The 72,089-nt window shown below is 37.4% G+C and overlaps 2 protein-coding genes and 1 pseudogene across 3 annotated transcripts; 1 reads left to right on the top strand and 2 right to left on the bottom strand.

Moving 5' to 3' along the window:
• Positions 1–23,172: 23,172 nt before the first annotated feature.
• Positions 23,173–25,090, bottom strand: LOC149140344 (uncharacterized). The gene is made up of 2 exons (XM_089450957.1): positions 24,925–25,090; positions 23,173–24,767 (listed from the first exon to the last, which is right to left on the bottom strand). Exons 1-2 carry the CDS (start codon positions 25,088–25,090, stop codon positions 23,173–23,175), a joined length of 1,761 nt encoding a protein of 586 aa, XP_089307083.1.
• A 3,321-nt stretch (positions 25,091–28,411) lies between these two features.
• Positions 28,412–30,082, bottom strand: LOC149140345 (uncharacterized; annotated as a pseudogene).
• Positions 30,083–36,442: 6,360 nt separating this feature from the next.
• Positions 36,443–45,188, top strand: LOC149140346 (uncharacterized). 2 transcript variants are annotated; one of them, XM_089447791.1, is made up of 6 exons: positions 36,443–36,611; positions 43,673–43,853; positions 44,038–44,123; positions 44,260–44,430; positions 44,718–44,781; positions 45,034–45,188. In XM_089447791.1, exons 1-4 carry the CDS (start codon positions 36,516–36,518, stop codon positions 44,299–44,301), a joined length of 405 nt encoding a protein of 134 aa, XP_089303917.1. In that variant the 5' UTR covers positions 36,443–36,515; the 3' UTR covers positions 44,302–44,430; positions 44,718–44,781; positions 45,034–45,188. The 2 variants fall into 2 exon arrangements, with proteins under 2 accessions (XP_089303917.1, XP_089303918.1); XM_089447792.1 differs by lacking the exon at positions 45,034–45,188 and having other exon boundaries at positions 44,718–44,856.
• Positions 45,189–72,089: the final 26,901 nt, after the last annotated feature.

The raw sequence follows: 72,089 nt of genomic DNA on the forward strand, positions 1-72,089 counted from the left end.
GGATATGAAGGAAAAGGCTTGGGCATTAATGGCCAAGGCATTTTTAATCCCATCCAAGTAGAGGAATTACCGTGTCGAGCAGGACTTGGGTATGTCAGGAAAGAAGTTGGGGAAGGCGATCCACCAACAACAGATGATGAGCAGCCCTCGTCAGTTCTTTCCAAATCAAAAGAGAAGGTAAAAGATGTTGATTTCCTTTTGATTTCATCTTCTGATAGTATGATGTCTGTTGGAAATTTGGAGATCCCAACTACAAGGACAAATATGAAGCTCCTTACAAAGACGAGGCACGAGGAGAAAGAACTTGGTGCTAATAACCAAGGCATCCCTCAACCTTTAAAGGTTATGCATGAACCTCGATTTGCAGGCTCGAGGTACACTAAAGGAGAGTGCTCAAAGGTGTCAGAGTCGTCCGAGACATCGTCGAGGAGAAAGAATGGTGGGAAAGCATCCCCATCATCCCATGGCAGTCTCCGTTGCAGAGAGAGAGTTGGGGAAAGCTCTCATCGCCATACTGACATCAAAGATAGAAAAGGAAGGTATAATCACTTTCGATCTTTGAATGTAAATTTTGATTATGATCATGTTGTTAATAATGAACAAAGATTAAGGCATCGAAAAACATGCACTTTTTGTGGTTTACCTAACCATACATTTTCCAAGTGTTGGAAAAGAATGGAAGCACTCATGAGGCATGAAAAGCCCTCTCGACAGCATGAAAAGAAACATATTAAGCAGGTATGGAGGAAGAAAACATACTGCAATCATTGCGACAGAAATGGCCATCAAAGAGCCACTTGCTGGAAGCTCCATCTAGAGCAACACCTTAAAGACAAAACGTCGGTGCGTGAACCAAGTAAAGCAGTTGTTTGACAATAAAAACCACCTCAAGGAGGTGACCCATTCACAAAGATAAGTGAGAAATGGTTTCTAGACATGTTGTTGTTCCATGGTCATTCTTTTGTAAATCACTTGTTGCATTTTAAAATGTAAACGTGATGATGTGTTTCCATCACGTAGTCAGCAACAATGATGTCTGGTCATGTTTTGAGTCATATTTTGAGTTGCATGCTAAAACTCTGAAAGTGATGTTATGTTTCCATCACTTATCCACGCAATCATGTTTGGTCTTATGTATGTAAATCATGCGTTGTAGTGATGATGTGTTTTCTGTCACTTTTTGAAGCAACCATGATGGGTTGGCCTTGTTGTCATATCTAGAGTATTACGTCCATCTTATTGTAAACTTGACCACCGAGTATGAGTTATAAACTCATGGAAAGTATGGGATGTTTGGGTCTTTAGTTTGGTCATATCATTCAAATCATGTAATTGCAAATCCATGTACTACAGGTTGCAGGAGTAGCAGGTGTTAGTTCGTCACTTAAGGCTCCGAAGAAAAAGGTGAAGGAGATGGAAGCAAGACCTTTTCAAGACACTTGTGATGCAGACAGGGTACAGAGAAAGATTCAAATTACTTTTTTATGCTTTTGGAGGACCAAAAGCTCCTCAGTGGCGAGGATTGATCCAAGTGGATCTTCAGACACCATGGCATGGAAATGCTTGAAAATCAAAGTGATCAAAATGATGTCAAACTAAGACAAGATCGAAGAGCTCATCTTCCTGATCGTGGAGGTGCAAACGGTTCATCAATCCGAGTCCAGATGACAAAGTTATCGCGAAAAGAAGGTCAGCTTGATCCTTAAGAAAATGAGGTTTTTCCATAAAAATTGGACTTTAAGCCTTAAGAGGCAAATCACAATTGGAGGTCACATGAAGGCGGACTTAAGGTTTGGGGCAGTGGAAACCCCTAATCGCCGATCTCTAATCAGATCAGATCGGCGGATCGGAGGTAACCGATCGACGGTTATACATATCAGCAGTCATATATACGGCGATCGACGAGCGGGCAGTGATATTGGCAATAAAACAGATCGGTGGAACCATTACACCTGGGGTGATATATGATCGGGATTGATGCGATCAGCCGATGCCGATATCGGCAATCGGCGATTGGGGGTCGGCATTTCCCGGGAACAGGACCTTGGCAACAATGATATGCTAATTGCAACCGTAGGTCAGACCCAATAGTCATATAAGCCCGATTTAATGATTTTTGAAATCCGGGTAATTGGTTTTGGGGTGGATTTTTAGTGTTTTGGGGATTGTTAAGGCTTTATCGCCTCAACAATAAAAGGCCTATTTTTAACGGTTGTTGCACCTGCCGATTGTTCTATACAAATGGCTTCTATTACAAGCAATAAACCTCCGATTTTTATGTGCTACCTTGTCCCATTGTCCCAAAACGTGTTATAAAACACGATGGGTAACAAAGATGCAGGAGAGCATGCCAAAGGAAAAAGGCTATGTAACAGGGGAAGAAGGGAGAGAGACCCTGCATGCCAGAGAGTGCCCGAGAGCCCGGAAACCTATGCTAGAGTGCTGAGAGCATGGATGAAAAAAGCCGAGAGCAGTGAAAGGTTGTTTATCAGTGGGCGAGGGCAATATAACAGAAAGCCCTAGAAGACTATGTGGAGAGGATGCGTGGAGAAAGGCCCGAGAGCCTGAATGCGCAGAGAAGCATGAAGCCAGAGTAGCACTTCAAATCCACAGAGCCGCAGTGCTACAGAGAAGCATGGAAGCTAGAGGGCGCTTGAAGTTATGACAGATTGCAGAGCTGCAGAGCGAGAAGTCCAGCGCTGTTATTCTTTTATCGATTCTTCGTTTATGATTGATTCTGCTCTTTTGGTCGATTCTTCTCCTTTTGTATCAATTCTTCTTCATGTGTGATTGATTCTTCTTGATCAATTCTTCTTGCAATCGATGTTGTGAGATCGATGTTTCAGCAAGCCTCACCACTTTGACAGTTGCTTCAGAGCAGTGCTTCTTCATATGGCCATTCGTAGTGAGACCATGACAACTTGGGAGCGGACTGTACCTACGCAATGATGATGTGAACATATGTTCAATGTGGATTGTTTTATCCACTTCTTCATTCATATCTTCAGATGGCCCGTAGTGGTGAGAGGTATATGATTTATTCATATATTTCTTCTTTTACATTACGTTGCAGATCCTAGATTGATATTGATGCAGGATCTTCTTTATCTTCATGTTGTCATGATTCCTTGATTTATGTTATGAGGAATCTTCACATGATTTACTTTATGTTTTGATATCCCTTATTGTATGTTTCTAGGATACTCTTGTTGTCGTTGTGCATGTGTTTTGCTTTGACATCCCTTTTGTGCCTTGTTGGTGGGATGCGCACCATGCATGTTTTGTATCATACTGATAGGAGTTTTGATTGAGAGTTCTAGTTGTGGAATATCTCTTAGAGCCACTCTTGCATGAGGGCCTTCTTCCTTGTATGATTGAGACATCATCTCTTGTGTACATCACTTCTTTTGACAACACCTAATGTAGCAGCCTACACCACCTTGATTGGGGCCCAGAGACGTAGTCCCTCCTGGACGAACTCCGTTAACAACGACTTTTGTTCTCATGTGCTGATGATTATGTGTTCCTCTTCTTTTCCGCATGTATTTGTATTCCTTAATATTCTTTTGAAAAGAAATTTTAACACATCACAAAAGTAAAAGGTCCTGGAAAGGTCCTTCTTCACACTCGTACCTAGATCAGTCACACCTAGAAAAACCCATGCCATGGTAGAAAAGAAACACATGCAATCCCATGCATGCCATATCTAGCAAGGAAAAATATGCATGCAAGTTGATACCTACAATGAAGCCTATTGTAGTTGCTTGATCCTACCTTTCCCTGCTTGATATTTGCTTCCTCTTGCCTTCTTTGCCTTTCTTGCTTAATATGAGAGAGAGAGAGAATAATGAGAGAGCTCCAAAGTTAAACTGAAAAAAGGTTCACATTGAAAGGAAGAAATTTTCCAACTCATCCTCAGAAGCCTTTTTATTAATGAGGCCTCTATTTTCTTCATTTTCCATTATTTTCCTTCATTTTCCTCCTCACATGCAACCTGTGACCTTTCACCTCGTTTTTCTCCTAATTTCCATTATTTTCATAAATAATTGTGCCAAAATGCCTCTTAATGCCTTAGCCATTTCCTTTGCCAATTTCCTTAGCCATAAACAACCAAATGAACAAACACTAGGATGTCCTGCCCACCATTAAGCTTGGAATACATGTCCCATCTTCCATGGTATTTATATATTTTTACATGGAATTTTCATCAGGGCTGTTACAGAGTCCTCCCCCTTGGGGGAACACCATCCTCGATGTTCAATGACACCTATAACTAACAAGACCATTGAAAACAAAACATATTTCCCATGGAGTTTTATAACACATCTCGTTGCAGTGTTTACAATGAAAGAACTGCGCAAAAGCACAACATCATGACAACATGACAATATAACAACCATACCGCATACTAGAGTTTTATAATACAACCCATTACGGTATTTACAATATTCACATATACATGTATGCACATTTTCTAAAGCAACAAATAAAAGGATATGATGTCTGTATCAATCAACAAAGAAATCCAGAGGCTCAAACCTCCACCCTCAATAGTAGGACCAGGATTCACTTCCTTCCTAGGAAGTACAGAACCCCCTACAAAGTCAAATCTGCATCCAATGTCCATCGCTATAATCATGTGCCACTTGTCCTCTCAGTGAATAATTACCGACTCATTGTTCCAGGTCACACTCCCAATGTGCATTTTATTCCATTTGGAAATGCTAATGACCAAAACAAATCCATCTGTGACCTTCCCTTCTTTGCTACACAATCCCTCGGGAATCTGGTCACCCCTTCCGTGCAGTAACTTACCTTCCAAGTTTTGCAGGTACCCCCATCCTGAGCATCCCATCCCTTGGAAAGGCTTCCTCACATCGGAAGGTGAAACAACCAAGGCATATCCCAACCTTAAAACCATCATATCAGTCATAGCATGCTCATGGAAATCAATGGAAACTATTAGGTACGAGTGTTCCACAATGGCCCTACTCCTGAAGTGTTTTATCAACATAATCTTGCATGTTCCAATTTCTTTTGTTGTTGCTGCCAATTCTTGCAGTGGATTTCAATCATCCAACCAGGCATTTCATGCATTCTTGTACCAAGTACATAATTTCCATTAGATTTGAAATAAAATTAAATAAATCCACATCATACCTCATTGGTAGCTCGTCAATGTGGTACATTTGCAATCCTATTCGTTTCCTGTCACAACAAGTCAAACTAGCATAGTTGACCAAATCAACATGCATAAAAATATCACATCAGGTTAGCTCAAAACATAACCATCAAAATCATAAATCACATGTAACCATCATAAACCAAAATCATAGATCACATGTAATCATCATAGACCAGAATCATAAATCATATGCATAGTAAAACTAAGATGCAATACTGATACTTATCCTTCATTAATCCTTACTTCTACCTTTGTTCTTCTGTACACACACCGTATCGGTTGCCACACCCAGCGAACACCTAGTGTCTGCTCCTCCACCAGGTGCACATATGCTTAGTGTGAATCACACACATGCAACCACACATGCCATACAACTCCATGCAACACATGCACCTATACCTAACATACAACACATACTCCTACACCCAGTGCATAACACAATACATGCACCTACACAATGAACATACATAGTACCATGTGCCCGCAACACAACATGTATGGCATGCACTAAATCCCATGTCTATACCAATACCATATGTACAACACATACATAGTACCACCTATACAAAGCACCACCTGCACAATGTGTGCACCCCATCACATGTGAATGACACCACCTGCACAATGTGTACATAACACCACATGTACACTGCACCACCTATACCATGTACACACAATACTAGACGTACACAACACCACATGCACAACATGTACACGACACCACATGTACATAGCATCATATGCATGACATGTACACAACACCACCTGCACACAACACCATATGTACAACATGTACACAACACCACATGCTCACAACGCCAATTGTACAATCATGCACACAACACCGTATGTACATAGCACCACATGTACAATATGCATACAACACCATATGTATATAGCACTTCATATACAACATGTACATAGCATCATTTGTACACGACACTGCATATCCAACACGCATAGAGCACCATATGCATACAACACTGTATATCCATCATGCACACAATACAATATGCACACAACATCGTATATCCAACATGTGCATAGCACCATCTATACCCAACAATGAATATGAAATGCTCATACAACACTATTTGTAGTAACACCCTGTACATAATATTGCATAAACAACATGTATACCCACTACATATGCACAATACTGCATGCACACCATCATCATAGATGTGACATGTACAACATGTATGACATATGTACAACAATAATACCACACATCTGAAACCACACTACCTCTACCAAGAAACATTACATCCAGTGTCTTATCCATGCTTGCCCCAACATGCCACAAACCACACTACTTTCACTTTGCTGATGTATCCCTCTGTATAACCTATCCATAACATAAGCATAGGCATAATACAAGCATACAATATCAATTCATATCCACATGATATTAACCTCATATATTTTTCATGTCTACTCTTCCCAATTGATTCCTCGTAATGCCGAGAACCTCTTCATGTCGTTCTCATGCACAAGCAATCATTCCTCCATAAGAATGATCCCCGACAACCTTGTCAGACAATAGCATAAATACATAGACACATACATACATATACATAAACATTAGCATAAAACAATCATAATCCTGTCAGACAATGACATACACACATACTTGTATACATATAAATGTTAGCATTAATAATCATGATCCATGATGACCCTATCAAACATGACATACATACACACCTACATGTATACATATATAAACATCAACATAATCATGATCATAACATAATTAATATATATCATAAGGTCAAGGTTAAGAGAAATTTCTTTATTCATGCAACACATGCGCAATATTGAGAACAACAGTTCCCAACATAGCTAAGGAATATCATGCCTCAAATCCATTGACCTTACCTTTCCCATGATTGTTCTGTCATCGCCCATTTACCACAATGGACCTAACCAGTCTAACTGATTATCATATTATTACCTTCCGTTGTGCATACTCATGCACATGTTTCATCTGAATCTTACATTACCTATTGGTTACCACACAGCGCTCCCCAACCAATTCCGAAGACTCAAAACACAAAAGGAAAGTCAAGAAACAAATCAGAAGAAGATCATGAAAACCAAAACCAACACAACACCGTAGCAACGTGGCATAGCTATGCACCAGATATAATCAAAATTGAAAATCAAGCGCAACAATTGCAAAATACCAAAAGCACAAGACTAACAATTGACACCATGACTCAATCCCTGTGGTTCCCAAGGAAATCTCAACCCGAGCCTTCTTCAAGGTTTCATGGCAATCTCTCTTGCCATGCAACTCCTTGCATTAGTTGTTATTAACACATAACTTTTAGTGCATAAATAAACATAAAAATACACCAGTTACCTCATCTTGTTGGGCCAAGCACGTTGCTTGCAACTGAACACATCCACACCATCTCTCAAGGGACTCCAATCCTTTGACAAATCCACCTATAACTAAAGACTAGCCAATATACCTGTCAAGTACATGTTCATGAATATAGCATGTATCCTCCATAAACTTTCCTCTTTTCCAGCCAATTCTGAAGACTCAAAACACAAAAGGAAATTCAAGAAACAAACAAGAATAAGATCATGAAAACCAAAACCAATACGACACCGCAGAAAAGTGGCATAGCTATGCACCAAACACAATCAAAATTGCAAATCAAGCGCAATGATTGAAAAAGACCAAAAGCACAAGACTAACAATAGACACCATAACTCAATCCCCATGGTTCCCAAGCAAATCTCAACCTGAGATTTCTTCAAGATTTCATGGCAATCTCTCTTGCCATGCAACTCCCTGCATCAGTTGTTATTAACATAAATTTTAGTGCATAACTAAACATAACAATACACTAGTTACCTCATCTTTTTGTGCCAAGCATGTTTCTTGCAACTGAACACATCCACACTATCTCTCAAGGGACTCCAATCCTTTGACAGATCCACCTGTAACTAAAGACTAGCTAATATACCTGTCAGGTACATGTTCATGCATATAGCATGTATCCTCATAATGTCAGACAAGATTAAGTTAAGAAGACTTCCTGTAGGCAAAGAAATCATTTGTTTATAATTAGGGTTTCCAAGCATAACCAAAGGAATCCTTTCCCAATTCCTTTCTTTGACCTATTCCTTGCTGCAGTCGAGGCTTACTATGCACTGTCACATCACCCAACTATTAGTTATGTAATCACATCAAATATTACCTTGTCAGGCTAATACCAAGCATGTTTCCTGCAACTGCTCACACATGTCAACCACATGTTTCAAATATCAAGACAATCATATCTATGAATTTGAAATCAACCTTACAAACAATCATTTCATAATCCATAGTCAACTCATAGCCATTAGACATCATGCTACAATTATCAGCTATATTCAAATACATATCAATTGTCTCAAGACATATATGTTAGTACAATCATCTTAAAATAAAATCATTTGAACACATACTCATATTATGCAATTCATGAAACATTAAACCAACTTGCAAGCATACCATGTTAAATGAATCAACAGTTAGCGTAATAGAAACCAAACATTTGAACACCAAGTAGATGACATAATCAAACAATCAAGCACCAAATATACGAAATAAGAAAACTCATACCTTAATGTACCTCAGGGGAGGCTATCTTGTCTACACAATCAATCTAGTTAGCAAGATATAACTTTACAACATGTCAACTCAAACATAAATAAGATCACAATATCCATAACATTAACTAACTAACATGTTCAAAACATAAAATCATAAGAATTTATCATTTATGCATAGCAATCACATATGTACGATCAATCTAGATTAGTAACACACAATGCAACACAATAAGTCGACTCATACATGAATGTCGTAACCCTAACCATATGCATAGCTCAATCCAATTTAGCATGATACAAATTCCATCAAGATCTTCAATGCAATGAACATAAGCATCACACATGTGACCAATCCAAATTACAACATCAAGCTCTCAACGAAATAACCCTAATCATCAAGTTAATAGAGCATAACAACAATAATCTATATATCATGCTCATCAACAACATAAAACCTAATCATCAAGCTAAATGTCATATAGCAACAACAATTTAATATATAACATGCTCATCGACAACATATCATATAACATAATCATCAAGTTATCTAACCTAACCAACAATAGCAATGCTTACAACCACACATTGCTATCATTCTTGACTATCTCACTCATGTACCTATGACTATATTAATCAACTAACATCCATCATGAATGTAAACCAAAACATGTACATAAACCTAATGTATATAAACATAATGTAGATAACAATCATTGACTTATATACCTGCATGCCAAACATACAATACATGTATGATGATATGCTCTTACCCCAAAGTCCAATGCTGCAACTTGACTTTGATGATCTGCATCTCCTACTTTACCTTATTCAACACATTAGCATCATAACATACCAATAGCACCATGATGACCTAAATTTCATACAATGACTTCAAAAGGTATGTTTGTTCTACATTAAAACTATAACCAAGACCATACATGCATAATAACTGCATATAGACATATAACACATGAGTGCAAAACCATATACACACCATTCTAGCTAGAGTCCAGTCATCAATGCATGACCATATCAGCTACACAAATCATGACCTCATGCATGACAACAACCATTACTCCATTGTATACATTTCCACATGTAACAACAATATGTGTAAGCAATGCCAAATCAACTACACCTACGCATAAATGTATGTAGTCGAACATAAGCGATCAATTCTTGTAATCAACCTACAAGATTGATACATGTAATCAAAATATCTCCGGAATGTAACATAACATACAAGGATGTAAGTAGGCAATATAAAATCCATATACAGTCAGTCACATACTCATGACAAATTCATTTCACAAAATAAATATCAAATTCTCCATGATAACCTTACTACAACCATAATTAATCATCAAGAAAATGCAAAAAGCACATGGTATTCAAGTGTAAGAGACACATATGAAACTAACATGCATGCATGAACAACACACACCACCCATCTAGTATGATAGTTGAACCATGCTCTGATACCACTCTATAACACCCCCCACCCACATCTACCCAAGCAACCATGCAAACCGGGGTAAAACATGAGACGAGATGCTATTATGATTAGATTCGACCTCCTAGGTGACTTTAAGGAAGTGGAATTGATGAAAATCACACAAAGTTTTCCAAGTGTCATTGCTTAAGAAGTATGGTAAAGATGTTAATCACGTGATTGAGTGGTATGTATTGCAGGTGGAGCTAGGAGGAGAATTCCAACCAGAACCACAGTGCATTTTGTAGAGAAAGATGCTCATGCTTCGAAACTAAAAAATCGAGCAAGTTAAAGTGCAATGTAAGCACTTTGGGCCCGATGAAGCTACATGGGACATGGAGGATCATATGTGGGCTATGTATCCTTCCTTATTTGTTGGTTGAGTTGATATTTTGGTATATGTCTTTGGTATATGTTTTTGGTACATGTTGTGGTGATGTTTAGTATATGTACATATGTATATGGATGTAAATACTGCCATGAGCTATGTTATAAATATACAATAAGCGGTATGGGTGTAATGTCATTATGATGTTATACTTGTTATTTTGTCATGTTAGTTTTCTTCTCAGCAGGATGATCATTGTAAATACTACAACGATATGACTTATAAAATTCCATGGGCAGTATGTATTGCTTACAACAACCTTGTTGGTTGTAGGTGTTGTTGAACACCAAGGATGGTGTTCCCCCAAGGGGGAGGGTTTTGTAACAACCATAGTGAAAAAACCATGTATTAAAAGTTAATAAAGGCAAAATAATAACCACAGTTGATGGGACACTTATTCCAAGTTGAACATTGGGCAAAAGCATAGTGACGGGGATCATTAGTGTTTAATTAATGGTTGAGGAATTTGGCAAAGGCAATGACAAAGGTTTTGGAAAGGAAAAATGGCATTTTGGCACATTTATTTATGAAAATAATGGAAATTAGGAGAAAAGAGAGGTGAAAGGTTACAGGTTGAATGTGAGGAGGAAACTGAAGGAAAATAATGGAAAATGAAGAAAATAGAGGCCTCGTTAAGAAAAAAGGCTTATGAGGATCAGTTCACAGACTTTTGTCAGTTTAGTTTTGGATCTCTCTCTCTATTCTCTCTCTCATACTCTTGGACATTTAGAATTTTCTTGGAGCACTCTTGGAGGAGTGTTGCATACTTGGAGTTTTGGAGCAAAAATGTAAAGGAAGAGCAAGAAAGCACAAGAGGACATTGGGATTAACAACTACAATTGGTTTTTCTTGCAAATACTAAGTTGCATGTATGTTTTCCTCACTAGTTTTGGAATACATGGAATATGTAGGTGGTTTATTGGTCATCTAGTTCATGGAGCCTTGGTTGGACAAATGCTCTAGAGCCCTTGGTGGGTAGAGTTACTAGTCCTGGAGCCTTGGTTAGCAAACGCTCTGAAGCCTAGTGGCAGCTATGGCTTAAGTTACTAGTCCTAGAGCCTTTGTTGGAACAAATAATTTGGAGTCCTAGAAGGCTTGGGTAGAGACAGATCTGATGATGGTTTTGTGATGTCTGATAGTGAGGTGGAATCATTGTTTGATGGGTTGATTTGGTTTGGCCTCTGGAATCCCTAGATGTTAATTAATTGATGTGTTATGAGATCCCACATTCATGCTTGGAATATGGCATGGGGGTGACTAGATGAAGAGAGATTTGGCTCAGATATGTCTATGGTCGGGTGGTTCGTGGAAGTCCCACAACTGGTAGGCCTTTCCATCATTAATATGATGTTATTTCTCCTTATTATTTCATGAGTATTATATTGGTTTATATGTGGATTATATGGTTGTTATTTCCTTGGTATTGTTGTTGCTAGTATGCTAGTTATGAACATGTATTATGACAATGATGTATGGCTCTCATCATGTTTTTACTTGCAAACAAATAAAAAATGTATCTATGGCCTAATGGATGAAACTACAACTAATTTGTTGAGGCATCAATGCTTCTTAGGGATTCTCAAATGAGTATGAGACCCCTATGCTCAGATCGGTTGTTTAAACCTGTAGATTACATATTTGTGACATGTTTGACGAAATTCTTGTCATGGCTAATAGGAGTCCTGTCAAGCCCTTGTTCAAATATTTGCAATTGTATCATTGTTCTGCTGTCATATTTCTTTTCTAGAAGTGTCATTAAGTGTTGGGCAATAACCTAGGCTCTAGGCCTGAAAAAATGGCTAAAATCCTGGAGATGCAGGCACAATTTTGGTGCAAAGTCTATTTTTAGACTATGTCTATTTTTAGACATATGGATCATGGTCTATGAGTTGCAGGATGTTGTTTATGGATGATTGGTCATGTTGGGAAAAATATATGGACTTCTATTTTTGGATCACAGCAGGAGTGATCAGAGTCTATTTTTAGACTGCTAGTCAAAAATAGAAAAGTCAAATATTATTGTCTCATAATAATATTTAGACTATAAAATTTATCTTATCCTCTTGGAGCACTTCAGTTTGAGCTACAGATGTGGCACATGCAGCTGTTAGAAGGAAATACGCTTTTCTTGTGAGTCAGTTGAGCTATTGCATGCATGACATCAGTTAGAACTCATGTGGTTGAGTTCTGTGGAGTTGGATGTAGAGTTGATGGAGTTGTGTTCAGTTTGACTTGGTTAAACTAGTTGTAATTAGTCTAACTACAAATAGATTAGCGATGAGTGATGTGAATTAATTGATTAAATTAATTCACTAATTATTAACTCATAATGCAACTGAAGGATACATCAGTTAACTCAGTGCATGTACAGTTCAGTGGAGACAGGTGTTAGAGGTTGAGATTGCTATTAGTTGTGACTATAGTTGTGCATGAGATCTTGCACAAGCAATGTATTGAGTATGCCCATGATAATTGCACAACATATGCCCAGTAGAATAGCCCATGCTCACTTGATTTCCAGTGTGAGTGATTTTCACAAGGTAAATAGGAGTTTGGATCAGCCATTCATCATTCATTCTCTTGCAGGGTTGTGCAGTGGAGGCAGGCAAAGCAGCGGAGGAGATTTGAACCTATGACTTGTTCGGATCTGAGCTAGTTTTGTGTGTAACAGGTGGAGATAGTACTGAGTACTTGCAAGGAGTATTATACTATGTATTGTTACATGTTCTCAATCATTAATATACAGATAGTGTGGGGTTTTTAGCTGTAAGCTTTCCCCGGGTTACATACTGTGTTAATGTGTGCATGCGATTGATGTTTCATTGTTTTTTATGCTGCTAAATTGATGATCAACGTAGAGGAGGTTATGTATTATGCATGTATTCCGCAATAGTGTATAATTGGGATAATCTTTGTTGAATATGTGTTTATTATTCAAAATTTCTACATGGTATCAAAGCGCTTTTATTTGTAGGAAAAGTTCTACAGGATATCAAAGCGAGGATTGATCATCAAATCTACTATTCAGAAAGTGTTTACAATTTATTTCTTCAGGCAGAGTCTGTAATCGGGCCAGGTAGCCTCTGGATTCATCCTTCTTTTTGGAAGGTGAGATATCCGGTGAATGCCCATACAGTCGATCTCTGTACAAGAAATACTTTGTTCTCATGAATTTTAGATCAGAAGCGGTTGAGTTTTGAGCTGGTGGAATGGCGCTCAAGGATAAACTCAAAAACATCAAGTGTGAGAATGGAGACAGTATGCCCAGGTATCTCACGAAGTTCACCTAATGCCGGGATGAGCTGGGAAGTGTGGGGGTGACTGTCGATGATGAGGACTTGGTGAGCTTGGCTCTCCTTGGTCTTCCGAAGAGTTGGCATTCCTAACAGGACTCTGTCAATGGTTGGGAGAAATTGGCAGGATGGGGGAGACTTTGGTCGGATCTTGTGCAAGAGGAGATCAGGCGGAATACCAGGGACGGATCTTCATCAAAGGCATTTGATGAAGAAAATTGTGCTTTGGCTACCAAAGCAAAGAAGGGGAAGGAGAAGGGTTCTCTTTCTGAATCCAGTTCTTCCAATGATGGGAAGAAGGTTGACAAGTTGAAGGTGAGATGCTTTCGTTGTCATGAGTTGGGCCATTATGCTACTAATTGCCCAAAGAAGAAATCCAAGAAGGGATCCGGGGAAGGATCTAAAGGTGAGGCACTTGCTTCACAGTTTGAGTTGGATTTCACACTTTTTGCATGCATGGTTTCATCCATGATGGGAAGTGGTTGGTTTTTTGACAGTGGAGCTTCTTTCCACATGACCGGTGACAAAAGTTTGTTCAGTACTTTGGAGGAGAAAGATCTCCAGATACTCATAGCGATGGGTAATGGTGAGAAGTATAGTGTCTTAGGTGTAGGCACGATTATTTTTCAGAGGGAGCATGGAGCTCGCCTTACCTTGACCGATGTCAAGTATGTACCAGGACTGAAGAGAAACTTGGTGTCGATCGCGATGCTGGAAGACAAAGGCTATGATGTAGTCTTCAGTAAGGGAAAGGTTTTCCTTAGACACATCATCACTAGACAGGTGAAGCAGATTGGTTCATGAGTCAAGAACCTGTATGCTCTTAAGGTTCAAGATGCATGCAAAGCCTTGAGTAGTGAGGCAACTAATGGAGACTTGGTGGTTGAGAGGGAGCATATATTACCTCTTAACATGCAAAGCCAAAAGAATCCTCAGACGATTGTGGAGGAGCCACGATTGGTGCAGCAGCTTCAGGAGGTTGTGGAGCAGCCACAACAAGGGAAGCTGAGAGGAGATCAAGTAGAGACATCTACTCATGCAGAGACCTCCAGTAGGGGGAAACTTCGAGCCAGGTGGGCTAAGGGATCACATGCAGCCATACCTCCAGGTAGGAGGTGGGGTGATGTGGATTGATCGTCCCAAGGAGGAGGGGCAGGATCCTTGAGGTACCCAACCTCTTGGATGAGACCTTGCTACAGGAGCCCCGATGTGGAGTAGCAGGAACTGACTGATTGGGTAGAGATAGATGCGGATGGAGCGGCAGAGAGAGCGACAATGTAGGGAATCCCAAGACAGCTCATAGCTAGCAGGCTGCAGCAATGCGAGAGGCACAAGTGTTTTGCACAGTGCTAGGTGGCACAGAGAGGTGTGCAATGGTGTGAGATGCATGGAGATGTCGTCGTAGCACAAATGTCAGAGAGGGAGCACTTATCAATAGCAGGTAGAGCTTCAGAATCAGAGTATGTTCCTATCCCAACAGAGTGGTCAGTTGGGAGTGTTTTTGTTCCAAGTGTTGTTGGAGCAAGTGGACTGGGAAAATTTGTTGCATGCAGAACATTCCAGAGGCAGGATAGGGGTTGCAGATAATCCATATCTTGTTGAGAGGGAGTGTTGAAAATGCAACAAGATGATGGAGCTTAGTGAAAAGGAGTTGCCTTCACTAAGTGGGCCCGCAGGCAAATTTTGGCGCAATGTCTATTTTTAGACATATCGATCATGGTCTATGAGTTGCAAGATGCTGTTTATGGATGATTGGTCATGTTGGGAAAAATAGATGGACTTCTATTTTTGGATCACATCAGGAGTGATCAAAGTCTATTTTTAGACTGCTAGTCAAAAATAGAAAAGTCAAATATTATTGTCTCATAATAATATTTAGACTATAAACTTTATCTTATCCTCTTGGAGAACTTCAGTTTGAGCTACAGATGTGGCACATGCAGCTGTCAGAAGGAAATACGCTTTTCTTGTGAGTCAGTTGAGCTATTGCATGCATGACATCAGTTAGAACTCATGTGGTTGAGTTCTGTGGAGTTGGATGTAGAGTTGACGGAGTTGTGTTCAGTTTGACTTGGTTAAACTAGTTGTAATTAGTCTAACTACAAATAGACTACTGATGAGTGATGTGAATTAATTGATTAAATTAATTCACACTAATTATTAACTCATAATGCAACTGAAGAATACATCAGTTAACTCAGTGCATGTACAGTTCAGTGGAGACAGGTGTTAGAGGTTGAGATTGCTATCAGTTGTGACTATAGTTGTGCATGAGATCTTGCACAAGCAATGTATTGAGTATGCCCATGATAATTGCACAACATATTCCCAGTAGAATAGCCCATTCTCACATGATTTCCAGTGTGAGTGATTTTCACAGGGTAAATAGGAGTTTGGATCAGCCATTCATCATTCATTCTCTTGCAGGGTTGTGCAGTGGAGGCAGGCGAAGCAGCGGAGGAGATTTGAACCTGTGACTTGTTCAGATCTGAGCTAGTTTTGTGTGTAACAGGTGGAGATAGTACTGAGTACTTGTGAGGAGTATTTTACTATGTATTGTTACATGTTCTCAATCATTAATATACAGATAGTGTGGGGTTTTCAGCTGTAAGCTTTCCCTGGGTTACATATTGCGTTAATGTGTGCATGCCATTGATGTTTCATTGTTTTTGATGCTGCTAAATTGATGATCAACGTAGAGGAGGTTATGTATTATGCATGTATTCCGCAATAGTGTATAATCGGGATAATCTCTATTGAATATGTGTTTATTATTCAAAATTTCTACAATCTGTGTGGGCTACTTCCCGTGGACGTAGCGGCCAATTGGCGGACCTGTGTGGGCTACTTCCCGTGGACTTAGTAGCCAAGTGACGGATCTGTGTGGTCTACTTCCCATGGACTTAGTGGCCAAGTGACGGATATGTGTGGGCTACTTCCCGTGGACGTAGCGGCCAAGTGACCGTGAACCATGGCTGCCTTTCTAAAAAAATTGTAATAATATATTTTATCCAAGTTTTCCCCACAACCGATTCACTTTTTATTAAAAAAAATATTTATGTTTGAGGTTCATAAGTAAACTTAACTCTTATGTAAATAGTTGATCTGAGTATGGTAAAGATGTTGTAATCTTTAACATTTTGACTTGGTAAAAATAAGATTAAAAACATTGAATTAATAATTATATTTATAAATATAATTCTTTATAATTAATAATTAATAATTAAACCAACCTGGTTCCATCTAACTCTAGATCTACCAACTGTGGAGAGGGATCATATTTCTTGAAATGCAAACAGTTTTTAAGATTGAAAAGAGATTTGATCCCTCTGGGGGCTTGGTAGAGTTACATGGATCTTGGTTGGTTCTAATAAGTGATAGGTGTATACCTTAAAACAGATTCTATTACTATTTTTATTTCATAATTATTATATGATTGGTTTTCATGGAATTTGGGATTTTCACCATTTCAATATAAACTTTAAGAGAAAATAACTCTCACGTATCATAATGTTGTCTTTTAATCTCCTAAAAAAAACCAATTTTTGATCATAGGGTAGGTAGAGACAACATGCTTCAATGTTCAATAATTAGATGCTTTGTTTTCTCATGGTAGTATTCCTCTCACTAGTTTGAAACATTAATTGGATGCACATCTTTTATCATCCCCATCCACTACTCAATCTCCATCACACAAAGCAAAACTCACTAAAATTTTGTACGAAATGTTTCCACTACCCCTATAAGGTGGTGGAGAGGATTGGAAATATGGCTTTCAAAATAGATTTGCTTCCATCTTTATGTGTTGATATATAAATTGTCCTAGATATTCTATTGGATAAGTTTTGTGCAGTTTCAATTGTGTGGTGAAATCAACAAAACTCTTTGATAAATAAAGAGATTTCCATAGATTGAATAAATAATAATGCTATTAAAAGGGCAAGGGCATTCTTATAATTTCGAAGAATTGTTGTTGTTACGAAGAATTTATATTAGAGTTTTTTATTTATTGATATGGCTATGATTTTAGGTATATTAGAATTTTAGTATTGTGAAATCATTGTTATAATTTTGAAGAATTGTTATTGCTATGAAACATTTATTGGAATTTTGATTTATTTATCAACATAATTATGATAAATCAAATCACATTGTTTGAAGTTTTTGAGAATTCGAAAAATTATCTTTATATAGTTAAAGTTGTGATTTTTCGAAGATTTGTGATTTCAATTAAAACCTTAAACATTCAAGTAAAACCTTAGACTTTAATGTAAAGATATAAGACTCGAATTTTTTGGTTAAAATACTATAAACTAAAATATATTGGGTGAATTGTAGAGTAGAAATATTTCAATTTCTCTAACATAGCATGTGCAACCCTCTTGCTACCCAAAATTTATGTTTCCAAAAACAAAATAGAACCAAAGATTTGGTAAATTTACGCATGCACTGTCGACCAACTTCTTTGATTTAAGTTGCTTCACTGACCGCTTCCACCAATGGTAGTTTTCATTTATATCAATAATTTTTCCCTTGGACATCGACTTCTTCTTGGGCTAGGAGTGCTCTGCAACTCTTTTTGCGACTATACCCTTCTTGGCATGGGGTGCTCTTTCACTGTTTTTGCGACTACACCTCTCTTGGGCTTTGAAATAGCCTTTTTCGGTTTCGAAGTGTGAAGTGTGAAGCCAAATTCATGCAAGATTCTAGATCTTTCTACACCACTATTAGTTTCTAGATCTCCATCTAAAACATAGCAACCCTTATCCCAATTGCAAAATCATTTAACCTGCTTACGTGGTTGTTTGGGCCCACTTATCCATCTATGTTTATAGAGACAGACATTGCCATTTGTTATCAGAATTGTTTAGTCTAAAAACTTCTGCAGCGTTATATCGATCATCAATAACTGTGTTACATCTGAATTTTTTCATGGTCTGTGCCGCACATCTACCATTGTACCCATGACGCCTAGTGAGGAGCTCGAGGCATTGGATTCAATTCAAGCAACCCGACACCAACTAGCCTATGCAAAGCCACAAATGCACAAGCTAAATGGTTCAGTTATTTGGAAAAACGCTTGATGTTAATGCATTAAATATTTACGCCGTAAGGCGTTTCCCTCTGAAATGAACTCCCCTAAATACCTTTCTGTCCTAATCTTAACCATCAGATCTATTGTTAGACAATTCAACAATTATCTATTGTCCAAAGAAAACATTAAAAACAGTTATTAGTTAAAAAATTAATTTAACACAGCCCAGCTCGTCCGTCTACCCACCCGGTCCGTCGTGCGCACACAGATAGCCCGTTCGCTGCAGACAAGGGCCGAGGGCGAATGGCTTTGCTGCACGAGCTTTTTGGATGGCCAGGAGGATGAAGAGGGCCGCGCAAGGTGGATTTTTGTGCAGGAGGAGGAGTGCCAGGAGGATGTGGAGGGCCAGGAGGAGGATTGTTGGTAGTTTTGCCCTGAGACATCTCAGACCAAAAAAGTTCTTGTGACCAGAAGCATTTAGGCTATTAATCAGATACATAGGGTTCAACGACCTCTATCAGACACCAATATGAAAAGCATTTAGGCTATTAATCAGATGCATAGGGTTCAGCGACCTCTATCAGACACCAATATGAGCTTTATTGCGAATTTCTTCTCGGCCTCATCTACTAGGAGAGTCGTTGTTTGACATTCCTGCCAGCTTCCACGCTCTTTCTCATGATCTTTTCCTGTTTCTTTCTTAAATTAAATTTTTCATGCAATATTAGGGTTCGTGTTGCTGCAAAACCACCTTCAACGGTTTCCAGTCATCCTACTGGTAGATCATCTTCAAACCCTAGCTCTGATATCCAATCTGATGAGAGCACAACAATCTCAAGGGTATCATGTACTCCAAAATATGGAAATACTCTGCAGACATCAGATGAGAGTGTGGGAAGGCCTAATTACATGAACTCTACAGAGTCTGCCAAGGCTAAAATACGCTCGTCCAGTGCTCCAAAGATAAGACCCTCATATGATGATCTTCAATTGCAGAAGAAAGTTTCTTCATATAATGCTGAAGTGAAGAGCACAGTCGGTTCAGATTCTTCTCTGCATGCTTGCAAATTGATTCCACCTATGTTGAGATCTGACAAATCATCTACCAAGAGTGGAGAGATTTCTTCCTGTTCTTATGGAGAGTCCCGAAAACCCTTTTATCAATGCTAAGTTTCAGAGTTCTATCCTGTCACTACTAGTGGCTGAACATTGAAAACTCTGCTGTGAATGGTTTGAGCTACAGTGACCAACATTTCATGGGCATTCTTCTGTATGTTTGAACAGAAGTTCAACTTAGCTGCAGAGATTAAGATTTCAGCTTCCAGCTGAACTGTGTCAGATGCTCTTTAGGAGTGGAGAGTAAAATTTTGAGCTCAAAAGCCACAGTGCTCAACTGTTGATTAGCTTCTTGGTTGGTGGCTGTGAGGAGCTAAAAGTTTGGTTTGATCTGGTGATTGGAGACATGGTCAGCTGGATTGCATTTGAGTCTTTGAGGAAGCCACTTACTGGAGAACTGTGTTTAAGGGAAAAAACAAATCTATAGCAGAAGCAAAAGAGCATGATATCAGACACCAATATGAACCTTATTGCGAATTTCTTCTCGGCCTCATCTGCTAGGAGAGTAGCTGTTTGACATTCCTGCCAGCTTCCACGCTCTTTCTCATGATCTTTTCCATTCAAATCAGTCGAGAAATGAAAACTGTGATGATTTTGACCTTGAAATGGCATTATGTAAGCTGCTTCCCTGGGGTTGAATTGTTGAAGCAAGTTTCATAGAATAATGGATTCTCATGATTTAACTTTTCCATCCAGTTAGGATTCATTAACTGACGCAATTCTTAAAGTTTGTTTTCTTTTATTGAATACCAACTTATTAAGTAGAACTATGACCAATTTAATTATTGCATGTTTCAGCCCTGTTAGCACCTAAATCTGCCTTAGGATGAAGGAAGGCGAAATTCAGGGTAACCACAAACCACGCTCAGTCTAGTAGCTAGCCCTACCAGAACAGGAGAGGGCTCTCTCCGGGTCACGCTCAGTGAAGAATAAGCAAATAGGGTCTGAGGATGACTTAGAATGGATACTGATTTTAGGCTAGGTAAATAAATATGAAAGAAATATTTTGATGAATGACTGAGTTTTCTAGGATGTATGGGACCAAGGAACAACATGAGCAGAGAATTTAACTCAAAGACGCAAATTATTTCGTAAGGCAAGACAGGCTGAAAGTCTAGCAATTAAATTTGAAATAACATGAAATGGAGAGATTGTTTGAGAGGGTGAAAAGGGCATAAATAAATGAATCCTTTTCAACAGAAGAAAACATAGAACGTGAAAACTTTCCCAAGGCAGAGCAGCAAAAACTGAATTCTACCTTTTCTTACTTAGAAGCTTTCACTAGAAATGAATATGAATGAACTGTGAAACATAACGACATACATATGAAACAGAAAGAAAATACATTTGCTAAACTCACGCCACAAGAATCTCAAGAACCAGAGCTGCAACCTTTCATTAATTCTATGTCAAAATGTACAGTGAGTAACTGAGTTTCTCTCCCGCAGCTTCCCAGAAACTCTAACCCTTTACAACATGACTCTCAATACAATAAATAAGCTTTGCCATGAGAAATTCGATCCACCCAGGAGATGAAGAGCCAACCATCAGTAGTTACATTTAATTTTCTGTGAGGACCAATTAGAAAAAAGCAAACATGAACGTAGATTTTTTGGGTGGCTGTTCGCCTTCATTTGGCCACTTGGATAGAAGCCAAAAATGCTTTTTAAACTTTGTCTTTGATGCCGGGTGTTATCTCAAAATTAGATCCTGATAGGCTGTTGGTCAGGTTGACTCTAAGTAACTATTTTAGACCTACTTTAGGCTGAGGCTTAGCCTCCTCAACCTGAGAGGGCTCTCTCTTAAAGGATTAATGATTTTGATTAAAGATAAGATGGCTAACTCTTATAGAACAACTATAAAAAATATGAATGCTAGAAATACATTAAACAACTATCCATTGGGCTTATGGAGTCAACAACACCTCAATATAACAGTGAACTCAACCTTACATAGAAGTCAGGGCACTCAGCATTTAGACATTTAGAACATAACTCATATGGGACCACAATTTATAAATGCATACAGGAAATCAGAGCACATTCAGTGAATTCTGAGTGATTATACATCTATACCACTATAAAAATTATGGAAAGGATAAGATCACATATTCTGAACATAAGAAATCCTTCATGAATCCTGAGAAGTAAAGTCAAAATTATATTACTAAAAATGAGTCTTTACATAAGCCAAATACACGCTGTATCATAAAATTTTCCAACCTTGATTACATTGATGTTTCAGATATATATAGAGTTCTTATTCTAACTGATCGAGATTCCTCCTCCAGCATGAGGGGAATTCGAAAACTACTTCTAATGACACCTATTAACCCTTTAACTAACTAATAAATACAACAAAGTGTTGACTGGAGTTTTTAGAGATCTAAATCAAGTATGACTCTAACTCCATAACAACCTTGGTCTACAATCATTTTCGTTCTCTGACATCTGGTTCCCTTTGGCGGTGGCTGTGATGGACTTTTAATGCTTCATGTTGCTCTTCAATGTCACACGTTTTCCATTGTCCTGAAACATAGGAAATTATCCCTGTTTTACTGGTCTTTGGTTTACCTCAAAATATTCGAATCCAAAGAAGCATGTCCTTTATCCTTTAATTACCCAAAATAGAGCAGACTGCCACGTCCTTGATGTGTTGTCCACCGTTTTCATGTACCTGTGTGATGACAAAATCTTTCAAAAAGATTTGCCGCTTTGTCAATCATAATTGATCAACTGAATTGTAACATGCAGCTACAACAGTTTCGTAGCGCGCTACGAAACTGCTGTGTAATTTCAAAAACACAGTCTTCCTTTCATAGCTAAATGATCGCCGCTGTTCATGGCTTAAGCACCTTACTCCCTTGATCATTTTGACAAGATTTGCTTGCAACTTTTCAAGAAACAGATATTTCTCCTGAGGAAAAGATGCAATGACACCAATAACACCATTCACTGTTCCAAATATAACTGTATGAATCTGGCTACAAGAACATCATTCAGAACTGAACCCTGCCCTAGAAGCATGCCATTTGGTGTAATATTGAAGTCATTTGTAGCCCTGGAGATAAGAGTCTCTTGGAAGTACCACTTGTTGCTCTAAACCTGGTTGAAGCCTTGTAGTTAATGCAATGCTTGCAAAAGCAAAACCACTGAACACCAATAGGACTGCAACTTTCACTGCTGGTATGCTTAGTACAGGTGCATGGATATTCTTCATGTACTGCACCAAAAGGCCAGGTTTTTGGTGCCTCCTGCCCAAATTATCATGTTCAAGTTCAGTTGTTGATGGACTAACTCTAATGCAAGGAAAGCAATCAACTCTGTTTCCTTCTGTTCTTATCAAATCAAATGTCATAAGAGGAACAAATGCAGTCACTTGCAGTAAGAAGTCCACTAACACCACAAGAGCTGCAAATATCGAGAACACTCGACACGCAGGCATAGGGATGAAACTTCCAACTGCAAATGCCACAACCTCTGAAAGGGTTGAAAGTGTTATAGATGGCCCCACTTCAGCAAGTGTGTTTCCCACTCGTTCTTCCAAGGCCAATTCGACTGGCTGGCGTTTAAGTGCATGCACTAAGATGCACATATTGTCAACTCCCACCGCAAGCACTAGAAATGGAATAACTTCAACAATAATTAAAGTGGACTTCACTCCAAGTGCACTGAATAGCCCAATAGATCCAAGTACCGAAAGGACAACAACAAGAACCCCTGACAAACCAAGTAACACCTTCGATGAAACATAAAGAGGTGAAAAGTGTGGTGAAATATCACCCAGTGTCACTGATATGTAGGCAAACATGACAATGTAGCTGATCAATATGGTTACAACATCAGCAGTGCTCTCCCTCTTAAGTTCTTCCTGCACAGAACTTTCTGCAGAAAATGCAAGAGTAATATTGTGCAACTTTGCCATTGGAATAAGCTCTTCTTTCACTAAATGAATGAAAGAATTCTCCCATGCTAACGCTTTTCCATTTTCATGTCCTGTCTTGTCTACAGCATTATTAACAGGATATGTGATAACAAATGCAGTAGCCTGTGAATAGTTGCTTCCCTTGTAACCCCCTAATATTGTGCTTGGGTCAACAGGAGCATGATATGAACTCAAGCATGGCTCCGAAGATGTGTAATGCTCAAAGCAAAACAACACATGTGAAGACCCTTCATAATCATCAAACAGTTCTGGTTTCATTTTATAGTATTGTAAAGCAGTTTGACTAGCACACTCCTCACCAACCGACTTCATGCAGATATCCTGTAGAGATACCAATGATCCAGAGTAGTTTCCTTGAATTCTATCCACCTTTTTCTGCATTTCAAATAATAACTTGATGTTCTTCTCTGTCACAATACTTGGAGCTGGATTATCTTCTGAAAGAGGAATAGTAGCCAAGATAAGCTGTTCTATTCTATAGAAAGGAGACAAGTGGGTGTCAAAGAAGGATGAAGCAGAACAGCGTTTACATCTTCTGCTAATGTTCTTCTCAAAGACTTTACAAAGTACATATGATTGTTGCACAGTATTTGAATTGCTATCGTTGCAATAATCAAGAATGTACTCATGCATCTGCCAATTGGTTCTTTCTCCATGGCGAACACGCCCTCTGTAGAAAACTAAAGTCTTCTTAATCCCTAGAACTTCAGAGGATGCAACAATAGTTTGGTTTTTTTTGAGTGACCTTTCAGTAACCCAGCTTGGTCGCTCGAACTTTCCTTGGTCCAATAGGGTATTCTGCCTTTTTGGGGCTTGGAAAAAAAAATAACCCTTTCAAATTTCTTCCTTTCAGACATGAGTTGTCAGGCAAATCCCATGGTTCGCAGTCGTATGGATTGACCTCTGAAATGACACTGCAAGGTTGAGGGCGCCCATATAATTTTCTTTTCAGATAGTGGGTGAACAATTCTTCATCCGTCGGGTGAAAACAAAATCCAGGTGGCTGAGAACTGTTCTCCATCTGAATCTTCAAAGCTGAAAATCAAAACAATGCCTCTACTGTCGCTCCTTTTTAAATGCAATTTCGGCAGCAGCTCACTGCCCATGACAAGGAACCGCTCACATTTTCACCTGTTATAAAGGCCCTAGCGCCCAGCAACATCAACTGAGTTGTTTTTCTAATTGTGTTTCATGAACAGCTCACAATACCACATTGAAATAAAACAGATAATCGAACCCACTGGACTATTCGTGTCAACATAACTGAATATTTTGATTGATGCCAGCAAGCAGCTTTCCATTAAATGCATTCAGATCGTAAACATAACCCTTTGTCTCCTTCTTAGCAACAACTACAACATGTGCCAGTACCAAGACACCTATGACCTAAAACACAGCGGATTCTGATAAGTGTGACAACTGGGTGAGATTTGCTATGGATCAGCACAAAATCACCTAGACCGGGTTTCTGCGCTACGAAATCACATGAAACATGTTGCGCTGCGAAAACACCTAAAACTGACTTATGGGGTACGAAATAACCTAAAGATATTTGTGACACATAGTAACTTTTGAACAAAACTGGCACATGGCTATGAGACAGGGATGAATGAGAATGACCGGTGATGAATGAGAATACATAGTTGACTCAAGACTCTAAAAACAAAAATCAAATTTAGACTAGCACCGAATTTTTTACCATCAAACTAATGTGAGCGGTTTTGAAATTAGAATTCTTAAGTGATAACAGTGGCTCCACTTGGGATAGTGTGCTCCTGTAGTACACTAAGAACTCACAGCTCCAGTGCCTTATCCATTTATGACAAACAGAAATTTGCTTGACAAGCATCCCCTTCAAGATTCTGGGGGCTTCACCTCAGGCTTGAGCTTGATGATCACCATAGGAGAGAGAAGTCTATATCTACTAAAAAAAATGCTCAGTCAACCTTGAGCTTATTTGCATTTTCCTACCTACCTACCCTATCAATTCAAACTTCTTTCAGCTCAATCAATGTGAAATTTCCAATGTAGCCAATCATTTGTCTTATCTGATATTTGAGTTTTTTGACTGCATCGGAGTTCAGAGCCACTATGATATTGCGATGACCACTGCCACTGAAATTGCCTCTGATCTTCATAGAAAAACTGAAACACTGGAGAGTAAAACTCTTCCATATATTTGGCTATAGGATCCCAGAATACATGATCAGCTTGATGATTCTTGTAACTTTCTGGTTGTGCAAACTGATCTTCAACAACAGTGTACACTTCCTCAATCGTGAAAGAGAAAGGAAGCAACACTCTCTCCTTGTGTTCTGCCATAGAAAGCTTCTGAAAATAATGATCATGATTATGAAGACTATATGCCTGAATTTGACCTTGTAAACCTTCAATGTCTTTCTCAATGTCATTAGCAACTTCATTCAAAAATTTCATCTTATCCTCTGCCTTACACTCAAATGATTTTAGATACGAGGACAAGGACAAAGAAAAATTTTCATCTGTTTCTCCATTACTATGATCATTATTCCATTGTTTGAAACCTTGAATTGAAGGAGATTTTGCCACCAACTCTGATCTATCTATCCATTCCTCCAAAAACATAAACCAAAAGTCTTCAAATGACTTAATGGATTTGGCAGGAAAGCTTTCAATCCACTGTTTGCATTTCCCTTGAAATGAATCATAGAACAACATAATGCAAACATCTTCATTTTTAACTCTAAGAAGCTCGATAAAATCACAGAACTCAGATAGATGCGTCAAAGTTAAACTCAAATCTTCTCCGTTGAATTTTGGACCATTCCTTAGAAAATATGCATCCTTGGGAAAATGATTTGGGAAGCCATGAATTCCTGAAAAATTTATGCATGCATACCTTGAAATAAGAATGGTAGCATTTGGGTCCTTCATAACTCCAGTGGAATCACCATGAATCTATGAATTTCAAATTCTTCAACAATGGAGTCGCCAAGGTAGATTGCAGCCTGAGAAATTCTTCTGAGCTCCTGCTACCTTCAGAAGTTCAGCTTCATGATTTCGGGAATGAGTAATCTTCGACTCCCGGCAGACGCACCAAAATGTTATCTCAAAATCAGATCCTGATAGGCTGCTGGTCAGGTTGACTCTAAGTAACTATTTCAGACCTACTTTAGGCTGAGGCTTAGCCTCCTCAACCTGAGAGGGCTCTCCCTTAAAGGATTAATGATTTTGATTAAAGATAAGATGGCTAACTCTTATAGAACAACTATAAAAAATATGAATGCTGGAAATACATTAAACAACTATCCATTGGGCTTATGGAGTCAACAACACCTCAATATAACAGTGAACTCAACCTTACATAGAAGTCAGGGCACTCAGCATTTAGACATTCAGAACATAACTCATATGGGACCACAGTTTATAAATGCATACAGGAAATCAGAGCACATTCAGTGAATTCTGAGTGATTATACATCTATACCACTGTAAAAATTATGGAAAGGACAAGATCACATATTCTGAACATAAGAAATCCTTCATGAATTCTGAGAAGTAAAGTCAAAATTATATTACTGAAAATGAGTCTTTACATAAGCCAAATACACGTTGTATCATAAAATTTTCCAACCTTGATTACATTGTTGTTTCAGCTATATATAGAGTTCTTATTCTAACTGATCGAGATTCCTCCTCCAGCATGAGGGGAATTTGAAAACTACTTCTAATGACACCTATTAACCCTTTAACTAACTAATAAATACAACAAAGTCTTGATTGGAGTTTTTAGAGATCTAAATCAAGTATGACTCTAACTCCATAACAGCCTTGGTCTACAATCATTTTCATTCTCTGACATCTGGTTCCCTTTGGCGGTGGCTGTGATGGACTTTTAATGCTTCATGTTGCTCTTCAATGTCACACGTTTTCCATTGTCCTGAAACATAGGAAATTATCCCTGTTTTACTGGTCTTTGGTTTACCTCAAAATATTCGAATCCAAAGAAGCATGTCCTTTATCCTTTAATTACCCAAAATAGAGCAGACTGCCACGTCCTTGATGTGTTGTCCACCGTTTTCATGTACCTGTGTGATGACAAAATCTTTCAAAAAGATTTGCCGCTTTGTCAATCATAATTGATCAACTGAATTGTAACATGCAGCTACAGCAGTTTCGTAGCGCGCTACGAAACTGCTGTGTAATTTCAAAAACACAGTCTTCCTTTCATAGCTAAATGATCACCGCTGTTCATGGCTTAAGCACCTTACTCCCTTGATCATTTTGACAGGATTTGCTTGCAACTTTTCAAGAAACAGATATTTCTCCTGAGGAAAAGATGCAATGACACCAATAACACCATTCACTGTTCCAAATATAACTGTATGAATCTGGCTACAAGAACATCATTCAGAATTGAACCCTGCCCTAGAAGCATGCCATTTGGTGTAATATTGAAGTCATTTGTAGCTCGAGTGACAACTCGAAGGTACTCAGATATGTTATTGAAATAGCCCTGGAGATAAGAGTCTCTTGGAAGTACCACTTGTTGCTCTAAACTTGGTTGAAGCCTTGTAGTTAATACAATGCTTGCAAAAGCAAAACCACTGAACACCAATAGGACTGCAACTTTCACTGCTGGTATGCTTAGTACAGGTGCATGGATATTCTTCATGTACTACACCAAAAGGCCAGGTTTTTGGTGCCTCTTGCCCAAATTATCATGTTCAAGTTCAGTTGTTGATGGACTAACTCTAATGCAAGGAAAGCAATCAACTCTGTTTCCTTCTGTTCTTATCAAATCAAATGTCATAAGAGGAACAAATGCAGTCACTTGCAGTAAGAAGTCCACTAACACCGCAAGAGCTGCAAACATCGAGAACACTCGACACGCAGGCATAGGGATGAAACTTCCAACTGCAAATGCCACAACCTCTGAAAGGGTTGAAAGTGTTATAGATGGCCCCACTTCAGCAAGTGTGTTTCCCACTCGTTCTTCCAAGGCCAATTCGACTGGCTGGCATTTAAGTGCATGCACTAAGATGCACATATTGTCAACTCCCACCGCAAGCACTAGAAATGGAATAACTTCAACAATAATTAAAGTGGACTTCACTCCAAGTGCACTGAATAGCCCAATAGATCCAAGTACCGAAAGGACAACAACAAGAACCCCTGACAAACCAAGTAACACCTTCGATGAAACATAAAGAGGTGAAAAGTGTGGTGAAATATCACCCAGTGTCACTGATATGTAGGCAAACATGACAATGTAGCTGATCAATATGGTTACAACATCAGCAGTGCTCTCCCTCTTAAGTTCTTCCTGCACAGAACTTTCTGCAGAAAATGCAAGAGTAAGATTGTGCAACTTTGCCATTGGAATAAGCTCTTCTTTCACTAAATGAATGAAAGAATTCTCCCATGCTAACGCTTTTCCATTTTCATGTCCTGTCTTGTCTACAGCATTATTAACAGGATATGTGATAACAAATGCAGTAGCCTGTGAATAGTTGCTTCCCTTGTAACCCCCTAATATTGTGCTTGGGTCAACAGGAGCATGATATGAACTCAAGCATGGCTCCGAAGATGTGTAATGCTCAAAGCAAAACAACGCATGTGAAGACCCTTCATAATCATCAAACAGTTCTGGTTTCATTTTATAGTATTGTAAAACAGTTTGACTAGCACACTCCTCACCAACCGGCTTCATGCAGATATCCTTTAGAGATACCAATGATCCAGAGTAGTTTCCTTGAATTCTATCCACCTTTTTCTGCATTTCAAATAATAACTTGATGTTCTTCTCTGTCACAATACTTGGAGCTGGATTATCTTCTGAAAGAGGAATAGTAGCCAAGATAAGCTGTTCTATTCTATAGAAAGGAGACAAGTGGGTGTCAAAGAAGGATGAAGCAGAACATCGTTTACATCTTCTGCTAATGTTCTTCTCAAAGACTTTACAAAGTACATATGATTGCTGCACAGTATTTGAATTGCTATCGTTGCAATAATCAAGAATGTACTCATGCATCTGCCAATTGGTTCTTTCTCCATGGCGAACACGCCCTCTGTAGAAAACTAAAGTCTTCTTAATCCCTAGAACTTCAGAGGATGCAACAATAGTTCGGTTTTTTCGAGTGACCTTTCAGTAACCCAGCTTGGTCGCTCGAACTTTCCTTGGTCCAATAGGGTATTCCGCCTTTTTGGGGCTTGGAAAAAAAAATAACCCTTTCAAATTTCTTCCTTTCAGACATGAGTTGTCAGGCAAATCCCATGGTTCGCAGTCGTATGGATTGACCTCTGAAATGACACTGCAAGGTTGAGGGCGCCCATATACTTTTCTTTTCAGATAGTGGGTGAACAATTCTTCATCCGTCGGGTGAAAGCAGAATCCAGGTGGCTGAGAACTGTTCTCCATCTGGATCTTCAAAGCTGAAAATCAAAACAATGTCTCTACTGCCGCTCCTTTTTAAATGCAATTTCGGCAGCAGCTCACTGCCCATGACAAGGAACCGCTCACATTTTCACCTGTTATAAAGGCCCTAGCGCCCAGCAACATCAACTGATTTGTTTTTCTAATTGTGTTTCATGAACAGGTCACAATACCACATTGAAATAAAACAGATAATCGAACCCACTGGACTATTCGTGTCAACATAACTGAATATTTTGATTGATGCCAGCAAGCAACTTTCCATTAAATGCATTCAGATCGTAAACAGAACCCTTTGTCTCCTTCTCAGCAATAACTGCAACATGTGCCAGTACCAAGACACCTATGACCTAAAACACATCGGATTCTGATAAGTATGATAGCTGGGTGAGATTTGCTATGGATCAGCACAAAATAACCTAGACCGGGTTTCTGCGCTACGAAATCACATGAAACATGTTGCGCTGCAAAAACACCTAAAACTGACTTATGGGCTATGAAATAACCTAAAGAGCTTTGTGACACATAGTAACTTTTGAAAAAAATTGACACATGGCTATGAGACGGGGATGAATGAGAATGACCGGTGATGAATGAGAATACATAGTTGACTCAAGACTCTAATAACAAAAATCAAATTTAGACTAGCACCGAATTTTTTACCATCAAACTAATGTGAGTGGTTTTGAAATTAGAATTATTAAGTGATAACACCAGGAAAAATGTATTGTAAATGAGCGGGCCCACTTGGAGAAATTTGCGAATCGAAATTTCACGAAGCGGGAGTGATTTTGGCCTTTGGGTCTCTGTGCACCGCGCCAAAAACTATATGCGTCGCGCTACTTTGGAGCTGGTTTTGAGGCACCTTCTGAAGTCCAAATTGAGCCCAAGTGTGCTTGTTGGAAATCCCTACCTGTCTACTCTCCAACCCAAGTGGAATTTCTAAATTTGGTGCCCATTTGTCCCTCCAAAACTACAATCTCCCAAGACTGCTTCCTGTGTATCAAAATAGGGCAGAGAGGTCATTTTTTGGGTGTTTTTGACCTCCTGAGGACTCAAAATTGGCCCAAACTTCTTGTTCATGCACCAACAGTCATGATTGTCCTTGGAAAATCCAAAAATGAAAAACCTTTTGTCATTTGGAGCTCCCTATTGTAAGCGCGTGCCACGTGGCGCGACGCACAGGGAGAAAAACCCTGTTTTTTGCACAAAAATTTCCAAAAATCCAAAAAATGCCCCAAATTTCTTGAAATTTGGGCTGGAGCTTCCTTATCAAGTGTTATGCTGGGCTAAAGAGGCTTCGGCCAATATCTGAAGTCGATCGAGCTCCCTTTTCCTCTTTTGCTTCTTGATTGCCTTCCTCAATTTCGCCTTCAAATTCCTGATTCGGGCCTTGCACACTTTGTTTCGCACCATGTAGTGGAAAGCCATGTGTCTCAGCAATGCATGGTCCTTGTCGGCCTTTTCTAGCAGCCTCTCTAAGTGCATGTTAACTCTCTTGAGGTTGGCCTCCTGATCTTCATTAATCTCTTGCTCCAATGACGTGAGCTCAACTCTTCTCCTTTGTGCAGCTTGGTGATTCTCGCGAATGTTTTGTAGCTCCATGATTGCTTGCTGATCCTCAAGTTGTTTGTTCCTTTGCTCCAGATATTTCATGTTCCACTTAGCCCACTCCAAGTCAAGGGATAAGGCTTCGATCTCTGATTGCTGCTCTTGTATGATTTCTCTAAGTTTGGTGCTTTGTGGACCCGTATCTGTATCATCATCATGAAGGAGAATGAAGTCGGTCTCTCGTTCACCTGAAGGCCCCTCATCCTGCATTGGATCCTTTCCTTTGTCCTGTTCCTGTGATGCTGATGGAGGAAGTGAGGCCCCTTCCACCCCGGGTGGAGATAACACTCGCTTTGCTACTGCAAACAAATGTCTAGCACCCCTCTGATATGTAACGAATATCGGCATACTAGCAGTCTCATGGTGCTCATACCGATGAGAAGGTTCACCCTCTCTATGTTCCGGCAAATGAAAAACGGAATGTTCATCATCCCTGGTGAAATGCATGAGCAACCTGATGTGATAAGCATACAGACGAGAGAATCACCCCTCACAGCTAAAATATTTCATTATCAATCTCATTAGTGGAGCATATTCATCTTTCAGATACCGGAATGGAAACACTCTCTTGAGCTGCCTTAAGAAACTGGTTTTGATGTATGGCTCATAATGCTACCAGTCAATCTTCTGTTTCTTGTGCCATGGTTCACCAATGTTCAGTATACCGGTTGCTAATGAGACAGATTGTGGTGTAAGTGTGAAGGTGACACCAACCAAGATAGCTTGATCTCCGTGCAAGTGCAGCACAAAAAGACGAGCCAACTCATGATGAAATTGGACACTAGCCACCTTTTGACAAAACTCATAGCATGACTGATGTTGAAAACAGGACATAGCAAGAGGGCAGGCCTGCAATTCTGTAAGGGTGGTCGGTTCTTCTCTAACATGTCTGCCACTCTTATGAGGCCTCCAGGGTGCCTGTTCTTCCAAGGGAGAGTCACTTTGGGTTTCCACCTCATAGTCCGATGAATGCTCAGATGCCATGACTGCTATACAAAATACCTTGAAGACAAGATGACTGTTGTGTATGAACTGTGCTTGAACTGCTCTTCTTGGTATTGTATTTCAATTTCTGCCACCAAGGGGAAAAAACAAATGCAACAGGGACTGTTAGGGATTGTTAGGAAGGGGAAACAATATTGAGGAATGAGAATTATTGGGATAATTTTAATTAGGGAGAGGGGGGGATTTTATATATGGGAATAAGGTTTAGGGTTTGGGATTAGTTATATAGGGTTGAGGAGATTTTAATAAGGGCTAGGGTTTTGGGATGTTGAATGTAATGTAGGATTGATCAACTTGGTGGGCGGCTAGGAAATGAGGCAACAAGGGAGAATGGGGAAGGAGGAGAGTCCTTGGTGACAAAATTGTGAGCTCCGAAACCCTGGCAACAAATTTGTTTGTGTTGGGTATGGATTTTTGTTTCAACCTTTATTCACCCTTACACCACCATCTCTTATCAAAAAATTTGAGGCAATGTCATAATAGAAGGCCCTACCTGACAACTCCACGCAAGGGATGAGAAATTTGAAAAGATTTGACACAATTTCGGGCTCTGAACTGTGTGCACCGCGCCAAGAACCCAGTGCGTCGTGCCCTCTATGTGCATCGTGCTTGTTCAAATTAGCACTAGGCGGAAATCTCTAGTGCGCCGCGCTCCTCCACCTGTGCACCGCGCTCCAATCCTTTAACACAGTCACGGCTTTTAAATTGCGGTTTGTTCTTCAACCTCCAAATTCGACTTTGCTATAAGTTTTCATGAATATAACTTGGTGCAAATATTTATATGCTTGGAGAAATATCTTGCAAGAGTTGGATTTGATTTTTTCTTTCTCCAAAACCCATTTTGTAATGTTTTCACTTTGGCACTTATTCACAATTAATACAACTTTGCTTTTCACACTTCCTTTTGATTTCTTTGACTAAAATGATGAAATTTTTGGCAATTTTTTGCAGGGGTAGCCAACATGGAATTTGGCTAAGGAGACCGGGGCTGCGCTTGGAGAAATCCACTGAGAAAATTTTGAAAATTATTACAAATGGCAAACTGTTGACTTTTCTTCAAAACAGAGTTTTGAAGAATAGTCCTAATCTATCGATATGATGATGAAAATCTTTGAATCACAACTTTATAAGAGCCTCCCTCTGGCCTTGCTGGCTTTATTGGACATTGTTTGAAGACCAAATGACTAATCCTTAGACTTCATGACCGAAACGACTCTTGTCCATTAAAAGATCAAACATTTACTGTCATGGACTTTAATACACATTGATGAAAAAACCTAAGCCAGCAGGTGCAAGACATGAGGGGAATGAATGATAAGGCCCTTCCGTCAGATTATGGCATGCCCCTAGTGGAATGCAGCTGAATGAATGGAGCAATACACCTAAAAATGAAATGCAGAAAGAGTTTTGATCTCTGACAGAGGATTGACAAGACCGTCTCTAACAAGCCCTTTCATTATCATTGGCAGATCCTCCTCCATACTCAGGGGGCATTGAATATAGTAACCAAGGCACTATTGACATGTCATATGAGGTATGCCTCTAATAACTAGATATTTGCCTGAAAGGAGATATATTAGTCTTCAGATTTTGTTATCATTTGTATTCCCCTTATTCTTGTTTTGGTAATATTTACATATTTCTAAGATTCAAGTCTCTGCACTTTGCAGGAGGAAAAATGTATTATGTTGTACTATGCACGTTATTGTTAATAATTATTGGTGAAAATAAATTTTCATGGCATTAGTGGAGTAATCACTCGCCCTCTTAGGGGATTGAAGAGCTTTCCCCCTTGTGGAACAAGTATAAGCATGAAGATATCTTTGTGTGGACCTCCTAAGGTACGGTGAGAATATGGGTTTCCTAATAAGCATGGAATTGCATATGAGGCTTGAGCCATGAGCTTTGCTAGCTTAAAATCAAAATCAAAATTCCTTTCAAATGGCAACAAATTCTGTTCCTTTAGTAGTGTGTGTCCTAAGTCCTCAGGGGAGCAAGGGCAGCAAACGAACTTCTTTCTAAAGAACTAACAAAAGGTTTGATGCATTAGTGCTTCTAAAGGGGATGTCCAAACATTCCTGTCAGCTTTGTCATTTTCAAGAGTTTCCTGACAGAGGTATACGTAGGTCCATTTTATGTTAGGCGCGTGCTATATTCTATTCGTTGATTCTGTATCCGTTGGATAGAAGATCCATGTGTCTTATTCGCTTCAATGTGTTTCATACATCTTTCGAATGTGAGAGTGGAAGGCTTCGTTATGAGGGCTTGGTGTGCATTACACGTATTTAATTATTTTTCCCATTCTAGTACATAAGAAAGGAAGTCCACATGCCTAAGTGGATAGCCACAAGGTTAGAAAAATTCGTGCATGACTTTATAACATTAAGTGGATTTGGCTTCATTGGGTTTTTAATTCTGAGAACCTTAGCGTTGATTCTTGAATTGAAAAGATGCCAGGTCTGATGTCAAGTTCAATCACGGTGATCCATATTAGGTAATTCTTGTTGAGGGACATAGATTATATTCTGTATTTGATATGAAATACTTCAAAATAATCCTTTTAATATTAATAAGGTGTTCTGTCCAGATGTCATGGATTTTGAGCAGATACAAGGTTCACCTCTTTCTATGCCCAACCTTTACTATAAGTGAAGTCTTGTACAGACATGATTAGCGTATGTTCCTTGGTCTTTTACATACATGCCAGAGTTGCCATTAGACTTGTGTATCTGATTCTATTTGATAGCTAGTTTGGGTAGTTTGGAAATTTGTTGAATAGGGAAATAAATCAGGCCATCAAACCTGGGCGATATATGTTCAAAACCGAGAATATTTCTGCATACAGAAGGATATACATTAAATATTGGCACCATCAGCAGATGAACCAACATAATGAAATGATTTATGCTTTCATTGGAATGTGTATTTTTAAGAGACTAGCTGGAGTGAGTGTACACTTCTGGTAGCAAGGTTCAGGGAGTTCAACAAGCTTTCTGTTTCCAATTTGAGATTAAATTTTAATCTTACTGATATTGGGGTCTGTTGTTGGGATTTTTACAGTCTCTTGTTCAGCTGGAAAATGTAAAATGTGTGGCTCCTGCCACAATAGTGAACTCTATGCCAATATTAACTTTTGATGGAAATAGGTCTGAACAGGGATCGACTCTTTCTCATGATCTTTTCCATTCAAATCAACCGAGAAATGAAAATTGTGATGATTTTGACCTTGAAATGGCATTATGTAAGTTGCTTCCCTGGGGTTGAATTGTTGCAAGCAAGTTTATAGAATAATGGATTCTCATGATTTAACTTTTCCATCCAGTTAGCATTCATTAACTGACGCATTTCTTAAAGTTTGTTTTCTTTTATTGAATACCAACTTATTAAGTAGAACTATGATCAATTTAATTATTGCATGTTTCAGCCCTTTCATTATCATTGGCAGATCCTCCTCCATACTCGGAGGGGCATTGAATATAGTAACCAAGGAACTATTGACATGTCATATGAGGTATGACTCTAATAACTAGATATTTTCCTGAAAGGAGATATATTAGTCTTCAGATTTTGTTATCATTTGTATTCCCCTTATTCTTGTTTTGGTAATATTTACATATTTCTAAGATTCAAGTCTCTGCACTTTGCAGGAGGAAAAATGTATTATGTTGTACTATGCACGTTATTGTTAATAATTATTGGTGAAAATAAATTTTCATGGCATTAGTGGAGTAATCACTCGCCCTCTTAGGGGATTGAAGAGCTTTCCCCCTCATGGAACAAGTATAAGCATGAAGATATCTTTTTGTGGACCTCCTAAGGTACGGTGAGAATATGGGTTGCCTAATAAGCATGGAATTGCATATGAGGCTTGAGCCATGAGCTTTGCTAGCTCAAAATCAAAATCAAAATTCCTTTCAAATGGCAACAAATTCTGTTCCTTAGTAGTGTGTGTCCTAAGTCCTCAGGGGAGCAAGGGCAACAAATGAACTTCTTTCTAAAGAACTAACAAAAGGTTTGATGCATCAGTGCTTCTACAGGGGATGTCCAAACATTCTTGTCAGCTTTGTCATGTTCAAGAGTTTCCTGACAGAGGTATAGGTAGGTCCATTTTGTGTTAGGCACGTGCTATATTCTATTAGCTGATTCTGTATCCGTTGGATAGAAGATCCATGTGTCTTATTTGCTTCAATGCGTTTCATACATTTTTCGAATGTGAGAGTGGAAGGCTTCGTTATGAGGGCTTGGTGTGCATTACGCGTATTTAATTATTTTTCCAATTCCAGTACATAATGTTAGAGTTGGTCTGGTCAGCCCTCCGTTAGAGATCAAAGCTCTTTGTGCATTTCAATTTTAGGTGTCCTGCTCCATCCACTCAGCTGCATTTTGCTAGGGACATGTAATGATCTGACAGAGATAGTCATGCTAGTCATTTTCCCTCATCTCTGGCCCCTGCTGGCTCAGGTCTTGGTCCATAATCACTGAAGTTCATGATAGTCAAGGTCTGGTCATATTACAGGACAAAGTCCTTTTTATTGCTGGGTCTAGGAAATCATCAATGTGGTCTTTGAAAAACATGTCCAGAAACAAGCCATGCAGGCCAGAGGGAGACCTTATACAGCTATGGTTCAGAAAGCTTCATCATCACCTGAAGAGACATCGACTCTTCTTCAAAACTCTGTTTTGAAGAAAAGTCAAACAAGGTCAACTATGACAAAATTTTCCAAAAAATCGCTAGTTGACTTTTTTAGATGCAGTCATGGTTTTCATGGCCAAATGCCCAGTCACACAGTCCCCACAAAGAAATGCCAAAAATTTCATCACGAGAGCCAAAATTTCAAAGAAAAATGAAAAGCAGGGTGTTTTAAAGTCAATGAAAAAGTGCAAAACACAAACATTAGAAAGTGGGTTTTCAAAGAAGAAAAAATTAAACCCAACTCTCCCAAGCCTATATATACTTGTTTTTGCCCAAAACAAAAACCATTTGTGCTTTGGCAAGCTTGGAGAGAAATTACAAAGGTGAGAGAGCAAATTCATGAGGGTTTGAGTGAAGGAGAGCTGGTTTCCAAAGGGCGCGGCGCACACACCAGGGAGCGCGGCGCACACAGAGGGCGCGACGCACTGGCAGCCAGCCCACAGTGCAAAATCAACAAGGGCGCGACGCACTCAGGGCGCGCGGTGCACTGGGCTTGGCGCGCGATGCACATAGCCAGGGAGCTCAAAACACTTGCAAATTTGTTTTATATCCCGGTTGAAGGCTAGCAAGCAAGAGGTAGGCTCAAAAGAAACCTCTTCTCTATCAATTTGGTCAATGGCTGGTGTTTCTAAGATGTTGAATGGTATCCAAAGCACATTGGCCATCCATGAAAATAATCATCAAAGGAAAAATGATAAACGGGGTTGCAAATTTATGAAGACGCCACCAAGGTTTTGCTCCCATCCCCTTGTCCCCTCACTCCTCGTCATTGTCACCTCCAGTCCACCTTGTCTCCTAAGGAAATCCCCTAGAAATCTCCACTAAGGCCCACCCCTGGAGTTCCAAGCAAATTAATGTCATTTGACAGTGCGCGACGCACACACAAGGTGGCATGGCGCACTCAGGGCGCGCGGCGCACTGGGAGCCCGGCCACAGTGTTAATATTGCACTGGCGTGGCGCATACCCGGCGCGCGGCGCACAGACTTGTGAGCCTAAAAAAACACCGAATTGCCTAATTTTTTTTAAATGGCTCTCAAAATTGCAAAGGTGGCCCTAGATCCCTTCACCATTGATCCTTAACTCAAAGAAAAATATGATTTTGGTGACCATGAAATCAAAGGAAATAATTTTATTAAGTAAACCCAAAAATGACACAAAGAAGGGCAAAAAGCTAGGGTTTTGCTACAGTAACATGATTGCTAAATATGCTCCTATCCTACCTCTATCAGCTAATTCCCCTGGAGCAGTTTCCCCTAATAGTTACCCTAGCTACATTGTAATCATATCCATTCGTCCCCTTTATTCTTATAGCTCAAAATATCCCAAACAGTACCCCATCAAAACCATACCCCAAACACTCCCAAATCCCTGATAAATTTCTCCTTTAAACCCCTATTCCCCTTTTCATCATTCCCCTCCTAACACTCCGTTGTTTTATTGTCCCCTTGGTGATAGATTTTCAGAACATCTATCAGTTCCATTGGATTCAGAGGGCAGCATAAAACTCAGGGTACAAGCAGCAGTAATGGCATCAGAAAATTCATCAGAGTATGAGGAGGGGACCCACAGTGACAAATCTTCAGGAGAGAGGGCCCATAGGAGACATCACCAGAGCGGCAGACATCTTAGAGATGAGCCAAACACCCTCACTGAGCTGCAGGCATGCCCACTTGCTATGTCTTGTTTCCAGCACTTGGGATGTTATGAATTTTGTCAAAGGGTGTCCAATGTCAAAGTCCATCATGAGTTGGCCCGCCTTTTTTCACTTCATCTACAGGGAGGCCAATCTGTCCTAACTGGGGTCACTTTCACCTTGACACCGGAGGCTATATCAGTGGCAACAGGGATACCAAACATTGGGGAGCAGTGGCATAAGAAGAAGAAGGTGGAGAGGCATCACTATGAGCCTTACATCAAGAACAACTGCTTGAGCTAGCTCACCAGAGTTTTTCCATTCAGATTTTTGAGGGATGAGTATGCCCCACTCATGAGATTGATTATGAAGTATTTCAGTTGTGAGGGGAGGTTTTCTTGCCTTTATGCCTATCACATCCACTTGCTCATGCACTTCACCAGGGTGCAGATGATGAGCCTCCCATTTTTCATCTGCAACAACATTGAGAAGATGAAAAACTTCATGCAGCGCAAGACCCCACGACAACAGCTAAATAGTGTCTATCATTTTTCTCTCATCTGGATCTTGGTAGACCATCAGTTGGGATTGCAGGGTATTGCTTGGGAGGACTTCATCTCCCGTGATTTCTTCAGCGCCCCACCGATGATATCAGAGGCAGAACATGAGGTGGGAGGTCCTTCACATCAGTTTGAGCATGAGATGGGAAGTCCTTCACATCAGTTTGAGCACCATGAGACTGCCACCATGCCAGTATACATCACATACCAGAAGGGCAGTAGACCATTGTTCACAGCAGCAAAGCGAGTGTTATCTCCACCCGGGGTGGAAGGGGCCTCGCTTCCGACATCAGCACCACAGGAGCAGGGTAAGGGCAAGGAGCCAGTGCAGGAGGAAGGGCCATCAGGTGAGCAAGAGACCGAGTTTGTTCTCCTCCAGGATGATGAGACAAATGCAGAACCTACAAATGCTGAGCTGGGAGAGATCATTCAGGAGCAGCAGTCTGTGATTGAGAAACTATCCCTGGACTTGGATAGGGCCAAGTGGAACGTGCAGTATCTGGAGCAGAGGAACAAGCAACTTGAGGATTGGCTAGCTGAGATAGAGTTGCAAATGATCAAGGAAAACCAGCGACACATCCTGGCAGCACAAGGTAGACCTATGGAGCAAAGAGACGAAGACCGGGAGTATGTGCTAGAGAAAGTGAACGTTCACTTGGAGAAATGGTTGGATAAAGCAAACATGGAGAAAGACATGATGATGCACATGAATCATCACTACCAGGCCAGAAACATGAGTTCCAAAGCAAGAATCAGGAGCCTAAAGGCAAAATTGAGCAAAGCGACAAAAGAGGCAAAGGAGGCAAAGGAGGCAAAGGAGCAAGATCGGCTTCGAATCTTGGCTGAGGCTTTCTTGGCACAGCATAGCACTTCATAGGGAACCTCTAGCCCAAATTTCAAAAAAATTGGGCAAATTTTGGTCACAGGCAAATTTTTGGACACAAAATAGGAAATTCCTCCCTGTGCGCCACGCCACTGGCGCAACGCTAAAAATCTAGGACTCTAATCGAGGAATGGCTTGCATATTTGGATTTAGAATCGAAAAATACTACTACTGGTGTCCGGGAAAGAAATTTTGACAAGATATGGGCCTCCTAAAGGTCAAAAAACACCCAAAAATGGCCTCTCTGCCACTTTTTTGACACACAAAAAGCAGTCTTGGGAGAATGAAGATTTGGAGGGGCAAATGAGCACCAAATTGAGAAATTCTAGTGGGGTTAGAAAGTAGACAGGACAGGATTTCCAACAAGCCCACTTGGGCACATTTTGGACACCTGCAAGTGCCCCAAAACAGGCTCCAAAGTGGCGCGACGCACAGAGAATTTGGCGCGGCGCACAGGGGAAAAAACTGCCAATTTGCTCCCGTTTCGCGAAATTTCGGGTCGCGACTTCTCCAAGTGGGCCCGGTCATCTACACTTCGGTTTTTTGGCACCAAAGGTAGCATTTAAAGAGTTTTCTCTCTAGATGGGCATCTATCCAAGTGGCAAAAGAATGCAAAGGGTCACCACAACCAAATGTCATGCTTGAGAGCGCTGCACCTGTAGCTGATGGTTGGCTCTCCATCTCCTTTTCGAAATGATTTGAGTAACTTCCCAACCCCTGGGCGTTCCATCTCTTCTCCACACATTCTATATATTGTATGCAAGTTATTTGCAAAGGGTTAGCTGGCTTGTAACTTCTGGGAGACTGTGGGAAAGAAACTCTTTTTCTGCACTGTGTATTTTTTACAGAGAATTAATGAAAGGCAGCAGCTCTGTTTCATGAGATTCTTGTGGCCATGAGTGTAGAAAATGTGTTCTTATGTTCCATGTGTATCTTGTTATGTTTCATATTTCATTTCATGCTTCATTTCAGTGAAATTTTCTAAGTGAGATTAGGTAGAATTCAATTTATATTGCTCTGCCTGTGGGAAAATTTCATGTGTAGTGTTATTCTTCTATTGAAAAGGATTCGTGCGACCATGCCCTTATCACTCTCTTCAGCAATCTTTCCATTCCGCGTTACCTTAAGCCGAAATTGCTACGCTTGCTGCCTACCTTGCCTCACGGAATAATCTGTGCCTTCATTTTCAATTCTCTGTTCTTTGCTGAGCTCCAGTCCCATATACATCCCAGAAGCTCGGTCACTTCATAAAATCTTTTCCAAAATCCCTATCCACTTACTAGCCTAAGTTAAACAGCGTATTGTAAGTCATCTCAGACCGTTTTCGATCATATATTCACTGAGCGTGACTTGGAGAGAGCCCTCTCCTGCTCTGGTAGGGCTAGCTACCATACTAAGCGTGGTTTGTGGTTACCCTAATTTTTGCCTTCCTTCAGCCTAAGGTAGATTTAGGTGCTAACACATAAGAAAGGAAGTCCACATGCCTAAGTGGATAGCCACAAGGTTAGAAAAATTCGTGCATGACTTTATAACGTTTAGTGGATTTGGCTTCATTGGGAGATATCTTTGTGTGGACCTCCTAAGGTACGATGAGAATATGGGTTGCCTAATAAGCATGGAATTGCATATGAGGCTTGAGCCATGAGCTTTGCTAGCTCAAAATCAAAATCAAAATTCCTTTCAAATGGCAACAAATTATGTTCCTTAGTAGTGTGTGTCCTAAGTCCTCAGGGGAGCAAGGGCAGCAAACGAACTTCTTTCTAAAGAACTAACAAAAGGTTTGATGCATCAGTGCTTCTACAGGGGATGTCCAAACATTCCTGTCAGCTTTTTCATGTTCAAGAGTTTCCTGACAGAGGTATAGGTAGGTCCATTTTGTGTTAGGCACGTGCTATATTCTATTAGTTGATTCTGTATCCATTGGATAGAAGATCCATGTGTCTTATTCGCTTCAATGCGTTTCATACATTTTTCGAATGTGAGAGTGGAAGGCTTCGTTATGAGGGCTTGGTGTGCATTACGCGTATTTAATTCTTTTTCCAATTCCAGTACATAAGAAAGGAAGTCCACATGCCTAAGTGGATAGCCACAAGGTTAGAAAAATTCGTGCATGACTTTATAACGTTAAGTGGATTTGGCTTCATTGGGTTTTTAATTCTGAGAACCTTAGCGTTGATTCTTGAATTGAAAAGATGCCAGGTCTGATGTCAGGTTCAATCACGGTGATCCATATTAGGTAATGCTTGTTGAGGGACATAGATTATATTCTGTATTTGATATGAAATACTTCAAAATAATCCTTTTAATATTAATAAGGTGTTCTGTCCAGATGTCATGGATTTTGAGCAGATACAAGGTTCACCTCTTTCTATGCCCAACCTTTACTATAAGTGAAGTCTTGTACAGACATTATTAGCGTCTATTCCTTGGTCTTTTACATACATGCCAGAGTTGCCATTAGACTTGTGTATCTGATTCTGTTTGATAGCTAGTTTGCGTAGTTTGGAAATTTGTTGAATGGGGAAATAAATCAGGCCATCAAACCTGGGCGATATATGTTCAAAACCGAGAATATTTCTACATACAGAAGGATATACATTAAATATTGGCACCATCAGCAGATGAACCAACATAATGAAATGATTTATGCTTTCATTGGAATGTGTATTTTTAAGAGACTAGCTGGAGTGAGTGTACACTTGTGGTAGCAAGGTTCAGGGAGTTCAGCAGGCTTTCTGTTTCCAATTTGAGATTAAATTTTAATCTTACTGATATTGGGGTCTGTTGTTGGGATTTTTACAGTCTCTTGTTCAGCTGGAAAATGTAAAATGTGTGGCTCCTGCCACAATAGTGAACTCTATGCCAATATTAACTTTTGATGGAAATAAGTCTGAACAGGGATCGACTCTTTCTCATGATCTTTTCCATTCAAATCAGCCGAGAAATGAAAACTGTGATGATTTTGACCTTGAAATGGCATTATGTAAGCTGCTTCCCTGGGGTTGAATTGTTGCAAGCAAGTTTCATAGAATAATGGATTCTCATGATTTAACTTTTCCATCCAGTTAGCATTCATTAACTGACGCATTTCTTAAAGTTTTTTTCCTTTTATTGAATACCAACTTATTAAGTAGAACTATGACCAATTTAATCATTGCATGTTTCAGCCCTTTCATTATCATTGGCAGATCCTCCTCCATACTCGGGGGGCATTGAATATAGTAACCAAGGCACTATTGACATGTCATATGAGGTATGCCTCTAATAACTAGATATTTGCCTGAAAGGAGATATATTAGTCTTCAGATTTTGTTATCATTTGTCTTCCCCTTATTCTTGTTTTGGTAATATTTACATATTTCTAAGATTCAAGTCTCTGCACTTTGCAGGAGGAAAAATGTATTATGTTGTACTATGCACGTTATTGTTAATAATTATTGGTGAAAATAAATTTTCATGGCATTAGTGGAGTAATCACTCGCCCTCTTAGGGGATTGAAGAGCTTTCCCCCTTGTGGAACAAGTATAAGCATGAAGATATCTTTGTGTGGATCTCCTAAGGTATGGTGAGAATAACAGATGTAATATTTAAGGAGAAATATTGTTGTAAAGTGTAGAACTGCCATCGTATTTATTCAGAATCAACAAATCTATTCTCATCAGAATATGCCTCCTTCCTGCCAAACAACAACTTAAAAATCTCAATATTTAAGAATCCGAGCATTGCCAGAAGATACCTTATTTCTACATTTTTTGGGCAGATTTGAAGTACATGGTTTGTTGAACATGTTGTATGATCAATGCCCCACCTATCTTTTTGGGCAATAAGTTGTATGCTCATGTTTCAGGAGGGGTGGTGTGATAGTCAAGGAACCCTTGAAGAAGTTCGTGCAAAACTGCAAATGAAAGGAGGTAGAACACCATGTAATTCTTACTTCCCAATGTCAATAATGGACATACAAGTCCCATCATCAAACATTTATCTCAGATTCAGAAAGAGCATGATGATACGTTGCTAATAAAACAATGTAACTGTATTTTTCTGCTTTGGCAGTCTTTTTGTCATTCTTGGAGGCAATTAAAAGACAATGAATCATTCTTCTGTGTTTTAAATTTCTAAACTATGTTCCTGTTTGTTATAACAAGTTAGCTTGCCAATTGCAGTGATGGAAACAGCCACATTGCTAACTGCCAATTGTAGTGATGGAAACAGGTACATTGCTAACTCTTGGTTTGCTCAACCTGCTCCAAAAGATCATCCATGGTGCTCCATGCCAAACCATGCTATGACTCCCCATATCTCTGGGACTACAATAGATGGCCAGGTGTCTGATTTCATCCAATTTCACCCCTTTGTTTCTAGCAATTTCTTTGATTGACAAACATACCTCATAAATAATTCAAAAAGTCAATTATATTGCATCATGGTCCATTGCACAAAGCTTTAATGCTATCATTAATTCATCATTTTTGTCATCTTTGGAAGCAAAAAATAGGAATCATAAAAAGTACAGAGATATTCTTGAGAGTTTTATGACTAATTGTTCATAAAATCTCTACTTCAGATAATGTATGCAGCTGGAACGCAGGATATTCTAGATAGATACTTCAAGGGAGAAGATTTTCCTTTGCAGAATTATATTGTGAAGGAAAGAAAGCTGGCCAGTCAATACCTATAAACAATTCATGTTGGATGCTAAAGTAAATGATTCATCCTGTTGAAGGCTGCTTTATCTGGAATAACAAGCAAGAGCCAGAGAAGAGCTTGCTTCTCTCAAATAAAACAATGCATCAAATATTGGACTCTCAAATACATTCCTGAGACTAATGATGGTTCAAAGCATTATGCATGAATGAATGATAGAAGATTAGCATGAAGCTCATTCCATCTTATTGATTTTATAGGTTAGTAGTTTTGAAATAAACAAAATCTAAAATAGAGTGAAGTCAGCGCTTTAGTCATTTGTGGCTATTGATGCATGAAGTTGTCTCACAGATATTTCCCTTCACAGAATTATATTGTGAAGCAAGGAAAGTTGTCTAGTCAATACCTATAAACAATGCATGCTGGATGCTAAAGCAGATGATTCATCCTGTTGAAGGCTGCTTTATCTGGAATAACAAGCAAGAGCTAGAGCAGAGCTCGCTTCCCTCGAATAAAACAGTGCATCAAATATTGAACTGTCAAATACATTCCTGAAACCAATGATGCTTCAAAGCATTATGCAGGAATGAATAATAGAAGATTAGCATGAAGCTCATTCCTCTATATTATATCTTTCTGCCGAATTGAATCTTTGTACATTTTTCTTTGAATCTATTTTTTTAAATTGCTATCACTTCTTCATGCAATAGCGACTTTGTTTAAAGGTATGGCTTAATCGACTGGTTCAACAATCCATGACATTTTTCAGGTATTTACTCAGAAATGCCTATAATGAGGCTTGCTTGAGGATGCTTCTGATTTGTGTAGGAATGTGATATAATTGGTTTATTTGTAATAACGTTATATTGATTGATCAACTCGTATTTTTATTCATTTTCTGGCATCCCACATACTTAGCCCAAGCCTTTCATTGTATAACTTGACATTGATTGTTTGAATTCTTAGGGATATTGTCGATGTTCAATAATGGTTCTTTATTGAGGAGCTGCACCTTTTAATCTTGATGACAGGATGACTTCCCTTCATCCTTATGTAAGGGATTTGGATATTTTAAACTAATTATCCGGTTGTAGGGTTATAGGGTTTTACTTACCGCTTTATGCAAAAACTTCACCATTTAGTCTGGGTAATACGACAATGACCCATTTGTGCTTCTTGTCTTGCAGAAGAATATCCACGTTTGTTGGTTTATTTGGAGGAAACCTGAAGAGCAGATTCTACAAGATTTTAAGCTCCCACATCATTGTCATCCTAATATGTATTTGTTTGAATCATATAGTCTCTTCAATACAACATTATTTTTAATATAAATGGCTTGCATGGCTTTTATTCTAATAAGTACCACATCATTGTTATCCTAAAGAGTATTTTTTTGACTCATATAATCTTATCTTATTTTTTTGACTCATATAATCTTATTTTTAATATAAATGGTTTGCTTGTCTTTTAATGGCAGAGTGTTTGAGAGCCCATCCATTTGCGGAAATCTCAATGGGAGAACCCTTAAATTATATAGGGGGGCATCCATGACAAAAATCATTACTTGTCCTTCAATGACTGGGAGTATACGAGCTCATCCATTACATAAAGTTTATGGGGGAGCTAGATGTTTCATTTAGTGGCTTAAGTATTGCAATTATATATATGTATATCTATTTTTGACCTTATGGGATTTTTGGTGTATTGGATAACTTTCAGTGAATTTGGCAATGTGTTAGACAATATTACTGCAGGGTATTTCGTATGGTTCTATTCCTTCTTGATTTTGATTGGAAGTTGCAGAGGGTGCGCTAACACAGTTTTGACGGTTTAGTGAATTTGGAAATTTGTCAAACAATATTACTTCAGGGTGTTTCTTATGGTTCTGTTCCTTCTTGACTTTGATTGGAAGTTGAAGACAATACGCTAACATGGTTTTCAGGTAATGCTATGCATCTCTTCTACTAGCAGAGAAATGAACCTTTGTTTCTGTATGGAAGGGCAGGTTTCTGCCTTGTCTTGGTGTGGTTTTCGGATAATTATATGTTGAAGTTTCTCTTGATTATAGCCATACTCAAGTCATTGTTTGTCTGATTTGGTGAATATATAGTATTTGGGTAAATCTCTGGTAAATGGGCTTCCACTTCGTTTGTGGACTTCTAGGTTCTATATTAGACCATGTGAAAGGAGGTAGAACACCATGTAATTCTTGCTTCCCAATGTCAATAATGGACATACAAGTCCCATCATCAAACATTTATCTTAGATTTAGAAAGAGCATGATGATACGTTTCTAATAAAACAATGTAATTGTATTTTTCTGCTTTGGCAGTCTTTTTGTCATTCTTGGAGGCAATTAAAAGACAATGAATCATTATTCTTTGTTTTAAATTTCTAAACTATGTTCATGTTTGTTATAACAACTTAGCTTGCCAATTGCAGTGATGGAAACAACCACATTGCTAACTGCCAATTGCAATGATGGAAACAGGTACATTGCTAACTCTTGGTTTGCTCAACCTGCTCCAAAAGATCATCCATGGTGCTCCATGCCAAACCATGCTATGACTCCCCATATCTTTGGGACTACAATAGATGGCCAGGTGTCTGATTTCATCCAATTTCACCCCTTTGTTTCTAGCAATTTCTTTGATTGACAAACGTACCTCATAAATAATTCAAAAAGTCAATTATATTGCATCATGGTCCATTGCACAAAGCTTTAATGTTGTCATTAATTCATCATTTTTGTCATCTTTGGAAGCAGAAAATAGGAATCATAAAAAATACAGAGATATTCTTGAGAGTTTTCTGACTAATTGTTCATAAAATCTCTACTTCAGATAATGTATGCAGCTGGAACGCAGGATATTCTAGACAGATACTTCAAGGGAGAAGATTTTCCTTTGCAGAATTATATTGTGAAGGAAAGAAAGTTGGCTAGTCAATACCTATAAACAATTCATGTTGGATGCTAAAGCAGATGATTCATCCTGTTGAAGGCTGCTTTATCTGGAATAACAAGCAAGAGCCAGAGAAGAGCTCGCTTCTCTCAAATAAAACAGTGCATCAAATATTGGACTCTCAAATACATTCCTGAGACCAATGATGGTTCAAAGCATTATGCAGGAATGAATGATAGAAGATTAGCATGAAGCTCATTCCATCTTATTGATTTTATAGGTTAGTAGTTTTGAAATAAACAAAATCTAAAATAGAGTGAAGTCGGTGCTTTAGTCCTTTGTGGCTATTGATGCATGAAGTTGGCTCACAGATATTTCCCTTCACAGAATTATATTGTGAAGCAAGGAAAGTTGTCCAGTCAATACCTATAAACAATTCATGTTGGATGCTAAAGCAGATGATTCATCCTGTTGAAGGCTGCTTTATCTGGAATAACAAGCAAGAGCCAGAGCAGAGCTCGCTTCCCTCGAATAAAACAGTGCATCAAATATTGAACTGTCAAATACATTCCTGAAACCAATGATGCGTCAAAGCATTATGTAGGAATGAATAATAGAAGATTAGCATGAAGCTCATTCCATATGATTGATTTTATAGGTTAGTAGTTTTGAAATAAACAAAATCTAAAATAGAGTGAAGTCAACGCTTTAGTCCTTTGTGGCTATTGATGCATGAAGTTGGCTCACAGATTCAGGTAATGCTATGCATCTTTTCTACTAGCAGAGAAATGAACCTTTGTTCGTGTATGGAAGGGCAGGTTTCTTCCTTGCCTTGGTGTGGTTTTCAGATAATTCTTGGTCATTGTCTTTTCTTGGTATTTATTTTTTAGTGTTTATGTTGCAGTGTGATTTGTATAGAGGTTTGGTTTTTTTCTTTAATATTTGAAATACTTCAAATTCTGGATGGCTTAGCTGACTTGCAGCCTCTACGTTATGAAATATTGTATATCAGGATGGCTAAGATCAATTGCAGCCTCTAGGTTTCCATGCATGACATGCGTTTCTATCTATTCAGCAGAGGAGCACTCTATGTATAATTGTTTTGTTTACAATAAATATAAATAGTTGGCGTTTGAATTTATGTTTCAGTTAGAAGTTTTCTTTTGTTATGGAATTTTCTTGAGGGACCAGCATTGCCATTGCTGTAAATTCAGTTTCACTATTAAGAAGAAAACAATGGAAATGGGCTCAATTTCTTGATATCTTGATATATGATTTTTTTCATCCAAGTACTTTGAAAGAAGAATGGAAGTATCAAAATACTGGGAAATCACTGTATAGAGAAGGGATGAAAAAAGATTGGAAGTATCAAAATACTGGGAAATCACTGTATAGAGAAGGGAAGAAGATTGGGATTATCAATATATTGGGTTATTTTTATTTTTTTTAACTTGTATTGGCGTGTCATTGTTTTCTTTGTAGGGAATTGCATTTTTTAATTTGCGACTTTTGGAATTTTATTTATTTATTTATTTATTTAATTTTTAACTTGTACCAGGGGATTTGAACATTAAATCTCTTAATTTACACAATACTTCAAGTTTATTTAAACTGCACCCTAAAAACAAAATATAAATAAGTTTTAATAAATGAAAAATAAATATAAAATTATAAATATAAGTTCAATTTTATCTTAATTTTAAATAGTTTTTACTTAAGAACTCAAAAGAAGACATGAAATATTTTCATTTGTTTAGTTGGGCCAACATGAAACATCTCTTTGTGGTTGCACAAAGAGGGATCAAAATGTTGGTGCTAGAATCTAGGCCCCATTACTGACTGTATAGTGTTGTTTCTCAAGGTTTTCCTCTGCCACTTAAGGTCCACTAGGGTAGTCTTACATGTGTTTAGTTCTTTTTATGATGGAGAGAAACCCATTTTGAAATCACACAACTTCTCTTCTATGCTATTATTTCTTATGCATTGTATAAAATTTTGACTTCTTTTTTCTATACTATTATTTCTTATGCCATTGCCTTACGGCGTTTCCTTTGCAACATGTGTTGCAAATGCTAGTTACGACCCTCTATGGAGTGTTTTCTCTCAAAAGGTACACTATGGAGTGGTTGCAATTACGCATAATAAAAGCGTGGGGCCGGGTCTCCTATAGAAACGTTTTATATAAATTATATTTTTTAATTTATTTGTCACAACGGGAAAATTGCCTGTCATGGGGTGATTTGCTCCTCAAATACAGGTTAAAAAATTACAAAACTGTCAAAAATCTGCCTTGAAACTATGAAAACAGGTTGGAAACACTGAAAAAACGTTAAATTTGACGGGCTGATTTTTTTGAAATTCCAACCCTGGTGAGAAGCCACGTGAGTGAAAATTGAGGTCTATGTCTTTGTAAAACTCCATTACCACATGTAACATTTGACAAGTGTCCGCAACAACCATTGATTTTTTTAAATTTAAATGTTATTACTAAGTGGTGACTGCCACACTTTCACTTACTGCATTTACATAAAGTAAATTAAAGATTTTTTAATTATTTTTAATGATTGGAATTTTTAATTTAAAATTTTAAAAATAATTAGTATTAATTTCTAACATAAAATTATAAAAATCAATATGTTATAAATATTAGTATTATCGATAAATTTAATTATTATTAATATTGTAATTGTTGTTAGTTTTTATTTTAAAAAAATATTGAAATATTTTTTATCTTCTAAAAATTTATAAAAAAATTCAATCCTCTAAATTTTTTGTTGTTTTCATAAACATAGTTTAAACTCCAATATGGCACATGTGCAATTCCTCAAGTTTAATCAAGTTTTAAAACAATTAAGAGTTATATATATATATATATATATATATATATATATATATATATATATATATATATATATATATATATATATTCACTTTTGAGTATAGGAAAGATGTATAATCCTTATACTTTTTTAAAATATTTCAATATAGGGCTTAAGTAAACTATTTAAATATCATACTAACTAATTACGCCGAAGAGATTCTTTAAGGGGATGGATCCCTAACGACCTTTGTGGTTTGTCGAAGGCCACTCACAAATGGCCATGTGTCTTCTAGGATGGACAATCTTTCATTTCCAATTTCCTATTGTGGCAGACCCTCATAATATGAAAGAGGCATTCACCATGAATTTGTAACTTATCTCTCCTCATCTAAATCACTCTCAAACGACTCGCTTAGATCTGATCCATCCTCAGATGACTCGCTTAGAGTCGGCCCATCTTGAGCTAGTTTAAATAACGCGCTTAAAGTCAGCGTATCCTTATCCTTCAATTCATCCTCTATCGATTTAAATGGCTCGCTTAATGCCTATCCTTATTCATCGCAAGCAACTTGCTTATAGTCAGACCATTCTCATTTGCCTCAATCAACTCGCTTAGAGTTGGTCCATCCTTATCGGGCTCAAGGAGCTCTCTCCAAGCCACACCGTCCTCATCTGCCCCAAACAAACCATGTAGATCTAGCTTGTTCGTGTCCACCTCAAATGGCATGCTTAGATCTAGCATATCCTTATCCAGCCCATGTGCGATTGCAAATTCTTTTGTGATGAATTCCTTAATAAACTTGAAATCATCTAATTCACTTGCACTAATGGGTAAATCCTTTGTTTCCTACTCTTTTATGGCAACCAATGATTCTTTTTCAAATTCCTTCAATACAGTGTCCACAATTATTTTCAAAACGTCCCAAAGGTCACTCAAAAGAGAAAACAAAGTCATTTAGGTTAGGAAAAAAATAAAACATGAATTTATACATCAAGCACATCAATAAGAAAGGATTAAAGCATGTAGTTGTTATTCCTTCATTTTGCACAACTTTCCTTTAAGCCTATGAGACGTCTAAGAGGATTTCTTCCTTTCTTTCTGTCTTTTCCACAATGACTCTCAGTTTGTGCTTTTGAAAGGCTTTTTGATAACATTTTTTGCTAATGTAATGAAGAGTGTTGGGTCCCTATAATACTAGTGATTACCCCATTACTATTGTAGTTATACCCCTTATTTATATTGTTGTGCCCCTATTACCCCCATATTGTTATTTCTGTGCCCCATAGAATCCCTCTATTGTTATTTTTGTGGCTTTATATTATTATTGTTAGGTCGGCTGGATTATATTGTGACTCCTTAGACTCCTATATATAGAAAGGAGGTTTTGTCATTTGTATCATCCAAGAATTGTTCATTTATGTAATGTAAAGGAGGTTGCCCCCTCGAAGAGGCTGAATTCTAAGGCGTTGATCTATCTTTTCTATCTTTTCTTGAGCTGGTTTCATAACATTTGGTATCAGAGCTTTGGATTCTAGGGTTTCGCTGCTCCAAACAGGTCATCGTGGCATTTTCGCTATAACTTTTTTCTGTGACGTTTCAGAAGTCGCAAAAAAAACCCATTTGAGAAGAATTGGCGCTGAACCTTGGGTCCGAATTTCAGAGCTTTTCGCGCGATATTTTCGGAGATATGATCTGAGGAAGTTGGTCTTTTTGCAGACTCCTGAATTACATTCAAAACAGGTGACCTGGGGAAAATCGTCATAACTTTCTCTCTGAGGATCGGATTGAAATTTCGTAAAAAGGTACAGAAAGAGGACGGACTGTAGTTTCTTGTATGTGTGTTTCAGATTCAAAGGTTGAAACAGTGACTCGTGGCACGTCGTACAAGTTCGCTCTACTGAACTAGTCTAAAAGCAAGTCACTGTGGGAGATTTCACATAACTCTTCCTTGGAGAATCCAATTTGGCTCAGACTTGTGGCATTGGAAAGAGGACGCAGAAGGCTACTACAGGTAGCAATTTCAGAACTGGATGATTCGAAATTACAGAGATACATCAGATTCAATATCAGGCTTCTATAAAGTGAAAAAAGGTGTGTAGTTTTTTTTTAATTTTTTGTGTAAGCTTGGTTTAACGGAATTCAAAGGGCATAGTAAAGCATTATTATCGGTAACTGATGCCCCGAGGAAAGAAAATGCAAACACCTAGTAAGGAACCTGAAAGCTCTAGCATGACTCATGAAGAAGAGGAAGAAATGCTACATGATATATCAAAATTACAAGAACAAGTGCAACAAATGTCACGCTCACAAAAGCTAACAGAAGCTAAGATAAGTGGCGTGGAATCTAAGATAAATGGCGTGGAATCTAAGATAAAGGGCATGGAAGCTAAGATGGAGGATTCGATGGTAAATTTGAAGATAGATTTGAAGACAGACATGGAAGAATTGAAGAAGTTGCTACAAGAAAGGGTCACTAATGGTGAAAAGGTAGTAAAGGAAACTCATGATGAGAACAAAAGAAATGTTAATCATGATTCCATAGACTCTAATGTTGGATCGAAGACTCACCATATTCCAAAAATCGATATGAGGAAGTTTGATGGCAAGGATCCCGCCACATGGATATTACAGATGGAGCAATTCTTCGATCTCAATAATGTGCAAAACACACAAAAGGTACGTATGGCAACTTTATATTTGGAACCAAATCAGTTTGTATGGTATCAATGGCTTTGTTCTCGTAAACAATTTATCACTTGGGCAATTTTTACGGAAGAATTGATAGCACATTATGAGGATACAAAAAGCAACACTTTTTTTAGCCAATTGATAAGTCTCAAACAAAAGGGTTCAATAATGGAGCACATTGAGGAGTTCCAAAAATTGAACATAAGGGTAAAAGATATTCCAGAGGAGCATAGGATTGATGTGTTCATAGGGTCTTTAAAGGATAATATCCAACATGATGTTCGCCTTTGGGAACCTGATTCATTAGAGAAGGCATTCAGGTTAGCAAGAAAAATGGAAAGCAAAATTATGGCAACTAGGAAGCATACCATTCACAACTATAAAGACGGAAGTGTTGTTGCCCATAGTCTTCCACAACCTACAAGGTTGACACCACAACAATTGGAAGAAAAAAGAGCAAAAGGGCTTTGTTACAATTGTGATAGCAAATACACAAAAGGTCATAAGTGTGCTGAGAAGAAATTATTCTACATAGATTGTGAAGAGGAAGAAGAAAAGGAGCAAGAAAGGTCAAAAGAAGAGGATATATTCCAGGAACAAAGCCTAGATGAAGAACAAATAAATCCGACCATATCTTGTAATGCATTGGCGGGAATTACCACTCCTCAAACCATCAAGATAGAAGGACAAATCAAGAAGAAAAAGGTAATAGTGTTGATTGATTCAGGAAGCACCCACAATTTTATTCATTGTAGGGTAGCAAAAGAATTGAATTGCTTCCTATATCCAGCACCAGAGTGTCAAGTGATGATTGCAAATGGAGGAACAATAAATTGCTCTGGAAAGTGCCATAATATCAAGCTATCCATGGGAGAATATGTATTGACTAGCCCAATGCTTTCCATTCCAATGGGAGGTGCTGATGTTGTACTAGGAGTCCAATGGCTACAATCCTTGGGTACAATAGCTTTTAATTTTCAAGAACTTTTCATCAAATTTTCTTGGAAGGAAAGGAAGTTGAATTAAGGGGTATTGCAGGGAAACCAGGAAAGATAATCAGCTCTAATGGTATGACAAAGCTTCTAAAAAAGGAGCAAAGAGGTGTAATTGCACAATTATGTTCGCTAGATGTTTCCACATTGGAATCATCTATTTCTCCAGATCTCCAAAAAGTCCTGGACAATCATTCCAAGGTATTTGAGACTCCCAAAGGTCTCCCACCTATGCGTGATCATGATCATGCTATTCATCTGATTCCAGGAAGTGTTCCTCCAAACATCAGGCCGTACAGATATCCCTATGTCCAAAAAAGTGAAATTGAACGTATGGTTGCAGAAATGCTAGAGGCTGGTATAATTCAACCGAGTCAAAGTTCTTTCTCAGCTCCAGTAGTATTGGTGCACAAGAAGGATGGATCATGGCGCATGTGTCCAGATTATAGGGAGCTCAACAAGCTCACTATTAAAGATAAGTTCCCCATTCCTGTCATTGATGAATTACTGGATGAATTGCATGGATCAATTTACTTCACCAAGTTGGATCTTCGTTCGGGATATCATCAAATCAGAATGAAGATTGAAGACATTCCGAAAACGGCATTTAGAACTCATGAGGGTCATTATGAATTTTTGGTCATGCCTTTTGGCCTTACCAATGCACCTTCAACATTTCAAGGTTTGATGAATTCAATTTTCAAACCATTCCTTAGAAAATTTGTGTTAGTATTTTTTGATGATATACTAATCTACAGCAAGTCTTGGAAGGATCATGTTGAACATGTTGACAGGGTGCTACAACTATTGGAGGAGAAACAATTATATGCAAAAAGATCCAAATGTTTCTTTGGAGTCCAGGAGGTGGAATATTTGGGTCATATTGTATCTCATGAAGGAGTTAAGGTAGACCCTAGCAAAATTAAAGCCATTAAGGAATGGAAAATCCCCACATCCATAAAGCATCTGCGAGGATTTCTTGGGTTGACAGGGTATTATCGCAAGTTTGTTAAGAATTATGGGAGAATAGCAGCACCTCTAACAACATTATTGAAGAAAGATTCATTTTCATGGACTCCGGAAGCAACAAAGGCCTTTGAACATCTTAAAGAGGCAATGTGCCAAGCACCGGTCTTAGCTACACCGGACTTCACAAAAACCTTTATTGTGGAATGTGATGCTTCAGGAAATGGAATTGGTGCTGTTCTAATGCAAGATGAAAGACCCATTGCTTTTGAAAGTCGTCCAATCAAGGGAAAGTTTTTAAGCAAAGCTATTTATGAGAAGGAAATGTTGGCAATACTCCATGCACTTAAGAAATGGCGACCCTACCTAATGGGAAGACACTTCAAGGTAAAAACGGATCATGATAGCCTTAAATACTTTTTAGAACAAAGATTATCCTCTGAAGAGCAACAAAAGTGGGTCACAAAGATGTTGGGTTATGACTTTGAAATCATCTACAAAAAAGGGAAGCAAAATGTGGTGGCAGATGCACTCTCAAGAAAGGATGAGGATGTGGAAGCATTGTTGTGTGCCATTTCTATTATCCAACCAGATTGGATAAACGAAGCAAGGGAGGAATGGAAGAATGACGAAGAAGTGTGGGCACTTATTCGAAAGCTACAACAAGATTCCAGTACTTCTGATACATTTAGCTGGCAAAATGATTCGTTATGGTACAAAGATCGCTTATACCTCTGTAAGAATTCCCAGCTAAAACAAAAGATTCTTATGGAATTGCACACTTCTCCCTTAGGAGGGCACTCAGGATTTTTAAAAACTTACCACAGGGTTAAGAAGGAATTTTTTTGGGATGGCCTTAAATCAGATATTCAAAAGTTTGTGGCGGAATGTTTGGTTTGCCAACAAAATAAAGTTGAAACAATTAAGACACCGGGTCTATTACAACCTTTATCCATTCCAAGCCAACGTTGGGAGGAGGTTTCAATGGATTTTATCACAGGTTTACCCAAGTCTGAGGGAAAGAGTGTCATCATGGTGGTAGTTGACAGACTTACCAAGTATGCACACTTTTGTGCATTATCACATCCATTTAAAGCCAGTACAGTTTCTACTGCATTTATGGAAACAGTTCAAAAGCTACATGGAAACCCAAAGATTATTGTAAGTGACAGAGATCCCATTTTCACTGGAAATTTTTGGACAGAATTATTTTCTTGTCTTGGTACTCAGTTAGCTCATAGCTCATCTTATCATCCTCAATCTGATGGGCAAACTGAGATAGTAAACAAATGTTTGGAAGGATATCTTCGTTGCTTTGTATCTGATAAACAGACACAATGGGTCAAATGGTTGCCTCTGGCTGAATGGTGGTATAACACTTCCTTCCATACAGCAACAAAAATGACCCCATTTATGGCACTTTATGGGTATCAACCACCATCCATCACATCATATTTAAGAGAAAATTCTAAGGTTCAGGCAGTGGAACATCACATCGAACATCAACAACAAGTCCTCCAACTCTTAAAGGATAACCTCGTGTTGGCACAAAATAGAATGAAACAACAGGCAGATCAACATCGCAGTGAAAGAAGTTTTGATGTAGGTGATTGGGTATTCCTACGGCTACAACCATATAAGCAAATGTCCCTAAAGCAAGCTAAGAAGGATAATAAATTATCACCAAAGTATTATGGTCCGTACAAGGTGTTGCAAAAGATTGGTACTATGGCATACAAATTGGAGCTTCCTGCAGCTTCTCGATTGCACCCAGTTTTCCATGTTTCATGTTTAAAGAAGGTTATAGGTGACAAGCTCCCAATTCAAACAATATTGCCAGAACTTGACGAGGAAGGAAAAATTATATTGGAACCGGAAGCAGTCACAGAAACAAGAACTCGACAGCTACGAAATCGATCAATTTCAGAGTATCTTATCAAGTGGAAGAACTTATCCGCTGAAGATTCCACATGGGAGGATGAGAATTTTATGCAGAAGTATCCAGAACTACTCAAGCGTTGAGGACAACACTTTTTTGAAGGAGAGGGGCATGTTGGGTCCCTATAATACTAGTGATTACCCCATTACTATTGTAGTTATACCCCTTATTTATATTGTTGTGCCCCTATTACCCCCATATTGTTATTTCTGTGCCCCATAGAATCCCTCTATTGTTATTTTTGTGGCTTTATATTATTATTGTTAGGTCGGCTGGATTATATTGTGACTCCTTAGACTCCTATATATAGAAAGGAGGTTTTGTCATTTGTATCATCCAAGAATTGTTCATTTATGTAATGTAAAGGAGGTTTCCCCCTCGAAGAGGCTGAATTCTAAGGCGTTGATCTATCTTTTCTATCTTTTCTTGAGCTGGTTTCATAACAAAGAGCCACAGGTTCAATATCATAGAACACTAGAGTAACCTTCCGTTTGGAACCCAAAATGGAAACCAATTCATCCAAGCACCATTTCAATTCAGCATAATGCTCCGAAAAAATGGTGACATGAATGCAAGAACTTTTAATGATTGCTTCGATTGCATTCGAGACTTCAACTCCACAACGAATCTCCTTTTGATCGAGGAAGACCTGTAGTTTGTAATTATTAATTTTGAATAGATTATAGATGATTCTGGCAAGGCCCTTCTTGACATCAATTGCCCTATGATTTATGAAGATGTCATATTGCAACTCTCATTTTATCTCGATTATAAGTACCCCTACAAGTAGAAATGGATATGGCATCATATCGAAGTGGGGGGTTTGTTTCAACTATGAGAGAGATTGATGAAGCAATGCAAAAAGAATGACAAAAATGAGCAAAGGGCCAAGATAGTATTTTAAGAAATATACCAAAACAAATTGGACAGGGATTGATGTAGTTGGATTATTTTTAATGTAATAGTCATATACAATGCCTCAAGGGATTGAACTAATAGGAGAACATCTATTATAATAAAAAAATTGAGCATTCCAAAGCCTATAGGGAATTTGAAGCACTTACAATGAATTGTGATTGGTCTTGCTATTGCATATTCATTTAAGGAGGACAAAGTCATTCTGACCAAATTTCCATAAGTATTTTGTATTATGAATTAGTTAAGAGAATTGGACTTAAGAAGATGCTTAGAAATGAAGTCATTGTCTATGTTCTTTGGTAACTTAACCAATCTCAAACACATTGAGTTGTTTGAGTGTGAAGCTTTGAAGAGGCTTCTAGATTCCTTTATTAAGTTAAACAACCTCCAATAGATTCAATTGATTACATGCCAAGCTTTCAAGAGCCTGCCAAATTCCTTTAGTAATTTAAACAGACTCCAAGATATTCTAATATCTAATTTCCCAACTTTGAAGGGGCTTCCATAATCTTTTATAATTTAACCAACCTCATACATATCAAGTTGTCTTGGTCCCTCGCTTTGGAAAGGTTTCCAAATTCCTTTTGTAAACTAATTAAACTCCAACATCTTGATTTGGAGTCTTGAACTAATTTAACCATGTCAAGCAAAATACTAGGAAATATAAGCACACTTGACTACCTAAATCTCTCTAACTATAGGAAAATTGAAGTCCCTCCTTAGGTGATGCATCATAGTTTTCTTAAAATGTTATATATGAGAGGCATAAATTTAAAAGAACTGCCAAGTGCAACTGGAGAGTCTGAGCATTTTTTTTCAAATTCTGGATGTAGACCCTATTGAAAAATGTAACTAGTGTCATTCTTCATAATTAAATAACGACGTTATGTATTTTTCAAAAGAAAAGGAATTCTTATTGTAAAAGAAAAAATTACTTATTAAAGTATGGGTTTCATGCTTAGGTCATTGATCAATAGGTCAAAGCACCCATTAAGTGCTCTAGGATTTTTGTTGAGTCAAAGACAAAGTTATTATGTAAGAGACCCTTCTTGGGTGTATTGTGTCAAAGAAAGAAAAATAATTCTATGTAAAAATTATGTCTTATCCTCCTCCATCAAGTCATCATTACCCCCTATCGAGTGAGCCTCTTCTACCATTCATGTCGGCCTCTATAGAATAGACAAAAACAACTATTTATACCAAGTGAACTCGACCAAATTTGAGCAAAATAAGTAATTTTGATATGCAATATTTTAGTGAAAATGAACGATGTGAATTAGCCTAAAAGGAGTTGAAAAGGATGCCGAAATTGTCTTTCATTCCGTCACATGTAAGAGGAACAACGTACCACATAAATCTAATGCATTTCAGGGCGGAGAGTACATAGAAGAGACAAGAGACCAAATATTGAAGATGTATAGAAGGACAAAGTCTATTGGATTAGTTGAAGTATTGATTTTTGAAAAGAATATTCTCAAAGGTTGAATTGATGGATGGAGGAAAGATTGTGTCATGGTCGAAATGGCCCTGGTCTATCTCATTTTGATTTGGTTCTACTAGTAAAGAGTAGGGAAAATTTTAAGGATACATATTTATTTTAAAGTTTAGGAACCTTGGTCAATATTACTAGTTGCTAACATGTAAAGTTTAAAATGTTTGAAGATACTTTTGTAAAATTATTCAAATTTATAATGATTTTATATTGTGTTTGTAAAATGTTGGAAATTTTTAAGGTAAAATAATTTTAGAGTATAAAATTTGGGCGAATCATTTTTGGAAAAAAATGGAAATTGACGAATCTTTTTTTTTGGAAAAAACATGGAAAATTAGCCCACCTGCAAATATTAGCCCCTAAAATTTTCCCTGGTAAAGAGTTTGACTGGGTTTTCCCCTTATTAGGGGTTCTTCCCTAGCTGAGTGCCTATCTCAGGTGTCTTTGTGATCTTTTGATTTGGAATTTGTCTTGATGATGAAAAGAAAATAATAACAATAATGAAGAACAAACTTGATAATCACAAGAAATTGTCAAGGTATAAGAGAAATCAAGCTAAATAACCTAGTCTATATGTTTCCCTAGATTTCTCAATATGGTATTAGAGCTTGATTTGATGGCATAAGGGTAGTTAGAAGGTCACAATTGTGCTAGAGGACTTCAATGAAAATAAATGGAAGCTAGTTCCTTAGAACCGAGCTCCTAGAATGATGGACTGAGTGAAATAAAGTTATGTTTTTGGGTCTATCTCTTTAATTAGACTGCAAACCTAAAACAAGGAAAGTAAATATGTCTAGAGGAATCATTCTTAAGGACTGAAGGGCTAGATAAATAACCTAGTCAAGGTCGAGAATCTTGAAAGGAAAAGCGAATTTTTGTGTAAGAAAGTAAGGATCTGAAATCATCTCAAAAGTTTGAAATGTATAAGGTTCTGTATTACAAAAGTGACCGAATGATATATCTTGGGAATAATAGTATCCCTTCTAGCCAATCAAATAGCTCACTTGTTAAAGAGACCAGGGCCAAAATATATGGAGCATTTTGTAGACCTATTTGAAAGATTTGTTATGAAACTTTTGCCACCATGAAAGAACCGGAATTTATATAATGGAGAACACACACTTGGGCACTTTTATATAGGTAAGTTGAGCCCTATAGTGACATAAATACCAACCTTGAAGGATTAGAAGAATCTCTGTTTTCTGTAAGACATATTGGTGGTCTACTTCAGTAATTTGGTGAAGAACTAATCAAAGGATCAACCTCATAATTAAACATCAATCTTTGACAAGATCAGTAAAATCCTCTCATGGTATCACACGAATTATAACACATTGAATATTAAGATAAAAAATCACATCTTTTGGAAGAGTTCTAGAAGCCTTTACAAAGTCAAATTTTGTGATTAAAGAAGACCTAGTCTAAGGGTCAACTCTAAGCTACAGGTGTCCTATTAAAAGTAGTGAAAGGAGAAGAGCTTGTAATACTAGTAAAAACAATGATAGAAGACACATATACATTTCTGTTTATAACAGTTAGAAGAAAAATCTTACTAAGGACCTGTAGCATCTTTTGAAAACATCTACGATTGTTAAGAATATGGCATCTGACATTTTTAACCATCTCGAAGTATTAATTTAAATCAGTTAAGTATTGTTACTACTCTTCATGTTATAGTCATCTAACAATGTGTATGCAGTTTGCAAGAAAAAGGAAAACAAGATCAATATTAATATTTCAAGCATGAAAGACAAAGGTATGTAAAGTTTTAAAGGTATGTATAACTTTCTCATTTATTAAAGAATCTGGTCTCTTAAAGGATAATTGATTGTATGATTAAATAGGAATTGTAGATAGAACATTATCTTGATATTATTGCTCCCTCTTATGATAGTTAGGGTTTGACAATTCTTTGCAAAGAATGAAATTAAATGATGTCTAGTTATTATATTCAAAACCCTATGAATTCATCTTCTAAAGTATAATGGAAAACCTAGTCTTGTACTTGATGATACTTGTTAGGAAAGTGTTCCACGTATATTCTAAAAGGATTGTGGCAAGATTCAAAGGGAGCCCTTCAATAAGGTAATCCTACAAGGTTTGTAAAGGAAGAATCTCAAGGTATGTATAAAGATTCGTAGCTAAACTTCTTCATTAAAAGGTACGATCATTTTTAAATTTTCCTTGTATTAATAACTTTCTTATGTGTAGGGTTTTGAATCATAAATATTCTTGTTAGGGTGATTAAACACTAGTTAAAATCTACCCTTGTCATATTATCTCTTACCATTTGTTCATTTTGGTGAAACCCTAACCTTTAGGGTTCACTGTAAAACCCTAGTATTTTGATGCTTAGGGTATGTTAATGATGAAACACTAGTCCACTTAGGGTTTGTTGATAAATTTTAGAACATATAATGAAATCCTACTATATTGATGTTTAGGTTTTGGTAATGTTATAGTAAAATCCTAGCCTTTTAGGGTTTATTAATAAAATTCTAGAATATATGATTAAATCCTTCTCTCTTGATGATTAGGGTTTGTTGTATAACCCTAACATTTTTAGGGTTTTCTGTTGATGTTTAAATTATATGATGAAACCCTTATAATAGTTAATGTAAGATTCTAGGAATGAATCCCTAGGTGTATGTGCTTCAGTATGCTTGAAACCCTAACTTGGTCAAGTTGTTGAATATCTAAACATTGAAATTTTTGATGTATTGTATCTAGGGTTTACGACAAAACCCTAGTAGAGATTATTATAAGTTTCTAGGACTTGATAATGAAACCCTAGATGTAAAATTCTTTTGCTACATAAGATAAGTATTTACTTGAGCTTCTTATGCTTAAATGATACGTACATGTTATTTTCACTCTTAGTTTCCAATTTATTTTGCTACATAAGATAAGTATTTACTTGAGCTTCTTATGCTTAAATGATATGTACATGTTATTTTCACTGGTTAAATGTTTATACTGATGATAAGGAATGTGATTTCTTGTGTGGATGTGGGATGTTGAATTCCCTATATAAATCTATGAGGAATCGTTGATAATACATGTATATGTTTAAGTATTTGCATCTCAGTGATCTTACAGTACTGAAGAATGGTAATATCTATGTGCTTAATGGTGAAGTTTGATGATTATGGTCACCAACATGTATTATTGTGTGTGTGTCCCATTCATTTCTCAAAGTACGTGAGTTAGTTGATTGAATGAAATGCATCCTTATGCAATGGGCGGGAATTTCTTAAGTCCCCTGTAATTTTGAGGAAACACACTCGAATTCACATTCATTGTGTATCTCCCTGTACATATTAGTTTCCAAGTTTCATTGTTAAAATTTCTATGTTTTCTTCAACGAGTTTGGTTGATTGTCGCAGTGCAATGCTTAATGGATTTCATGGCCTTGGTGTGCTGGGAATTATTGTGAAATCATCAATTTTATGATTTCTTAGGTAAAAGAGTCAGAATGATTTGGGCATGTGTAAAACCAGGAAGAAATATAGAAAAAAATCTAAGTAAAAAACCTTGCAAGCAAGTCAATAATCACCTGTGGGACCCTCCAGGTCGAGGGTTAGGTTAGTCGAGCCTGGGAGCAAGTCGAGTTGGTAGCTTAGTCAATCCCATTAGTTATTATACCAAGTCAAGGTCGGGGCTCTCGCCAATGTCACTCCATATGTTCTCAATGAAATGGGTCGGTTATCGATTATACAAAAGCGTGCCTGTTCCACATGGATATGTCCATGGTGGTATAGAAACCATGTAGGCACCACACAAGATGCCACGTGGGTGACACATATGGGTCACTACTAATGTGGCAAGTTTAATGGGTCTAACTTTAAATGGCCATATATTTTGATCCGTAAATGAGATCGGGAAAAAATTATATCACCGGAAAAGTTCTTGACGAGACGAACACTATGTTATCATTTTTTCTATTTTTAAGGTAGTCAAAAAAGAGGAATTTCATGACCCCATTTCCATGACAGGACTGGGAGGTCAAGTCTACAATAGTAATGCATGTCTCTACCCTTATTATGGGATTTGGGTAGTGAAAGGGGTGTCTTATAGCATGTCACTAAATAAGGCATGTGAATGATAATTAAGAATGTTACAATTAAAATGATTCTTGCTTATTAACTATGTAGATACTACTGTGACATCCTATACCATACATCTTTTGCAACATAAAACTATTCAACCTCGTATGAAGGCACTAAAAATTGATAGGACAATTACCTTCTCACCTGTAACAAGATAACTGGTGAAATGACTCGCTTCGACAATAATAATCAATAATAATTTCTATTTATTTAGCATACCCTTATGAATTAAGATGCATTCAAACAAAATATCTACTCCTCTCTAATTAATTTAGGTTTATGGTAGGTTTAGGTACATTTGTTGAATGAAATTTTAGGTTTATTGTTGAATGACTTTTAATATATTAATTTGAATATTTTTTATGGTCGGTTTTAAGTTTATTACTTTAATAATTAGGTTTTAGATTTATTACTTTAGTAATTAGGTTTAGGTTTTACAACAATATATTTATAGGTTTATGTTTATTACTTTATGTTATAGATTTTATTTTATTTGGATTATGAAAACTATACTAATATATTAATATTACTTTGATAATAAAGAATTAAGTTTTATATCTATATATATATATATATATATATATATCATTGAAATTAGACTTGGTTTATTCATGCATTTATACTTTGATCTAAGGCTTTAATATTAATATATAAATTAGATTTTGATAATAAAAAACATAAATATAATATTTGGTTGATAATAATATTTTTTTTATAATGTTGGGTTTATAATATTAGGGTTTACAATATTTTGTTTATAATATTGAGGTTTATATATTGGATTTATAATATAGGGCTTATAATATTTGGGTTAATATTAGGATTTATAATGTTAGGGTTTAATATATCTTGGAATTTATACTAGGGTTTAACATTAATATTAAATAATAGTATTAATATTAATGTTATTGTTAGCATTAACATTTAATTTATAATGTTGTGTTTATAATATTAGGGTTATAACATTGGGTTTATATAGGGTTTATAATGTTAGTTTTATAATATTGTGTAGTAATTTTAATTGTTGTATTCATTCCACTTTGCACCATTTACCACTATATGCTACCACTTAACATTATCACTCTTTAGAAATATATTCTATCATTGATATAAGAACCAATTCACAAACTTCACCTCTAATCTCATACCACTACAAAATTCACCATAATATTAATTATTTATAAACTTTGCAAATCTAATCAAGAACTAATTCCTAGGAGATTAATAGGTTCTTATGTCTTAGGCACTATAGATGATATATGGGTGATATATATTATTGCAATTAGAAGATACAAGTGTTATAAAGAATATGTAATAAAGAATTAAAGATATTATAAAATATTAAAATTGTAATTTCAATTGTTAATTCCATTTCCCACCACTCAAGCAAAGTAATTCCAATGCACATCACTATGATATGTGGCCTATTTATCCTTAAATAGGAACTTAGGCACAATAACTCTACTTTCCACCACTGTGATTGTGATTTGTGTCCTTACTATGACACAATTTTTTTAATCCTCCTACTTCTTGTTAATCGTGATAGGTGGCAATTAACAAATGGCATAGTAAATTTTTAATTAGGCTTCGTAAATTTTTAATTTAAATATCCTTTATCATAGATTTAGATATGCAAGGTAGTAGTGTGAATTCCATCCATTGATGTAGTTGGAATGACGAGAATATATTGACGTCTTTAAATTTAGACTATCCTGATCAAATTTTATATTTAGTAAAATTATTAAAATACCCAAATCTGATAAAGAACATGCATATTAACATTATAAATACATAAAATATTTAAATATTTTATATACACAAATTATATAATATTATATAATGGTTTATTTTATAATATAAATAAACAGAATTTATATATATTTTTCCATTTATATTTCAAATACCATAAAATATTAAAAAAAATCCTTTACCAAAATTACCTCAAACAAATTTGAAAAAAATGAAACACATTCTTTTAAAAATTTACAATAATTACAAAAGCAACAAACTTCATTAATAATTGAAATTATTACAATCGTGAATATAGATAAACATAAAAGAAAAAGAATTAATAACCCTTATGCAGGTTAACCAGTTATATTTTACAAAATCCCCCCTTCTTTTTGAGATAGAAACAATCTTGCAACTCCAGCATGAAATTGATTGAGACGCAGGTAAATAAAGAAATTCCATTGTCATAAAATACTTATCCAAGGCAACTAGTCTGTGGATTAAGCTTTCGCGTTGACCTGGAAAATAAATGAAGATTTGGTATATAAATGCTATACATGTTTGAAAGATGGTAACCTGGCTAACCATAAAACACAGAGCAGGTCACTGGAATTTTTTAAAATTAAACAACGTGGATGGGAGGAAAATGCAGAGCAGGACTGAAAATTTTGAAATTAAAAAAGGTGGATGCTAGAAGAATATGGCAGTTGCAACATTCAAGGGTTCATATACAACACCTTTAGTATGAAACTCTACACAGTCTGCACAGACCCTAAAACTTCCATGTCACTTCAAGGGAAGAAACTATGATAGCGACAAAGGTTTGCATAATCTCTTTTACCCATATTTATCCTCTATGAGATCGATGCTCCTCCCTTTGGGTGTTGCTGTTGATATTCACAAGCATGAGATGTGCGACCACCATCCTGGTTCACTTTAGCTTGTGCGCAATAAAAATCCTTTCAATTCCCATAGTTCCGGACGTCTCCATACAAATAACACTGCATCAGAGACTTCTTCGTCGGTTATAAGCGCAGAGGAAAATGATCATTGAGAGGTTTTCAAAATTCAAAAATAAGCGCCGAAAGTTGAACAGTTTTCAAATTCAAAAATTAGCGGTGAATTACAGGAGGGTCAAAAGTGGCAGGAGGGTCAAAAGTGGTTGGAATTTGGATAAAAAAAAATCAAAAATTCTTGTAGAAGCAGTGTTTGAATCTTGTTTTTGATGGTGGAAATGGATTCAGCACCATCAAAAATGTCTAAAACACCTAAAATTTTGAAGTTTAACAACTATAAGTTGGATTTACAAAAGCCCTTACCGGATTTTCTCTAAATATAACCAGAATTTCCATAACTTCCCAGGCAACTCCTCCGCCTCATTAGACTACGCGGAAGATATGGGGCATTAAAGATTGCATGAACTTACATCTCTTCCATCGAACCTATCCCCTAGATAAGGAATGCAAATCAAGACCCAGGCTTGTTAGATAATACTAAATGATTTCTGTTATGTAGTGATTGTTTTATCTATTCCATTGTTTCTGATTGAATAATCCTGTTGTTTATCCCTTTATCTGTTTCTAAAATCATTCTTTGCTTTTACCCTCTAAATCTGAATATAAATCTGCTGTGTATTATGTAGGCTCTGAACTAACACGAAGCAAATGGGGTATTAGGTTTCCGCTCCGACATGTTGCTCTGGTTTCCAATTTCAAACCCGTTTGAAGAGTTGGGATTCTTCTTGAGGGAACGCAGAGCTGCGGGCTTCTCCGCTGCTAGCCGGGTTCTCACCTCCTCCTACTCTGAGACAGCAGGAAGACGCTAACGAAGATTGTTAGCGTTGGGACGACTCAACTTTTGCGTCGAATCTTTACTCCTCTGATTCATAGTCATTGTTGTTGTTGCGGCTACTTGACTGAGAGAATTTTCTCTAGCCATTTGCAAAGAATGCCATGGCTTCAGAAAATCGAACTCTTTTTGGTCGACTCATAATAACTCAAGCAAAATACATACAAAACCTTGTGTAATATAACCGCAACCTAAATACAAATTTGAAAACCCAAGAATCGTATTGCATGGGTGCGTGGTACTGCTAAGTGCGGTGGCATCATTAGCAGGTATTGGATTATGAGGGTACGTTGAGGAATTCAAAATATTCAAGATGAAATATGTCAGAGCGAATTTATGATTCAATAGTTGGAAGGTTGTTTTTTTTATCGTTTTTGTACATTTTTAAGTAACATATTAAGTGATCGGTATAGAGACTAAACTTCAGAATGCACCATAATTAGAAACGGAGTGGCGGCTATCTCCACATTTGTAGACGTTTGGAATTTTATTTCTTAAATTTTTTGTTGGCATATCTACAATTGCATTGCGTGGTCTAGTGGTACTGGTAAGTTTTATGGCATCTTCAAAAGACACTGGATTATGGACAGTGGCTAACCAGTTTGCCATAGGGTATTAAATCTCTGGGGAGATGTAGGCTGGATAGCCCGCTTACACGAATTCGGAAACTAAGCATTAAATAAGAAATGGGAATTCGCGTATAAGCGGGCCCAGCTTGCATCTCCCCAGACATTTAATGCCATATGGCAGACTGGTTAGCCGCTGCCCTGGATTATGACAGTATTTTGCGAGATTCTAAATCTTTAAAATAACATATGTCAGAGTGAAATTTATGATTAACCATCGAAAAGTTCTCGGGATGCTTGCACGTTGAAAGAGTAAACCATCATTGGTAACATTTTAAGTTGGTTATATAAAGGCTTTATTTTATTAAATTAAAATAAACTTATTTTAACATTAATTTATAACAAAATAGAAGTTATACTATTAGAATTTGAACAAACATTGATTTCTAAAATTTCAAAATTACAGATTCTATGTGAAAGTTTTTTGGCAAGCTTATGCATGTTGATAAAATGAAGAGAAAAAAGCTATTGTGTAATTCTTTGCATTGTAGCATGAGATGTTGAAACATACTATACAAGTAAGAGTGCAATAGGGGTTCAAAAATATCCGTAAGCAATATCTATTATTGAATTGGACAAATCCACAATGTTTTCCCTCTGGTATTCTGACTACACAAGTTCTCCAAATTAGCCAAATAATGATCTCAACATTTCATTTGTCACAATTAGGCATAAGTCACCCACAAATATCTATGTCCAAAATTTATTTGGATGCCACCTACTCAGTAACATGGGCACTAGGGAAGTTCGAAGGGATTGACGAAACATGGAAGCTAGATATACATTCAAAATTAATCTGTAGAATAAATTGGACCTGACTGTTGAGTATAAACCGGAAATACGGTGAAATATTGTTTTGCTCAACTATGATTGTAGATTCTTTAATATTGTTGACAAGAAGCCACCTCGTGGCATCCGCTTCTACTCCAATATAGCTCATGTTAATTTTAGCTTTTAGAAAGGCACAAACACCTAACGTTAGGAGTACTCATTAACAATGGGTCAATGCTTCTTCATTTTTATTTATAATTAATTAATGCAAATACATTCCTACAATCCGCTCGAGTTGATCATTCCCAAGAAAAATCATATTTAATTTCCACCACAAAGTATAATTACAATAGACCATGATGATAAATTTCAATATTTAATGTCCATCACAAAGGTATGATTAATGGAGAGCATAACAATAAACTTCATTTTCCCTTCAAACAAGACTTGGTTTGTTGTTAGCATGATGCGGGTGGATATTGGTGGCCATCCTCCTATTCCACTTGGATGCCCAACGTTGTCTCTTTTAGTTGTCTAGTTTCCTTAATTGTAGTACAATTTACTATTTTTGGCAGTTTTTGTGTCATGAACTTTCGGGGCCGTTTTAATGCCCTAAACGATATTTTTAGGGAAAATGGAGAGACTAGGAAACACTTAATCAAGTTTCCTAGTTTTTTCGGCCTACTCTTTGAGATCTTCGAAACGAGGTCTTATGATAGCCAAACGGAGATCGTATGCCAAAGTTACGATCTCAAGAAATTGATGTACCAATTTACCCAAACGGGGCCCACAGTTTTGGCGCTTCATCTCCTAGGGCTAGGTTTCTAGATGTTTAGGGTTTTACATTGTTTCTCAATAACAAATAGGCCTTAGAGCCTCATTGTAACAAAGTTCAAAGGCATATAGCTGCCACATCTCTTCTCAGAGATAAGCTACCATCGCCCAAGCTAGCTTATTACCATTTTGTTTGTAAGCATATTTCAGTATTCTGATATTAATGAAATGAAGTGTTATTTCTATTACATTTATATATTTATAGTTATATCTGTAATTTGTTGCATTCCTGTTTAATTCTGGATCATAGCAGGAATTGGTGTGTATTAAAGGAGGGGTGTTATTATTTCCAAACATGTTTATGGGTCATCTCACCTAGTAGTGGGTCGTTGTTTCATTTTGCATAACTTGTGAGGTCCATAAAAATGGTTCATCTGAATCTAGAATTCGTAGAAAAAACACGTTTAGTTCCTCTAAAACATCAATAGAGACAAGACTCATTTACTTGTCATGAAATTTTCTTATGGACATACATTTCACAAAGTACGTGGCCTGCCTTCAAGATCTTAATGTGCATGCATGTTTTTTATGCATTGCCCTATGTAAGAAGTTAAATGGAAAATTATAATTTTTAAATTCCATTATAACAAGTTGGAAATCTTTTAATGATCTATTATCAGTTACGTTGACAATATTGTAGCTTTGACTAATCATGACATTTAATGCATTATGATTTGGAAAATTATAATTTTTAAATTCCATGGTATTGAGTTGGGAACATTTTAAATGATATAATAAAAATGATTTTGACAAGTTTTACTACTATATTTTGACTATCTTATTAGGCACATAGATTTCTCCAACACATGCTTTTGCATTAGTGACCAATACAACGTTCAATTTGGTTAAGATTCAATTCAATACATCATAGATTCCACAGTTTCTGAATTCAAGTGAGATGTTTTTTAACCTGACATGCTTCAAGTCGAGTCAAATGTCTAGGGTCAGATAATATTGAGCTTGGATTGAGCACTTGGGGAGGAAGTTGCACATGCCTATGTTTTGGGTAGATAGTTTGATTGTATTGCATTTAACATTAAGATTTATTTTTCACTCAAATTGGGCTATCATTAGATCACATAACATATCACATATTATTCATATATGCTCTTCTTCCATATGCTATCCACTTACGACATTTCCTTTGCAACATCTGGTGCAATTGCTAGTTTAAGGCTATACATATAAACTTAAATATTTGTCTACACCACTTTCAGGTAATCCTTAGAATATATTGCTTTAAATCTATAAGCCTTGATTATTTTAATAAAATATTGTAAACTTGAAGATATTTGGTGAAGTGTTTTATCTCACCAAAGAGGTGCAACCCTACTGCATATTTAACTCATCTGTTTCAAAAACACAAAACACATCCAAAAATTCGGTAAATTTGGCCAAGGCTATAACCAAATCTCTGAAAATGTATCTTCATGAATGCAACTCCCATACCTTATTCTGCAAATCAAGTAGAAAATTAATAAAAAAAATGGTCACTTGTTGCTTTCTTTGGCTATTGTAATGCAAGAGACTAGGCAAAAGCTAAAAAAATAGTATTATGTATGTGGCCCCGCAGTCCCATAAACAATGGGATCACATACACCAATTCATTGTCTAGCTTGGCCGCAACCTTAAAAATTAGACTATTGTAAACTTATATGCTCCAAAAACCATTTTTGCAAAAGTTAAAGAGTCTAGTGATATAACGTCCCTTTTTATGTTCTTATAATAAAGCCATATTATAACTATTAATCACATCCCTTTTTGTGTTGTTAAAGCTAAGCTGTATTATAATTATTAACCACAACCTTGTTTAAATATTTCTAACAAAGTGATAGGTGCATACCTTAAAATAGATTATTATTATTACTCTTATTTCATAATAATTATGTGATTGGTTCTCCAATGGAATTTGGGATTTTTCGCCATTTCAATGTAA

The sequence above is a fragment of the Pinus tabuliformis genome, chromosome X (genome assembly GCF_031772625.1).
Source record: "Pinus tabuliformis cultivar Carrire ecotype Pingquan chromosome X, CPIR1, whole genome shotgun sequence".
Lineage (NCBI taxonomy): Eukaryota > Viridiplantae > Streptophyta > Pinopsida > Pinales > Pinaceae > Pinus > Pinus tabuliformis.

Excerpts from the sequence above, each read along its gene's own strand:
- LOC149140344 (XM_089450957.1), bottom strand. The coding sequence starts at position 25,090 with ATGGAGAACAGTTCTCAGCCACCTGGATTTTGTTTTCACCCGACGGAT. Across the intron at positions 24,768-24,924 it reads GGATTTGCCTGACAACTCAT|GGATTAAGAAGACTTTAGTT; the intron begins GTCTGAAAGGAA and ends CTGAAGTTCTAG.
- LOC149140346 (XM_089447791.1), top strand. The coding sequence starts at position 36,516 with ATGTTTCAGCCCTTTCATTATCATTGGCAGATCCTCCTCCATACTCGG. Across the intron at positions 36,612-43,672 it reads CTATTGACATGTCATATGAG|TCTCTTGTTCAGCTGGAAAA; the intron begins GTATGACTCTAA and ends GGATTTTTACAG. Across the intron at positions 44,124-44,259 it reads CTATTGACATGTCATATGAG|GAGGAAAAATGTATTATGTT; the intron begins GTATGCCTCTAA and ends TGCACTTTGCAG.